This window comes from Ambystoma mexicanum, chromosome 6p, assembly GCF_040938575.1.
Source record: "Ambystoma mexicanum isolate Mex_15411 chromosome 6p, UKY_AmexF1_1, whole genome shotgun sequence".
NCBI classification, from domain to species: Eukaryota; Metazoa; Chordata; class Amphibia; order Caudata; family Ambystomatidae; genus Ambystoma; species Ambystoma mexicanum.
The window spans coordinates 986,879,457-986,951,545 of NC_090935.1; positions in this window are offsets into that span (position 1 = coordinate 986,879,457).

Here is a 72,089-nt window from a genome sequence, read left to right on the forward strand (position 1 = left end):
GGGAACATGAGTTGGACATGAGTGGGGGCCTGCTGGCAGGTGCCCCACAGTGCTGGGGGGTGGGGGTGCAGGGGAACACGAGTTGGACATGAGTGGGGGCCTGCTGGCAGGTGCCCCACAGTGCTGGGGGGTGGGGGTGCAGGGGAACATGAGTGGGGGCCTGGTAGAGGCTGCCCCTGGTGGCTGGGGGGTGGGGGTGGTGGTAGACATGGGTGGGGGCCTGGTGGAGGCTGCCCCTGCACTGCTGGGGTGTGGGGGTGCAGGGGGACATGAGTGGGGGCCTGGTGGAGGCTGCCCCTGGTGGCTGGGGGGTGGGGTGGTGGTAGACATGAGTGGGGGCCTGGTGGAGGCTGCCCCTGCACTGCTGGGGGGTGGGGGTGGTGGGAGACATGAGTGGGGGCCTGGTGGAGGCTGCCCCTGGTGGCTGGGGGGTGGGGGTGGTGGGAGACATGAGTGGGGGCCTGGTGGAGGCTGCCCCTGGTGGCTGGGGGGTGAGGGTGGTGGGAGACATGAGTTGGACATGAGTGGGGACCTGCTGGCAGGTGCCCCACAGTGCTGGGGGGTGGGGGTGCAGGGGAACATGAGTGGGGACCTGGTGGAGGCTGCCCCTGGTGGCTGGGGGGTGGGGGTGGTGGTAGACATGAGTGGGGGCCTGGTGGAGGCTGCCCCTGCACTGCTGGGGGGTGGGGGTGGTGGGAGACATGTGTGGGGGCCTGGTGGAGGCTGCCCCTGGTGGCTGGGGGGTGGGGGTGGTGGTAGACATGAGTGGGGGCCTGGTGGAGGCTGCCCCTGCACTGCTGGGGGGTGGGGGTGGTGGGAGACATGAGTGGGGGCCTGGTGGAGGCTGCCCCTGGTGGCTGGGGGGTGGGGGTGGTGGTAGACATGTGTGGGGGCCTGGTGGAGGCTGCCCCTGCACTGCTGGGGGGTGGGGGTAATAGGGGACATGAGTGGGGGCCTGGTGGAGGGTGCCCCTGACTGCTGGGGGGTGGGGGTGCTGGGAGACATGCATTGTTGATCAGTAGTGCAAGGTGACATGTGGGTTGGCTGGGGGGCATGCCCATGGTGGATGGGCTGCCTGCGGGACATGAGCAGGGGTGCAGGGTAGTCCCCCGTGGTGTGGGCTGCCTGCAGGGGCCGTGGAGGTTGTAGAGCGAACACCTGGGAGGACCCACATGGCCAATTCACGTGTAGTACTCCCCAGAACCCCTGAAATACACGTACCCTGCTGAAATCGCGTGTGGAACTTCCCGCGCACCACTGAAATACACGTACCCTGCTGAAATCGCGTGTGGAACTTCCCGCGCACCCCTGAAATACACATACCCTGCTGATATCGCGTGTGGAACTTCCCGCGCACCCATGAAATACACGTACCCTGCTGAAATCGCGTGTGGAACTTCCCGCGCACCCCTGAAATACACGTACCCTGCTGAAATCGCGTGTGGAATTTCCCGCGCACCCCTGAAATACACGTACCCTGCTGAAATCGCGTGTGGAACTTCCCGCGCACCCCTGAAATACACGTACCCTGCTGAAATCGCGTGTGGAACTTCCCGCGCACCCCTGAAATACATGTACCCTGCTGGAATCGCGTGTGATACTTCCCGCGCACCCCTGAAATACACGTACCCTGCTGAAATCAATTGTGGAACTTCACGCGCACCCCTGTAATACACGTACCCTGCTGGAATCGCGTGTGATACCTCCCGCACACCCCTGAAATACACGTACCCTGCTGATTTTGCGTGTGATACTTCCCGCGCACCCCTGATGCACACGTACACAGGGCAATTGCGTGTGGAACATCCCGCGAACCACTGAAATACATGTTCCCCGCTTGGCATTTGCTGTTTGCCAGCCCTCTGAACTGGTCCAGTGTTAGCGCAGCCCTTTGCGATTATTTGGGGATTTTGACGGCTTTTCCTTGCCGAGGGCGTTCTTGGGGGCGTAACTGGCGCTGCTGCAGGGTCACTGCGCCACGCTGTGCCACGGCTGGTTTTGGATGCGAAAATCTATGAATACGCTGTGCGCGGAAATCGTGCGAATTTCTATGAATTACCCTGTAAATCTCTATATTTGACTCTATATCCAAAGAGTTACTCAGGGTCAAAGCAGCCTGCCTTGCTCACTTCCAGCAATGGATCGATCAATTTCACTCGAATACAAACATCCAAGTACGGCTATCGTTGGATGGAAAGCTATCAGCCCCGATTTCCATCTTCAGTAGGTTGAAGCAGGGCTGCATTTTGGCCTCAGCTCTTTTTGACTTTTTCATTTCAGACACGAAACATAATTTTGCTAAAATTATCTCTGACTCGCCAAGGCTGGGCAGACATCCGATCCCCTGGCTGTTTTATGCCGATGAGCTTGTCGTGTTGGCTAAAACTCCCAGGAGATTACAACCGCTTCTGTCTCAGCCAGGCAGATATATTGAAGTGAATTTGCTTACTTTGAATCAGGCTAAATCCAAGATATTGATAAGTGCAACTAAGCAGTGCAGAAAGAGAATTTCCTTTACATGGTTCTTGCAGGGAAAATCATTACAGGTTGTTGATGAATACAGGTATTTAGGATTGAACACTAATAATCACATATAAAATCGGCCCCTTTCTCTTAAACTTGTAGAGAAAAATTAGAATAATGAATGCGCAAGCATGCATCCTCCAAGAAAAGTATGGCACATTTTCCCTGATGCCATTATTGATCTTTTGTAGGCAAAAGGTTGTTCCTACCATTATTTATGGCACTGAAGCTAGAACTTGTCGTCCTGAAACTTTTTGGTTGCGGATTGAGGGGTATTTTGAGGAAAACGTAATGGATCTCCCTCTGAGTTTATCAATTTCCATACTGAGATATGAATTGGGTCTTCTGTCTTTAAATACCTTATACATGTGGAAATAGTTTTCTTTCTATAGTAAGTGCCTACTGCCCTCAAGGATGGGATCTCTAATGAGTATTCTTTCCACATATATAAATAATACAACTCATAAAATGATGCAACTATGGAAATTGTAGGTTCAGGAAGCTATGCTGCTTGCTGGCACATCTGAGGATCTATTCAAAACTAACCCAGACAGAGCTAAGGTCAAACTATGGCAATCTGATTGGATCTCTACAAGGGAACAATGTATGAAATGTCTTCTCTTGCAGGAACATATGCTCCTACCTTAGAAGCTTAATACTGTAGAATCATACCTTAACACATTTTCTGCTCTGAAAAATAAAGACCAATACCTGAGATTTCGACTCAATTTGTGGCATACTAGCGATGTATTAGCAAGGTGTAACATTATTGCAAAAGAGAGAAATATTTGCAGATGGTGATTTTGGGAAGTGATGAATTATTGGACGACCTTACACAATGTCAGAAGAAATGGTTGTTCAGGGGGACCAGGATGGGCAAGAAGATAATTCTGCGCAAATGGAAAACCTCTTTGACTTTGAACATTGGATCATGGATGAATGAAATGCACAATTTGGCAGACATGGAAAGGGTGATGCACAGGAGGGAGGGGAATATTGGTTTATTTGACAAAATCTGGGGAAAGTTTCTCTCGCTGTACTAATTTTCTAGAGTGTTTTTTGGGGCGGGTGGGAGTGCAGGGGGTTGTACATAGTTTGGTTATTGAATGTTTCTTAAATAGTGTGTTTTCCTTTGATCCATATGATTATTGTATGCTGTTTTTACTTATGGTTAACTTGTAAATAAAGGTTAAAAAAAAAAAAATATTTGCAGATTTCGCCAGAGTTCAGAGCAACCAGAAACTAACGAGCATTTGTTAACTGTGTGTCCTTTTTTGTTGAAGAAACAGAAAATGTATCTTAAGCATTTATTTTGTGATTATTATATTGTAACATCTGAATTGTTATGGAATATTATTTTTAATTGACAGCAAACTTCTTTGAAACTGGCCATTGTGAACGTCTTGGAGTCACTCAAATTTACCTAACTGAGTCTGAAGCGAGGATAGATATTGTATATGAGATGGTCACATTCTCAGCAGGACTCCTAGTCTCAAAGGAAGACTTGCGTTAATAAGGAATTTATTGATTATGTTTTAAACATATCTTTCTTTTTCTTTTATTGTTTGCTTTTATTATTCCTTTTTCTCTTTTTACTGAAAGTCTAGAATTAATGTATCTTGTGAAATATTTATAAAAATGTATTTGTGTCTATTGAAAGGTTGATTATTTTCAACAAAATCAATTTAAAAAAACAGATACCAAGGAGAAAGTGCTAAACAGAAGAGACCTTAAAACAGGATATGACTGTTGTTAAGAAACATAAAATAATACATATTTTTTAATAAGACAGCCGATCCATATTCAAAAGAAGAGAATTACAATTGAATATCTGTTAGCATTTCGTGGGGTACATCACTCTACCTCTTGTGATTAGAAAAATCTTTTTATCTGCATTAAATCTAATACTTTATTTTCAGGCCAAACATATCAACTCTTGCTCTTTTGCCTATGATGAGCAAGAGTGTGTCAATTTATCTGGCACGTCAATGCTAGCAATATTGTCTCACAGGATGATGTGATGTGGGCTGTACCAAATCCAGGGGCACTCAAGGAGCTCTTGGCATTGGTAAACAACTGTCAATGCATTGACCATAAATGAACATCTTGGGTGGTAGGGAAGGGTCTTTCAATTGAGGGGGGAGACACCAGGTAATTTTATTCAGTTATTTTCCATTTATCATGAAATTCATTGTTAATATTTCCTTGATTTATCCTTATAGTACATGTAATGCAATAACGTTTTAAGATTAGGGGAATTGTAGCATGGTTAAATATTATATTGTCTGTGTTTCTGTATATTTTCTTTTAAACTATAGATGGACATCAAAAGTACAAAATAAAACAGTGTTAGATTTAGGAGATAAAATGTCGAAAATCAAGTCAAGGAATTTCAAGCTGTGGCTAATTAATGTAATCCCTGCAGGAATCTCAGCCAGTATTTTGGCGCCGAATGGTTTATGCAGAAGGAGATATTTGCGGAAAACATCAGGATACAGATATTGATGACCTGAAAAGAAAGTCGCCTCTAATGTTTTTCTCACTTAATAACTGCATTCTGCCACACTTTGTACGATTTGTGCGTTTATGTGAGTAAAGCACAGATAGCAATGAAATGTAATGTTGTTGCCTTTTTTCAAGCCCTAGTGTTGCAGAAGGTCAGCTGTATTTTTAGTGCATTTGCATACAATGGTGTCACGAGTGACACTGTTCGCTTGTACCGACCAGTATTGACAATGAGGATTTGACATTCATGCAGCATAATAACACCAACTGCAGATGCACCACGAGACTTCGCATCATCAAGTCTAATAATAATAAACCATAAATAATGTCCTGTAGAAATGTACTCTAACCCCCTGTGGGATATAATAACGATATTTAAGTAAGCAGGCAATAAAACATTTCTAATCTCAGTTTTTATCATCATTTTACTGCTAGATTAAACCTACTTAGTTAAATAAGAGACCTCATTTTCTAAACTCGCTGTTTGATTAATGATGTAATTATATATGGTATATGCCGAGCAGAATTGCAAACATATTAAGTGAAATCTCCCAAGTAATAAACACACTGCCTTGCAACTTTCAGTCTTTTTTAGTGGGATCATAAAAGGAAATGCTTATTATAGCACAGTGTTTCTATACACATCATTTACTCTTGCGGGAAATGTGCTTCTCTGGCGGGTGCATCTAATATTTTAGAGGTATATTTAAATAGCTGATGATTTTTATATAAATAGGGAAAAAGGAACTTGAGAGTAGCCCACTGCCTCATTTACAACATTTTTTGCACGGCACAAAGAGACTTGGACACTTTGTGCAGAACAAAATAGATTAACACGATTTACAAATCGGATTTTGAGCTGGACCCTCCTACTTTGCACTGTGCAGGAGCACTTTGCGCAACGCGTGGTAAGGGGCAGCGCAAAGTAGAAACTGTGGGGCGGAACATGCAAAATACCCATCAAATGAGGAAAATGACGAAGAGCAGGGTGTGGGGAGGGAGTCATCGTACAAACAAGCAACATGCCCCCATCAAACGCTAAGTGAACTCTATTCTCAGAATATATTGCACAATCTGTCAGACTCCTAAAGAAACTGATCAATAATACCTCTACCCTAAACCTGTCGCAAAGCGCAATGAAAGGCCATGTATAAAAAGCGCTATGCAACCCCAACTAACTTAGTTATCTTATCTAACTTATCCTGCATTGTTAGTTCCTACTGCATGGAAGGAGGAGGGTGAGGAGGAGGAGGGCAGAATGTTCCTATCAGGCAGCATCAATATTTGGGATGCCAGGCGAGAAGGAGTATATAAGATTCCTCTACCCTCCCCAGGTCATACTAGACCTGGCCACAGAGTGGGAGAATGATCTGGCATCGCCCACCATGTGCACACAGGCTGTGCCACCTCTGGTTAGGGTGCTAGCAAACTTACGCTTCCTGGCCACTGGTTCAATCCAGCACACCGCATGGCATATCACAGCCCACACAATCCAGGTGCCTTCACCAGGTATTGTGCTGCATCCTAGCACATGTTCATGGGCACATATAGATGCCACACACAATGCAGGTAAGGCAAGAGTGCACCAAGACGTTTACACAGTTGTACACTTTCCAGGGACCCTGGGAGCCATCAACAGCACACATGTAGCACTCCAGCCCCCCGCCCCAGAGAATGAGCACATCTGTTGCAACCGGAAACATTGGCACTCCATTAATGCACAGGTGATCTGTGATGCCAAGGGACATATCATGCATGTCAATGCCAATTTCCCAGGATGCACGCATGACAGATACATCTTCTGCATCTTCCACCATTCACACATATCCCAGGCTCCTGCTTTGCCAACCTTTGGAAAAACATGGCTGGTGGGTGAGCATCATCTATTATGCACACATAAGAAGTCACATGACACACACTAAAAAAAGTAATGACAATAAATGCTACCAACAACCATTTCTTCCTTTGCAGGGGACAGTGCCTACCCGCTCTCACCATTCCCATTGACACCGGTCAGGAATCCAGCCACTCCAGGTGAGGCAAGCTATAACATAGCACACATAGCCACAAGGGGCATAGTGAAGCACACATTTGGGGTGCGCAAGTAACGCTTCTGCTCCCTTGACCACTCAGGCGGCTATATGCCCCCCCCTGTAGTATGCAAGATCATTGCGGCATCTTGTGTCCTGCACAATATTGCCACATGTCGTGGCATAGCAGTAGAGCCGCAGCAGTGGCACCACCCTCATTCACAGGCACCACCCATTCCCTTGGTAGGCCAACGGGCACAAAGACAGGACACACGCAATCAGGTTGTACAAACATACTTTACCTGAACTATAACCCATGTGAATCCACATCCACGAATCCTTTCAATGATGCAATCAAGCAAATCCAGCTTTCCCATAACAACACCATGAGAACGTGCGTCTCTGAGAGACAAACTGGGTGTGCCCCATAACACGAAAACTACATTGCCAACCCATCAACATCCATCATATCAAGAGCATAAACCACCTACACAGTCATAGCAAGTGGAAATTCAGCATCCTTGTCACAGGCACAACATCTTAAACAGAGTAAAGCCAACTGGCACAGGCACAATGTCACCATACCATGTGCTTGCGTGCGTGGCATGCACCAACTGCAAGACAGGGCTCACCTGACTGATATCTTCATGGGGTCTCCCTCTGCATCATTGCTGCTGGACCTGCTCACCTTCATTCAACACAAGTCAAATATCATTACAGAGTGAATACATCCCCAGTCACAATGTTACCATACCATGTGTTCCTCTGAAGGGAATGCACCAACTGCAAGAAAGGGCTCACCCGACTGACAACTTCATGATGTCTCCTTCCACACCATTGCTGCTGGACCAGCTCACCTACACTTAACATAGGTCAAAAAGCATTACAGAGTGAAGATATCCCCAGGCACAATGTCACCATACAATGTGCTCCCCATGCACCAACTGCAAGAAAGGGCTCACCTAACTGTCATCTTCACGATGTCTCCTTTCACACCATTGCTGCTGGATCTGCTCACCTCCGCACAACAAAAGTCAAATCTCATAACAGAGTGAAGACATCCCCAGGCACCATGGCAAATTACCATGTGCTCCCCTGAGTGACATGCACCAACTGCAGGAAAGGGCTAACCTGAATGCAATCTTCATGATATCTCCCTCTGCACCATTGTTGCTGGACCTGCTCACCTCCACTCAACACAGTGAAGACATCCCCAAGCATAATGTCACCATACCATGTGCTCCTTTGAGCAGCATGCACCAACTGCAAGAATGGGCTAAACTGACTGCCATCTCATTAGGGCTTGAAAAATATTCTCGTCCTCTTGCATGAAAGAAAAAAAATGGGACTGGCTTGAGGTGTGCCGCATGGAACAGGGAATTTGACAGATATGGTCTACCTAGTGGCACCCAAAGGCGGGGTGGCAACCCTGACCTCCTGGATTTCTGCCCTCAATGCCTTAGAGCTTTGTCCTCCCGAGAGGGCTGGGGCCCCTGTGAGGACCACTGCAGAGTTTTGGGGTGCTACTCTGCATCAGAGGCGTGTTCCCAATTCCCAAGGCAGGATGCCCGGATGCCCAGCAGTCTGGTTGGAACAATTTACAGCTTTGCCACCCAGAGAGGGCCAGGGCCCCCGACTGCCTCACGGAGCCCCAGTAACACTTCCCTGGAACTTCTACCGGACCCCGGGTGCCACCTGGGCCTTAAGCTGCTGGGAATGCTTCACCTCTCCCTCTGCAGCCAGGCCCATTGGTCCCCACCTGCTCTGGGGTTCGAGTGCAAGCTCAGAGGACTCTCTCTGGCTATCGCACCAAATGTCTGTCCCACAGGGAGACACTTCCCTATGACTATTATGGAGCCGGGCTGAAGACAAATGTAGGAGACAGCTAGGCCAGCCGCGACTCAGGCCATCTGTTCCAACTGCCAAAGGACCACATGGCCCAAGGTGGTCCGGCCCGACCAGATGGCTTGGCAGCCATGAGGTCAAGCCTGCCTTAAGGCCACTGTCCAGGGTGCAGGGCTTAAACCGCCACCTCTACATCTTGGGGCCACAACTTAAGCTGCCACTTCTGCACCCGGTGCTTAAGTCGCCACCTCCATGATGTGGGGCAGTGACTTAAGCCACCACATCCATGCCCTGGAGCCAGGGCATGAGCCACCACCTCCATGCCTTGGGACCCGGGCTCCAACTGCCATCTGCAACCTCCTACCTTCCGAGGGATGGGTCCTGCCACTCTGCCACTAGCTGGGTCATGGCCATCTGGTCTGCTAGGCTGACAGGAAAGGGAGAAGATAGCTCCCCACCCAACCCACAACCCTGCAGGTGCATGAAGAGTGGGTGGGAGTTACCTGTGTGCCCCCTGGCACAGCAGGAGAAGGAAGGATGGAGACCATTACGGCGCCACCAGCACGGTAGCGCCTTTGACAAATCCTTGGCTCAGAGGATGATTTTCAAAAGATCGCAGAGCGATAGCTGCTCTGTTACTTACAATATGCAGACCCAGAATCAGGTCATCTACAAATGATTTTGCACCACATTCCCCAGTAACATACAGTGCACCATGGGTAAGAGAGGTGACCCCCTTCTGTCCACACTCAAGTCTCGAGGTGAGCGACTCTACGCACCAGCCCAGAGGCCGGCTATCCTAGGTCAACCAAGGATATACAGCGCTGTAGTTCCTTTGCAGTTTAGGGGGGATTCTGACTTAGAGGCATTCAATTATAATCCCACAATTGATAGCTTTGCCAAATTAGCTCCTCAGCCAAGAATAAATACAACACCAACTGTCTGAACCTATGGTTCCTCTCATACTGAGCAGGATTACTATTGCAACAACACATCATCAGTATGATAAAACTGATCTGTCACATGATGGTCTAAATTTAGCTCACGTTCCCTATTAGTTGGGAGCATGCGAGACAGAACAGAGCCCCGTCTTGCTTCCCCACATGGGAGTCGGCCAAGACCATCAGGGTCTTTAACAAATGGGTTCCAGGTGCTCAGACCGGGAAGCTCATTTGCCTTCTTTTGTGGGAGCATGATAGGGCTTTCCACGGCAATGGAGGCAGGCTGCTCTGCCGCCGGCCCACCTGGCCAATCCACTCATCCTCAGACAGGGACCTCCTACTCCCCTTTTGGGGGGGCGGCAGAGAGGGAGGGAGGCTGTAGGCAGAAGGAGGGGATCTGGAGTGACCGCTAGAGTGTTCAAACCCCAGCCAGTCCGCAAATGGCCAAGCTCCAGGAACCTGGACATGAGGGAAGGTTGCCCGCTGCTCTGGTCAGCCTGGCCATGGCTCACCTATGGTGGTGGGCAGCTGGAACCTCATTACCCACCCTTTGAGTAGGCCCAGCCTGCCAGGCCCCCATCTACCTGGGGAGGCGTCTATCAAGAACAGCAAGGTTTTCCTGGGCTACCGGCTGCCCCCACTTAGGACATCCTTTATGACTGGGGGGCCCCCACCAACACCCACCCATGAGTGGTTTGGAGACAGGAGTACCTGGCCAGCATGGTGGGAAGGGGGCTGGCTCGGAGAAGAGGGTGGCACTCAGGGCTCCCTTTCTGGTGCATGATTGGGGCTGTCTCTGGCAGGTTAACTCAACCCTGCAGGATGTCCTTGTGTGTCTTCAGGGTCACGGACCCCTCCAGTGGAAGTGATCCTGCTCCCCGGTGTCTTGTCCCCCATATGCCCTGGCCACAGACCACTTTACCTGCTGGACCTTAGTGTGACAGCACCCAAGCTGTTGGGGTGCACATCCTGGATGCAACCGAGGTTGGGTGCATAAGTCTCCATCCGGCTGCTATACTGTTAATGCTCCTTCTGCAGGTTCACCTACAGGAAACATTGTTACGACTTTTACTTCCTCTAGATAGTCAAGTCTGATCATCTTCTCGGCGCTCTGCCAGGGCCATTGCCGACCCCAGAGGGACTGATACGAGGACCTCACTAAAACATCTAATCGGTAGTAGCGACAGGCGGTGTGTACAAAGGAGAGGGACTTAATTAAAACATGCTTATGACCCGCATTTACTGTGAATTCCTTGTTCATGGAAATTATTGCAATCCCCAATCCCTATCACAATGGGGTTCAGCAGGTTACCTGCACCTGTTGGTGAATGGTAGACACACACTGATCTGTTCAGTGTAGTGAGCGTGCAGCCCTGCATTTAAGGACCTTTAAGGGCATCAGAGACCTGTTATTGTTTGAGCTTGTGTGGTTTAAGGTCACTTGTCCCTCTAAGAATTTGGACATTTTGTAGCTAGTTAGCATGGAGGAGTCTTGATCTTCATCAGAATTCACTGGACAAATCGCACCACCAACTACGAATGGCCATGCACAACTACCACAGACTCTTGAATAAGCTATCAATCTGTCAATCTTTTCTGTGTCCGGGCCTGGTGAGGTTTCCCGGGTTGAGTCAAATTAAGTTGCATGCTCTACTCCTGGTGGTGCTCTTCCATCAATTTCTTTAAGTTTCAGCTTTGCAACCATACTCCCAATGACTTTGGTTTCCCGGAGGCTACTCGGCTGGTCATGGGATTAACGCTGCCGGATTGCTAGTCGACATTGTTTCTGGGTGACAGTACAGTGGTCCAAGATGTTCTCCTCTAGAGGGCCAAAACAAATGCCCTCGGCCGTTCCAAAAACCAACAAAATAGACTGAGTCCTATCTCATCATTACTAGCTGAAGTATTAAGGTGACTGAGTGTCTTTGAACAGTCTAATTTTTCAAAGTAAATGCTTCAAACTGCAGGGCAATGAGTCAAGAGCATCCAGGGAGTTCCAAGAGGCATGGGCTGGGACAGGCGGTAGCTCGTCTCATGGCGGCCCATGAGCTTAATTCCAACATCCAACTTTGAGCTTTCTAACTACAGGAACTTTAATATACGCTATTGGAGCTGGAATTACTGCTGCTGTTGGCAGCAGACTTGCCCTCCAATGGATCCTTGTTAAAGGATTTAAAGTGTACTCATTACAATTACAGAGCCTTGAAAGAGTCCCTACTGTTACTTTGTCTTTACCACCTCCCGGAGTCGGGAGCAGGTAATTTGAATGCCTGCTTCCTTCCTTGGATGTGGTAGCCATTTCTCAGTCTCCCTCTCTGGAAATTAAGCCTGATTTCCCGTTACCCATGATCACCATGGTAGGCAATGAAAGTATCATTGAAAGTTGATAGGGCAGATATCCAAATGTATAATCGTCATCACTGGGATGTGCAATCTGCTCAAGCTTATCTAGAGTCAATAAAGCAGCCGGGCGAGCCCAGGTTGGCCTTGGTCTGATAAATCCACACATCCCTGGAGGCCAGCATTTGTTGGAATGTATTAGCTCTATAATTACCACAGTTATCCAAGCAACAGTTGTAGCAATCAAAGGAACCATAACTTATTCAATGAACCATTTGCAGTTTCGCTGTGTACTTACATGTGCATGGCTTAATCTTTGAGACAAGCATATGCTACTGGCAGAATCAAACAGGTAGCCGCACCTGCTTGAGGGTGACAATGGAGTGAGCCATGAACCCATCTCAGGCCAACATTCTCACCCTTGGGCCATCTGTGGCACCCATGCATCAGAGCGTGCCCCCCACCAACCCTTGGGAGGGTGGGGTGGACAGATCAACCACACGGGCACCGGCAGCCCAGCCTCTTCTGGGAGGTGAAAGGGGAGTGGCTGGACCCAGGCACAACTGAAAATGAGAGGTGTATCTCCATGCACCACCAGCAGATTGGTGACGGGGGGATGGGTGGCACCCCATGGAACGGTTGTTCCGAACTGCTGTAGAAAGGTTCGCGGTGGAGAAGGGGCAACAACATGGCTTAAAGGGCCCTCACTGGGCAAAGCACCACATGACCCATCCACTCAGATCTGACCAAAAGTGAGCTGCTGGGCTGCTCATCCTTTGCTCTGCTTGGAGGGGGGAGCAACCCACATAAGTGGGACCTCCCAGAGGGCGCATACACTTGACACAGTCCCAAGTTAGTTTGAAGCTATTTGCTTCAAGCAACAAGCAAGGCCAGCCAAGCAGTCCAACCCAAGATGGACCAAGTGCACCAATTTGATCCTGTGGAGTGCAGGGAGGCACATAGGCAAGCCTTCTTGCTGGATGTGTGTAATTCAGCTGAGGTTGGAGGCACCCTGCCAGACCACAGCAGCAGGAAAAAAAAGCCTTTGGTGCCTTTCCGAGAGGCTATCTTTTTTCCAGGCAGCAGGATGCCTAGCCAAAAAAAGAACCTCTGCTGAATCTCGCACACACAACAGGAAATGCATGTTGCAACCCGTAAATGTCTCTGGCACTGCACACAGAAGGGAGCGCTTATCACATACAGTGTTAGGTACATTGGCATGCTGCGTGCATCCTGTAAATTATGCCCCTAGGCCCCATCCTTTGATCTCAACACTGCTGCCTCATACCTTTATGGGAGACGCTGTTCCTCCTGCCTCCTGCCATTTCTTGCCTTCTTCTGCCCTTATAGTGTGAGTGCCTGCTGACCACCGGCACTGCCTTGAAATGCCTGGTATTCCTTTTTAGCCTGTTCTTCGGTGGATCCGCTGTCAGGCTCTGTGACCACCTCATCTGCCATCTTGGCACTTCCACCCCTTGCTTTCACCACCACCATTCCACAGCACGCCTAGCCAGGGCCCAGCTCTACCCCATCATCCTCAAGGGGAGCCATGTCTGGGACATCGACCAGCGCCCCCAAGGCAAGGCTGAGGGGCTATTGGGTGTCACACTTAACTCCAGGTCCCCTGGAGAGGCTTAACCCAGATATCCTTGATATGCAGGCACAGATCCAAAATGCTGCTGAGTACCCAAAGTGTGCACTTTTCAACAAAGTTTGTGTGTCCTGCATCGGTATGAATTTTGTGAGCAAATATGTTCTTTACATGGCATGTGTGTTCCACAATTCTTAACTGGCATGCAGCCTCATGCTGATGCTAGGTGTATGTGATAGCACACATCTGCGAAGCGGACACGTGTAGGGATGTGTGGTAATGACAATTTACTGCATTTGACTATCTGGGACAGCATTGTGATCTGTCAGGTCACTGAATGAGGGGCCATACATGGCATGTGATTGTGGCATTTATTGGTGTTGGGAGCAACAGTTTTGTAGTTTGATCCTCTGCAATGGGTGCATGTACCTTTTGCATGCTTTCTAGTCGGACTGTCAGTGGTGCATGTTTCTAGATGTTGGATGGAGATGTACCTATGGTGCTACAGACACATGTAGCCAGGTGCCCTTCCCAAGGCCCTGCCTGCAGGATACACTTGGGTCACTGCAGCATTGGGATGTGGAATTATTTGTTGCCATGTGTATGTGGCTATACGTCAATGTGACGGGTTCACTTGTTCATGTATCTTCATTGTGTCTCCTCTTTTTTCCTAGACTTGTGTGACTGTATTCATTCTGATTTATGGCCATGGGTCTCTGAGTTTTTGGCAGTTGCTGGTTGACTCATGCTGACTGCATGTTACAGTTACTATTGCGTACCCTACACATGCATTGGAACTGTTGATTGATGGCAACGTTCTTTGTTCCCTTTTCCACAGTTGCTGCATCTGGCGAAGAAGGAGCAAGCAGTGCTGTGGAGCTGAAACACAGGGACAAGTCTTCCAGACCCAGGTGCAGACCCTAGCCACGCCCAGTTGTCTCCACCTCTTCTGAAGGTGATTTGACTGGGGAGCATCCTATACATCGGGCAATGAGGCTGAAGGTGAGTCCCAAGATTCCATTGTTGTGGTGGATACCTTTGCAAAAGTGGGATTGGGTGTTGAGTACTTTGCCACACAAGGGCCCCAAACCATGGAGACCTCTCTGAAGGTATCTGGGTTGATGGAGGAGGAGAAAGAGGAGGAGAAGGCCATTGCATGCCTGCTCAAAATGTTGAAGAAAAAGGGATGCGCTGCTATTTTCAGAATTTGAATTGGCACAATGTTGAAGATATGTATAAATCTTGAATCAAACATGCAATAAAAGGTTTTCAGACAAAATGTGAAGGTCAAGAAAAAAGTTTTTTATAATGAGTTGTAACAGATCTGCTGACGCATGTTTCGACCCGCACCGGGTCCTTCTCAAGGCAAAACCGTATAATCAAAGATCAAAATCATAAGTCATATCACAAAAACAAGAAAAAACAAAATATATGTATACCCAAGTGGTTAAATAAGGTACAGGTACAGTTTACCAAAAAAGGGAAACAATTAGTAAGACAACAGTGAAATGTGGGGAGAAAGGGGTAAAGGACCAGGCAAAAAAGGAAGAGAAACACAGTAGAACATAATATGTAATATTATACAAATGTCGCATTTCATTACCAATGTAGATGAAAAGTAATGTCATGTCCGGAACAGGTTGTTGAGGAAACAAGCGACCCGAAAAAAGGGAAAAAAGGTTCCTGATTAGCAATCTAGAACATATAGTAGTCAAAGACTCAAATTTAAAATCCTGAGGCACTAGTGTAGCAGTGACCAAATTGGTATCGTGAAATATTGTACTTCAAATGATAGCCACCAACAAAGGTGATTGGATACCCCAAATTAATTTCCAGATCAGTGTCACACACAATGAGCTACGGTTCATTAGGACATTTTTGAGAATATTAAATAGCTAGCCAAACCCAATTGGATGCGTGCACTGATGCTAAAGCAGAGGCAAGGTGTCTATCTACTACTTCCTAGCCAAAATCAGAAGCAAGTGTAACTTGAAAAAATAGTGAAAATGCAAGTGAAAGTCACAAGTTACCATAAATAAAATGGAGCTGATGAGTACATGAGACCTTCAGATGGTCAATTTAGAAAAAATTGTCTGGATTCGCAAATGCGCGGTTAATCCTGAAAACATGAGCAAGGATAGTGGGCAAAATACGGGGATCAAAGCGGTAGGGTCCATCTATGTGGAATCTTAAAACTCTTTGTCCAAGTTACCTGAACAGCTGTCCGGTGACAAGAATGCAATTATTGCTGTGGTGCTGAAAATACCTTGCTGGGCAAAAGAAATGCATGTATCTCATTCATGCTCTCATTGTAGAGCCTAAGAAAATAACCAGTAGAAATGCGTACGTGTAAGGCGGTCTTGTAAAGAAGAGTATACAGCATAGGTGCGGTATGTAGCATACGCAAAAATAGATGACTCTTAGTTACTACGCACAATGGAAATTCATAGTGTACCTGTGTCCCGGGGTTAGATCCCCATGGTTAGCTCGAGTTGCAGAGTGTGACTGCGCTAATCGCTGGAGCCGAACGATGCACGTCAGAAAGAAATAAATACTTCGTGGTATTGCGTTTTGAATTACGGTCCTGTGAGTCGTCCTCATCACGTGATCGAGAATGGGAATACGAAAGTAACCCTCTTGGAAGAGCGGCACCATATGTGAATATTAGGATCCACAGGATGAAACCGATTTATATGTCATAAATTATATTGGGAGCATAATACGATGTATTGATGCATACTATAGTGAATTTATTTATTGAGACAAACCTATATTATAAATTGTTGCAAAAGATTGTTTTGGTTGCACTTCATGAAATTGGTATGTTGGAATTGGAAAACGTATGTGTACAAATGATAGAAAGGTGCAATAAAACTACGAAAGAGCATCCAATACATGGAGTTGCAAAAATGCTCGGTGAGATATAGTGAAAGTGAGTATGTAATAAATATATAAAGGTGGTGTAGATCAGCATGTATAGGGCGACAAGAGTGGATGCAATGCAAGAATGTCTAAAACAGAGATATGTTAGTCCGCTTAACTGTAATACTCAGCATGGATAAGGCAACAAGAGTGGATGTAATGCATATACGTCTGAAATCAGAAATAAGAGGTAATTAGTACATTTATATGTGGTAGACAATTGAGGAAGTATGAAAATCTACTTGAAATTAAGGGATAGCAGAGAAAAAGTAAAAGAATATATATATATTTCTTGGGCAGGAAGGGAGCGGACACCCTGGTCTAGTTTAAATTATGTGGCCTACTGTCCTAAGAGCTCAGCAAACTTGGGAAAGAAGAAAGGAGGTGGGACGGGGGGAGAAGAGATAATAGATGTCAGCAAAGGGGACTGTACCAACATCAATCAATGTAGTCATTATTAGAGAAAGACATTCAATTCTGCATCTTTGTTCAGTCGAAGTTTGGTACATCTGAGTGTGGCAATGGTCGTGCCTCCAGTTGTCGAAGTAGTAGTTGCCGGTCACCCCCTCTTGGGTGGGCATGTGCTTGGAGCAATCCAATGAAATATAGGTCTTTAACAGAGTCCAATTGGTGCCATTTTTGCCAGTGGTTTGCAAGAGGCAATTTGGGATCTTGACTTTTAAAATGAGCAAAATGTTCACAAATGCGAACTCGTAACTCTCTGATAGTAGAACCTACATATACCTTCTGACATACGCATAGGGTAGCATACACTACATACTTTGATTTGCAGTTAATGAAGTCAAAAATCTTCATTTTAAGACCATGATGACATGTCAACACATTCGTGCAGAGTGTTAATTGGCAAAAATTGCACCTTCCACATTTGAAAAAACCCATGAGTTTATGCTTAAGCCAAGTGATATTGTGATGTTGAGCAGGCTTTGGTTCGAGGAACGAGAGGCAGAGATGATTTTTAAGGGTCTTGTTCCTAGTACAGACCAATTTCGGTTGTTTAGAAATGTAAGAGTTTAGGTCCAGATCAAGATGTGGCAGGTGCCAGTGTCTATTGAGCAGTGTATACATATTGCCACTGTCATGTGCATATTTGGTAATAAACTGCACCTCAGAAAGAGTTGTAGTTTCCTTAGGTTTAGGATGAGTAAGAATAGAGTTGCTCGAAATCAAATTAGTATGTTCTAAATCTTTATTGATACATTTGACAGAATAGCCTCGTTCTGAGAACCTCTGCCTGATCACAGAACACTCCTGTTCATATGCAGTCTGGGAGCTACAATTATGACATGCACGATGAAATTCTCCGAAAGGAACGTTATTAATGACAGAACGTCTATGGCAGTTGGAGGCATGTAAAATGGCGTTAACAGCAGTTGTTTTTCAGAAGGTTTGTGTGTGTATAGCCCCGTTTATAATATCAATCTTTAGATCTACTAACTCTTACATGTTAGGCCTCACATGTCCAGAAAATTCTATGCCAAAATTGTTCTGGTTCAAATAGTCTGAGAAAGCTGCAAAGCGTTCAACCGTGCCATTCCAAATTAGCAGAATATCATCAATATACCTCTTCCATACAACAATGTTCGAGGTAAATTCATGAGAACCAAAGATATAGTTGTGCTCAAAGAAACCCATAAAGAGGTTGGCCAGAGATGGAGCATAATTTGCTCCCATGGCCACTCCTTTCGTCTGCACATAAAATTGTTGGATGAATAAAATCTGATTGTGTTCTAAGGTAAATGCTAAAAGCTCTTTGAGCATTTGAACATTCTGAGTGTACGAAGCCGAATGATTCCGAAACGTAAAATCAATAGTGTCAAGTGCCAAATTGTGTTGCCTTTACATCAAAACTTGCAAGCAAATAGTGAGAATGCCACTCCACAGTTTGCAATATCAGGAGTGTTTGTGTGGAGTCACGGAAAAAGGCAGGAAGTGTTGGTACAATATCCTTAATGGCAGTGTCTATATATTGTGACAGACCCTCGGTGGCCCATCCAATGCCACTCATGATCTGTCTTACCTGGGGTAATGTGAACAAATCTTTATGGACTTTTAGAAGAAAATACATGGTTGGGAGAACCGGAAATGGCTGATATAAAAAATTATTTTGGTCATCCGTAAGCATGCCACGTGAGTGCCATTCCTTAATAAGGGCTTTAAGATTCAAAACTGTTTGTTGGGTAGTGTTACCTGATAGTGATTTGTAGCAACCCAGAGTTCTGAGATGATCGTCAGCCATACTAATGTAGCCCTGAGTATTCAAAATCACTATATTTCCGCCTTTATCGGCCTCTTTAATAACAATGTCAGTGTCCTGCATGAGACTCCTGAGTGCTTCTTTTTCTGAAGGCGTTAAATTACATTTTGAGTTGCTCAAACTAATTTGAGAGTGATCCATATACGTATGTATATCCAGAGTCACAGCCTGATAAAACGTGTCAATCACACTCTCATTGCGCAAAGGTGGAACAAATTTGGATCTGTGTTTGAGTTCTGGAAGTTCAAGATTCTGTTGGTGAATACCTAGTTCTTGTTGTAATGATATTTGTGTGGGATGTGAATCACCTGTTAATGACATAAGTAGCCTAGTGTCTTCAATATCTCCTATAGTTAAATTACTGGTGGGTTATTTTGTCTGACTAGGCGTATAAACTTTGACCTGGTTATGGAAACACTTTTTCAATTTGAGCTTCCAAATAAATTTGAAAAGATCAATCTGAAAATCAATGAGATCCGTCTGGCGACTAGGCATAAAAGATACACCTTTATTCAGAAGGGACAACTCTGCCGTGGACAGTACTTTACTTGAGAGATTGTATACTATGTTCTGAGAATGGACTTCGATTTGAGATTCCTGAGACTGGACCGAGTTTGACGTGTATTTGCATTTTTCCTTGTGTCTGGCCCTTAATCCTCTTCCTCTTCTTCATCGGAGGATGTGGTTGGGGTTGGAGTAGTTTGTCCTAAAAGGACACTAAAACGTACTTGTTTATTAGTTAGAATGTTAGGGTTAGGGAAATTGCCCTTTTTGTAACATTTAATTTCAGCCAAAAAACCCCTTCTACGGTGGATTAGGGCGGGAGTGAGAGGCAATTTTGGATCTTCACTTTTAAGATGAGCAAAATGTTTTTCTTGACCTTCACATTTTGTCTGAAAACCTTTTATTGCATGTTTGATTCAAGATTTATACATGTCTTCAACATTGTGCCAATTCAAATTCTGATAATAGCAGCGCATCCCTTATGAGGAGTCACTTTTTCTTCAATGTAATATGGTAGTAGGGTCGAGGTACCTACTAGCCCCAAAAGGGTGCTGCAGCTAGCCTATCCACCCCAACTTTGTGCTTTTCAGTTTTTTTTTAGATTTTTTCCATTCTTCCTGTTTAGCCCAAGCGCTTCAGTTACTCGGCATACCTCGAACCAGCCCTGTGTTCCATTTCTCTCCGGGTGAGGCTTTGCTGGGTTTGGTGATCTACTGTAAAAATGATCTTTAATGAGTATAGCAGAATATCTTGTAAATCGTGAGAGAGACAGGGTGGCTCTCTTCTCCCCCAAAGGAAGTCTCAGGAATGCATTTACCAGTAACAGCCAATCTGCGGAAACAATCTCTCATAAATTTGTGAGACTAGAATGCCTATCCTAGTGTGAAATTAACAAGTACTGGGAAAAGGTCTCATTAGTTAACTACATAGAACATAGTATGGTGCCAAGGGGCCTGCGTATTCTTATCTTCCCAGACTTTACACAGGATGACGACCAGGATCTTGCCCAAGAGTGGGAAGAGAACCTTACTCTTAGTTCTGAAATGATGCTTAAATTGCTTGTAACACACAAGAACGTGAACACGAACGGGTGTTATCACAAATTGAGATTTTGAAAAAATGAATTGAAACTATGAGCAATCCAGTTGCTGTTAAGGAAAAGAACTATGACAAAATGCATGCCCTGCTTAAAGAATATCAAGATAAAATTAAAATACGCAAATTTCATAAATTCTTTCGTGATAAAAGAGATTACAATTCTGATCGAGTGTATACCTTTCAGGCTAAATTTGATCATGATAAAATCAGTCCCTTAATCAAAACGCCCACCGTCACTCCAGTTTCTTCAGAAATAGAATCAGAAGAAGAACAATCCACGATTTCTGACAAAGGGGTGGGCAGTCTCACTCCCGCCCTAACCACCGTAGAAGGGGGTTTTTGGTTGAAATTAAAAGTTACAAAAAGGGCAATTTCCCTAACCCTAACATTCCAACTAATAAACAAGTACGTTTCAATGTCCCTTTAGGACGAACAACTCCAACTCCAACCACATCCTCCGAGGAAGAAGAGGATCAAGGGCCAGACACAAGGAAAAACACAAATACACGTCAAACTCGGTCCAGTCTCAAGAATCACAAATCCAAGTCCATTCTCAGAACATAGTATACAATCTCTCAAGTAAAGTATTGTCCACGGCAGAGTTGTCCCGTCTGAATAAAGGATTATCTTTTGCACCTAGTCGCCAGTCGTATCTCATTGATTTTCAGATTGATCTTTTCAAATTTATTCAGAAGCTCAAATTCAAAAAGTTTTTCCATAACAAAGTCAAAGTTTATACACCTAGTCAGACAAAAGAACCCACCAGCAATTTAACTATAAGAGATATTGAAGACATTAGGCTACTTATGTCATTAACAGATGATCCACATCCAACACAAATATCATTACAAGAAGAACTAGGTATTCACCAACAGAATCTTGAACTTCCAGAACACAAACACAGATCCAAATTTGTTCCACCTTTGCCCAATGAGAGTGTGATTGACACCTTTTATCAGGCTGTGACTCTGGATATACATAAGTATAGGGATCACTCTCAAATTAGTTTGAGAAACTCTAAATGTAATTTATCGCCTTCAGAAAAAAAAGCACTCAGGAGTCTCATGCAGGACACTAACATTGTTATTAAAGAGGACGATAAAGGCGGAAATATAGTGATTTTGAATACTCAGGACTACATTAGTATGGCTAACGATCATCTCAGAACTCCAGGTTTCTACAAATTTCTATCAGGTAGCCCTACCCAACAAACAGTTTTGAATCTTGAAGCCCTTATTCAGGAATGACACTCACGTGGCATGCTTACTGATGACGAAAAGCATTTTTTGTATCGGCCATTTCCGGTTATCCCAACCATGTATTTTCTTCCAAAAGTCCATAAAGATTTTTTCACATTACCTCAGGTAAAACCGATCATGAGTGGCATTGGATGGGCCACAGAGGGTCACTGCCAGACACTGCCATTAAGGATATTGTACCAACATTTCCTGCCTTTATCCATGACTCCACACAAACACTCCTGATATTGCAAACTGTGGAGCGGCGTTCTCATTATTTGCTTGCAAGTTTTGATGTAAAGGCACTTTACACATGTATTCAACACAATTTGGCACTTGACACTATTGATTTTACTTTTCGGAATCATTTGGCTTCGTACACACAGCATGTTCAAATACTCAAAGAGTTTTTGGCATTTACCTTAGAACACAATCAGTTTTTATTCAACCAACAATTTTATGTGCAGACGAAAGTAGTGGCCATGGGAGCAAAGTATGCTCCATCTCTGGCCAACCTCTTTAGGGGTTTCTTTGAGCACAACTTTATCTTTGGTTCTCATGAATTTACCTCGAACATTTTTGTATGGAAGAGGTATATCAGTGATATTCTGCTAATTTGGAATGGCACGGTTGAACGTTTTGCAGCTTTCTCAGACTATTTGAACCAGAACAATTTTGGCATAGAATTTTCTGGACATGTGAGCCCTAACATGTTAGAGTTCTTAGATCTAAATATTGATATTATAAACGGGACTATACACACACAAACCTTCACAAAAACAACCGCTGTTAACGCCATCTTACATGCCTCCAGCTGCCATAGACGTTCTGTCATTTATAACATTCTTTTTGGAGAATTTCATCGTGCACGTCGTAATTGTAGCTCCCAGACTGCATATGAACAGGAGTGTTCTCTGATCAGGCAGAGGTTCTCAGAACGAGGCTATTCTGTCACATGTATTAATAAAGGTTTAGAACGCACTAATTTGATTTCGAGAGACTCTATTCTTACTCATCCTAAACCTAAGGACACTACAACTCTTTCTGAGGTGCAGTTTATTACCAAATATGCACATGACAGTGGCAATATGTATACACTGCTCAATAGACACTGGCACCTGCTACATCTTGATCCGGACCTTCACTCTTACATTTCTGAACAACCGAAATTCAGCTTTACTAGGAACAAAACCCTTAAAAATCATCTCTGCACCTCGTTCCTCAAACCAAAGCCTGCTCAACATCACAATATCACTTGGCTTAAGCTTAAACCGATGGGTTTTTCAAATGTGGAATGTGCAATGTTTGCCAATTTACACTCTGCACAAATGTGTTTACATTTCATCATGGTCTTAAAAGGCAGATTCGTGACTTCATTAACTGCAAATCAAAGTATGTAGTGTATGCTATCCTATGCGTATGTCAGAAGGTATATGTAGGTTCTACTATCAGAGAGTTACGAGTTCGCATTTGTGAACATTTTTCTCATCTTAAAAGTCAAGATCCCAAATTGCCTCTTGCAATCCACTGGCAAAAATGTCACCAATGGGACTCTGTTAAAGACCTATGTTTCATTTGATTGCTCCAAGCACATGCCCACCCAAGAGGGGGTGACCGGCAACTACTACTCCGACAACTGGAGGCACGGACCATTGCCAAACTCAGATGTACCAGACTTGGACAGAACAAGGATGCAGAATGCAATGTCTTTCTCTAATAATAAGGACTACATTGATTGATGTTGGTACAGTCCCCTTTGCTGACATCTATTATCTCTTCTCCCCCCTGTCTCCCCTCCCCTCTTCTCGCCCAAGTTTGCTGAGCTCTTAGGACAGTAGACCACATAATTTAAACTATTCCAGGGTGTCTACTCCCTTCCCGCCCAAAATATATATATATATATATATATATATATATATATATATATATATATATATATATATTTATTTATTTAATTTTTTTTTTATTTTAAAATTTTTCTCTGCTATCCCTTAATTTCAAGTAGATGTTCATACTTCCTCAATTGTCTACCACATCCAAATGTACTAATTACCTCTTATTTCTGATTTCAGATGTATATGCATTACACCCACTCTTGTTGCCTTATCCATGCTAAGTATTACAGTTAAGCGGACTAACATTCTCTGTTTTAGACGTTCTTGCATTGCATCCACTCTTGTCGCCCTATACATGCTGATCTGCAACACCTTTATACATTTATTACATACTCACTTTCACTATATCTCACCGAGCATTTTTGCAAAACCATGTATTGGATGCCCTTCGTAATTTTATTGCACCTTTCTATCATTTGTACACATACGTTTTCCAATTCCAACATACAAATTTCATAAAGTGCAACCAAAAAATCTTTTGCAACAATTTATAATATAGGTGTGTCTCAATAAATAAATTCACCCTAGTATGCATCAATATATCGTATTATGCTCCCAATATAATTTATGACATATAGATCAGTTTCATCCTGTGGATCCTAATATTCACATATGGTGCCGCTCTTCCAAGAGGGTTACTTTCATATTCCCATTCTCGATCACGTGATGAGGACGGCTCATGTGACCGTAACTCGAAACACAATACCAGGAAGTATTTATTTCTGATGGGCACTGTTCGACTCCTGCGATTAGCACTGTCACACTCTGCAACTCGAGCTGACCATGGGGTTCTAACCCCAAGACACAGGTATGGAATCAAATTCCCTTGTGCATAGTAACTAAGAGTCGTCATTTTTTCCTATGCTACATACCACACCTATGCTGTATACTCTTCTTTACATTACCGCCTTACTAGTAGGCATTTCTACTGGTTATTTTCTTAGGCTCTACAATGAGAACATGAATGGGATACATGCATTTCTTTCGCCCAGCAAGATATTTTCAGCACCACAGCAATAATTGTATTCTTGTTACCGGACAGCCATTCAGGTAACTTAAAGAGTTTTAAGATTCCATAGGGATGGACCGTACCGCTTTGATCCCCGTATTTTGCTCACTATCCTTGTTCATGTTTTCAGGATTGACCGTGCATTTGCGAATACAGACATTTTTTTCTAAATTGACCATCAGATGGTCTCGTGTACTCATCAGCTCCATTTTATTTATGGTAACTCATGACTTTCAGTTGCATTTCCACTATTTTTCAAGTTACACTTGCTTCTGATTTTGGATAGGAAGTAGTAGATGGACACCTTGCATAATATTACATTTTATGTTCTACTGTGTTTCTCTTACTTACAAAACAACTAACAAGCACTGCAAGGATAGCCATACTGGTGGCAGATCTCTCCAAATATTAGCCTCAAACTCATGGAACATGCTACCATATTGCCTGCATATTGACACTAATCATGCTTCCTTTAAAAACAGCGGAAAACATATCTCTTCCGAGAACATTTTCCATAATCCTCATGTCCACCACATTGTTCTGGCTTCCTAATGTTCGACTTTTCTGCTCTGCTGTTTTCATTCAAGCTTTATTATTTGTTGTGTTTGTCTCATCATTGCTTTATGTGTGATAGTGCTTTGATGCTCATGGGCAGAAGCGCTCTAAAAAAAAATAAGGGCCAGGGCAGAGGTGGAGAAGAGGTTGGGTTGGGTTGGGAACGGGCTGCTATCCTGGGAGAGTCTTGCAGGGCAGCAGAGGAGATTGAGTCTCAGATGAGGGAAGCCCTGCAAGCCCTGCAGGCAACAACAGAGGCGTCCTTGCAAGTGGCATAAATGGAGGGGCAATCAGCCTTTGTGGAGGCATTGTCGGAAATCAAAAAAGACTAGCCCACTGACTCATGTACATAATTCTTTAGTTGTAGGTTGCTTCTTTACTCATTTCTTTTCTTTAAGGACAATGTTTCCCTTCCCTTTTTTGTACATGCTCTCAAAGTGAGTATGTCCTATGGATGTCATGTGGGTTGGGGGCACACTTTGTGGGTCATGTTGTTACTGCGCTATTTGCTGGGGTACATGTGGGCAAGCTTTATGTGTGTGACGTTTATCATGTTGCATCCATGTCTGATAAATGTATGTGGTGTATTGTAGATGTGGAGTGGTGACATGTTTTGGGATTTAAGTGTTTCACATCTATGACATGCACATTGGTTGCTTGAGTGCTTCTGTGCTTTGCAGTACAGGATGTTGGCCAATTGTGTGCATGGTGTGTGTGGGTGTGTGTTACAAGCATGATGTGGTTGACATGGCACTTGTTTGTGAATATGCTCATGGGTGTTGAGTGGTGTTGTCGGTTTTGTGGTTGTCATGCTGGCATTACTTTGATTGAATTGGGCATGTGTTTCACATGTATGGGAGTGACCATCAGACGGTTTGTGTCTGTTGTGTGGTTGTCTTGATCTTATTAGTAATGACTGCAGAGTACAGCCACATGTTGCAATAACAGAGGGCCTGATTTGAAACAAGGGAACAGAAATGGTACAAAGTAACAGCACCAGTCCATAGACTGCCCTGCACAATTGTAAAGAACAACGAAGTGGGTGGCCACCCAAAAAACAACACTGTGACCACTAACAAGTTACAGTGCAAAGTGGACCTAACAGCAGATGTTAAGCAAACCCCAATTAGCACCTTGGTAACCTGAGCCAGATTGTGCACAAACAACATCCAGCTACCATCATTCCCTGGAGTTGGCCATGTACCAACCCTCACAAGCAACAGTCCAACCCAACATGTCCCACAATAGCTATGCCCCGGCACTCATTACCCCAAAACCACCCACATGTGCAACAGGATTCCAGCAATCAACTACTATCATGTTCATCAGAGTACACCAATGTATCACAGTTCACCACATACCAAGATGGCAAGACACCAAGATGGCAAGACACCAAGATGGCAAGACACACAAATGTGCAGCATGGACTGTACACAAACAAGGCCACAGTCAACACTTATAAATACAACACAGCACCACATTGATCACCAGAGTGCATACACTTGTACAGATATTCCCCAGTAAAATCACCAAACACAGCCACACCAAAGGACCAACATATGTACAAGTCATGAGGAACAAACACAAACAATGCCACAGACTGAGATCAGCACAGAACACCCTTGAAAAATTGGCACCCAATCAAACATACCCACCTCACAGCATACTCCAGGGACAAAAGCCCAACAGGAACAAAGGCTTTACCAATGGTGCATTTTCACCAACAGAGAATGACATCGGATGGAAATGGCACCTGAACACAAAATGGATGACAGTCATGACCAAACACGTGCCGTGACAGTTTAAATGAGACCCCTTGCCAAACTTCTACACAACATCCCCATTATGGGCCATAGGTAATCTATACACCACAACAATAACCATGTGCATGCAACCATCACAACATGGTGGGTGTACCACTGTCAAACAGCAGACTAAGTGCTCAGGCCCATCATGAATGCAAGAATGCTCTAATAAAGGAGGCTGCCACAACAGCTCATGTCATTTTATTTTATTTGTTTTATTGGATATTTGCATGGCGCCTATGCACAAGTGTTTACAGGCACCAAAATACAAGATGGAGGTTGGGGAACAAGGGAATAACAATCAAAAAACTAAAAAACTAAAAAACAAAAAACTAAAAATGGTTGTATTGGTCTTTTGAAAATCCTACCGTGCAAGTGCTTGAGAAGGAGGTAAGTGCAAGGGGTTAGGGGGCAGAGGGAGAAGTGCAGGACTGGGGTGCCCCCAAGGAAGGGGACAGTGAAGCGCTGGGAGGGGCAAGAAGGAATTTGCCAGGGGAAAAGGGGGAAGGGAGGATGTGTGCGGAGGGCAGGGTGGACCCAGTTGAGCTAGTCCCGGGAAGGGAGCCTGAGGGCAAGTACTGGCAAAGGATGCAGAGGGAACTGGTGAGGGTTGGTCTGGTCCCTGTATAACTCTGAAGGGACCAATCCCAAGTTGTAGTGGCAGAGCGGGAGTTAGCACAGGAGGCAGGGAGGGAAGGAAGAGGAGAAAAGAAAAGTCTTGAGAAGTTTCTGGAACTTTAGAAGATCCGGCTCAAGTCGGAGGGGTAAGAAAGGCCATTACAGAAGGAGGAGCTACCCGCAGAAAGGGATCTACCTCCCACTGTCTGCTTGGAGAAACATTTGACCTGCAGGGAGTTTGAGCCAGAGGATCAAAGTACTCTGGTCGTGAGGTATTTAGGGAGGGAAAGCTGGATCTCAGGAGATCCCAGGCCCCAGATGGCTTTGTGGATGATGCAGATGGTCTTGAATTTGATCCTTGCGGTCCCTAAGAGCCAGTGGAGAGATTTTAAGGTAGGAGAGATGTGGTCCTCGGGCATGAGGCCAAGGATAAGTCTTGCAGTCCTATTATGGATTAGTTGGAGGGGACGAAAGGATGAAAGAGGCCGATTGAGAAAGAAGCTGTTGCAGTAGTTAAACCTAGAGAGAACCAGGGCTCTGGAGACATTGAACTTTCAGGGGAAGGTGAGGAAAGGTAGAATGCCCCTGAGAAGGTGAAGCTGAAAGTTGGACTTCTTGGCAAGGTCCATGATGTGTGGAGAGAAAGAGAGAGAGGAGTCAAAGATGATCCAATGGTTTTTTGCCTCACAGGTGGGTGAGGGGATGGGCCCTAAGGAGTGAGTACAGAGAGAGGTGGGGAACAATGAGCAGGCATCCCAATGAGTAGGATATCTGTATTAGTGGCATTAATGCAGAGATCATTGCCAGAACACCATACCTGAATAGGAGTCAGGCAGTCAGGTATGAGGGAGGAGGAGAAGGTAGAGGATGGCAGCTTGAAGGAGAGTTTTGTGTTGTCTGCATAACACTGTAAATGAGGTCTGAAAGTGGAGATCAGGTAAGCCAAAGGGGCCAGGTAGATGTTGTAGAGCCATGGAGATAGAAAGGAACATTGAGGGACGCCACAGGTAGAGAGTGTGGGGTTAGGAGTGAAAAGGACCCATTTGCACTTCAGAGGGTCTACTTGAAAGGAAGGATGTAAGCCTCGCCAGTGCACTGTCTGTGATGCCTAGGGAATTACGGAGACAGTTTATGAGGATGTGGTGGTTGACAGTGTCAAAGGCAGAAGAGAGATTGAGGAGGATCAGAACAGAGGGGGAGTTGTAATCCAGGCTGGAGAGTAGGTGATAAAGGGTGTTCAGGAGAGCAGTTTCCATGCCTCTATCAGCCCTGGAACCAGACAGGTGATCGTGGAGGTAACCGGCTATTTCGGTGTGGAGGGTCAGTTGGGGGATGACCAGTTTCTCCATGAGTTTGCCCAAGAAAGGGGTGATGGAGATAATTAGCCGGGAATGAAGAGTCAGCAGATGGCTTTTTTAGGAGAGGGTGCACAAGAGAGTGCTTGAGGGGTTGGGGAAGGAGCCAGTGGCAAATAAGTGGCTGCAGAGGTCAGCCAAGGCTGGTGAGAGAGAGACAATGTTGTCCTTGGTGGTTCTGAAGGAGCAGGGGAGCACCTGTTTAGAGGAGACTTTCATATATCTGACAACTCTAGAGATCTCATCTGGCACAATGGGAGAGAAAGAGGAGAGTGTGGAGGGGTTACGGCAGGGCTAGGAGGGGTTATAGAGGGGGTGAGGGGGTAGAGAGGGGGAGCAGAAGACAGAGAGGACAGGAGGTCCAAAGTTTTGGAGGAGAAGTGGGTGGCCAGTGCAGAGCAGAGTGCCTGGGAGGGGGGAGGGGAAGAAGAGACTGCAGTAGGATTTTCACGTTCCTTGCAGATTCAAAGAAGCTCAGCCATGTTTTTGGTGGATCCAGAGATCTGGGCTTGGAAATGAGCCCTATTCTTGGAGCAGATGGACAGGCGGTACTGCCCTTGAAATAGGCGGCAGGCCAGTTTGTCAGAGGATAGGCTAGATGTCAGCCACTTCCGCTCTACAGCTTTGCACTTGTGTTTCAAAGTGGCCAAGTCAGAGTCATACCAAGAGTTTCATTTGGTAGCAGGCTTCATACGGATTCTCATGACAGGGGTAATTATATCCAGGCTGTTGGAGATAGAGAGGTAGATGTTAGTGAGAACAGAGTCAAAGAGATACTCCAATGAGGGGGCTGAGGAGGGAGGAGGGATGAAGGAAGAGGCAAATGCAGCAACTATCACACCCTTAATTGGTCGAATGACAGCGAAGGAGACTAGCAGTGCTGGTGGGCATCAGGGAACAGGGAAGGTCAAGGTGGGAAGAGAGGAGAGAGTGGTCATACCTGGAGAGAGGGGTAATGAGAGGGTTAGAGAGAGGGATGTCTGTTAAAATGAGAGCATCAAGGGTGTGACCAACCGGGTAGGTGGGAAGGATAGAGAGTGAAAGAGTATCACTAAGGTTGTGGAAGAACACAGTGGCCCCATCAAGAGAGTCAAGATGGATGATGAACTCCCCAAGGAATACATGTTTGGGGAGAAGGCAAGAAGAGAGGAGGACAGGTCAGCCCATTCTGAGAGGAGGAGGGAGGATCGTCCGGGGTGTCTGTAGATCATAGTGAGAGTAAGAGAGGATGAGTAGGTTTGGGTGGGGATGATGGAGACAGGAACCCACTCAGGGAAGATCACAGCCACTCCACCACCAGCAGTTGAGGGGCTGGGATAGGACAGGAGCTTGTAGTGTTCAGGGAGAAGAGTGTCACAAGCAGTGACTCAGCGGGTCTTGAACCACTTTTTGGTGAGACGTCAAGGTCAAGGTCTTCAAGGTGGTGACAGATGTCAGAGGAGTGTTTGATAGCAGAGCGAGAATTGAGGGTGGCTAAGTGCATTTTGTTGCCCCCTTTAAAAGATTTGTGAGGGGGGTGTGTGATGCTGGAAATGCATGGGAGGGACAGGGCCTTCGTAACCTTGTACTTTACTGTTTTTATCGTGTGTTCTGTCATGTTTTCCGCAAAGGAGTTCATGTGGGACTCCTGGTGGTGCAGCTCTCTCTTTTGGTTTGGTGCACAGACCCATGGGATACCCTTATGGCACCTATTGGTGGGGGTACAACCCTGTGCCCCTAGTGCAGCGATATTCAAACTGTGGGGCGAGGACCCACATGGGTCCGTGGGTGCATCCCTGGGGGGCCCTGAGAGCTCAGCATTAAATGTTTAAAAAAAAGAACATTCTTTTTTTTTTTTGTAGATTGGAAGAAATGTGCAGGTCTGACCGGCATTTTCCAGTGGTGAAACATAGAGGATTTTGAACTCCATACGGCTTGCTAAATTTTTAAGCAAGCATACGAGTGTTTGCAGATACCTTGAGTGTAAAACACTGACTACATCCAGTGTTTGGTTGGCAGAAAATATAGGGATCACGTGTCAATTGTCCCACATCCCCTGATCTAACTGGCCTGTAGCACATTTGGCGGAAAAAGAAAAAATAACACCTTGGAGAAAAACAAGAGACAACCACAAGATACAATAACATCGCAATCAAGAAGGAACCCAGTCTTGTGGCTCGGTTCTGCTGAGACTGAATGAGGAGCTTAGATTCGAAGCCACCGCACTCTTGGAAGTGACTTTTTCGGGAAACAGACTTGGTTTACTGCAATTTCACACCTGATAAAAGCGAAAGAAACGAGTCTTTGAAAATTGGAAAACTAACAATTGCACACCAATTTGAATTCTCTTTTAAACTGTGTTCTGTTTGTAATGTTTATGTCCTGATGAGGTGGACCAGACGGAAAGTGTACAGACCGCTCTGGTTGCCCGAAACTCGAGTCGACAACACCATGGAGCCTACTCCTCCCAGAGTCGGCCCTATCTTGGGTTTATATAGACAAAATGTGGGAATTGATATGTGTTCATGAGTAACCATGTTGGTACATCTATCCAGTGTTTTACTCTTTTGGAATTGTTAAATAGGCACTTCTGAATAACTAAGATACCAACCCAAATAGATGGGATGTTCTGAATTACAGAACAGAACTGTTAAGATTGCGTATATTGCACACGTATGAGTGGTGTTTTTTGTATGTATGGGGATGAAAGGGTATGTGTGGAGTGATATGTGAGATGTGAGACATTTTTGTTGGTGTGACAATAATGTGTGGTTTTGATGATTGGTTTTTAATAGATGTGTTATCAATGTATTTAATATGCTCTTTGTAAATGTTTTTCATGATTAAAATATGATTAAATAAATAAAATAAGTGAATTTTGACATGCTGCCTTGTGTCTAAAGCATACACTTCTTAAATAGGGTCGGTGTTTTGGAAGGATTTATGCAGCGTTTTCTTTACGCATGAATTGTATGGATTAACAATAGGAGGGTGTGCACTTATCCATGGTTAATTGCGTTTTTGTTTAGCCCTCCAGGTCTGACCTGGCAGGCCGAGTGGCACCTGCGAGCACAGCTCGTCGGATGCACTGGCACCATTACTAACTGTCCCGGTGCATCCGAGCTCCCAATTCCCATTCAGCCCTATGGGGCTCAATGGGAATAAGGATCTACTGGTACCGGCACCCACGAAAGGGCAATTATCAGGCCCGCCTAACTCGGCATGACCCGGTAATTGCTAATTCGCGGGTGCCAGTCTTGGATGCAACTCTGGTGGCAGTCGTACCAGTTTTACCGGCACAGCTACCGCCAGGGTTAGAGTTGTAATGAGGCCCACTGTTTCAATAGTACCCAAGGGGTGCTTTGTGTTAAAATGTAAATTGTGATATATTCAGCAACAATGGTCAAAATGACTAACTGCATAGTAAAGTAACTCATCAGACTGGTCCACATTGGCCAAAATGGTGGCCCATTTTGACTGGACCACACTAGCATTTCACATTTTTGGTACAGGCATTGGCCTATAGGCCAGTCGGAGCCTGGCAGTTCATCCCTAATGGCGAGGGGGCGCCCACCCTGTGGCCACTCACCCATTATGTTATGTTATGTTATTTTGCATTTATACAGCGCCTTATATACCATTGGTATGGTCTGAAGGCGCTGGTAGGTTGAACGCCCTTGGGAACCGAAGTTCGGGTCAGTAGAGAGAGTAGAGAGAGTATAAAGGTGCGTGTGCGCATCAGGTATGTGTGCAGCTGGTGCGGAATTCGTGTAGTAGCTGCTTCATAGCGGTAGGTGTGGTGGTTGGGAGATAAGGAGTATGTGTTCGCTCTGGCAGGATTTATCCAGACCGAGTGTGGCTGCGTTAGGCCTGAGGAGAATGCCTGGCTGGGGGGGGGGTGTAACCTGCAGTGCTTACAAAGAGTAATGGGGAGTGAGCGGGAGATGTTGATATGAGAACAGTTATACCGAATGCTGTCATATTATCTCTGTGTTCTAGTTGAGTGGTGTTGTGAAGAAGAGAGTAAGCTTGGGGTGTGGTATGATGGGATATATGTTCTTTCAAATGTTCCTTGCATTCCAAGGCATATTATGTACGTCACGCAATTCTATGCGATCAAGTCCGTTCTACGCACTTTTACTCGTTTCAGGCATTCAAGATCAGGCGTTTCACTCATCCGCTCTGTACACTCATCCGCTCTGTACACTCATCCGCTCCGTATGCTCATCCGCTCTGTACGTTCATCCAAACTTCACGCTCATCCGATCTACATGCTCATCCGCTCTCTACACTCATCCAAACTTCACGGTCATCCGACCTACACGCTCATCCGCACCACACGCTCATCCGCTCCACACACTCGTCCGCTCCACACACTCGTCCGCTCCACGTACTCATCCGCTCCACGTACTCATCCGCTCTTCGTATTCATCCGCTCTTCGTACTCATCCGCTCTTCATACTCATCCGCTCTATGTACTCATCCGCTCTTCGTACTCATCCACTCTACACCCTCATCTGCTCTACACCCTCATCTGCTCTAGACCCCCATCTGCTCTACACACTCATCTGCTCCACACACTCATCCGCTCCACACACTCATCTGCTCTGTACACTCATCCGCTCCGTATGCTCATCCGCTCTGTACGTTCATCCAAACTTCACGCTCATCCGATCTACATGCTCATCCGCTCTCTACACTCATCCAAACTTCACGGTCATCCGACCTACACGCTCATCCGCACCACACGCTCATCCGCTCCACACACACGTCCGCTCCACACACTCGTCCGCTCCACGTACTCATCCGCTCCACGTACTCATCCGCTCTTCGTATTCATCCGCTCTTCGTACTCATCCGCTCTTCATACTCATCCGCTCTATGTACTCATCCGCTCTTCGTACTCATCCACTCTACACCCTCATCTGCTCTACACCCTCATCTGCTCTAGACCCCCATCTGCTCTACACACTCATCTGCTCCACACACTCATCCGCTCCACACACTCATCTGCTCCCACACTCATCCGCTCGCCACACTCATCCGCGCTCCACACTCATCTGCACTCCACACTCATCCGCTCTCCACACTCATCCGCTCTCCACAGTCGTCAGCACTCCACAGTCATCCACACTCCACACTCATCCGCTCTCCACACTCATCCGCTCTCCACACTCATCCGCTCTCCACATTCATATGCTCTCCACACTCATCCGCTCTCCACACTCATCCGCTCTCCACACTTGTCCGCACTTCACACTCATGCGCACTCCACACTCATCCGCTCTCCACACTCATCCGCTCTCCACACACATCCGCTCTCCGCAGTCATCCGCACTCCACACTCATCCGCACTCCACACTCATCCCCACTCCCCACTCATCCGCACTCCACACTCATCTGCTCTCTACATTCATCCGCTCTCCACACTCATCCACTCGCTACAGTCATCCACTCCCTACAGTCATCCACACTACACAGTTATCCATACTCCACTGTCATCCGCTCTACACACTCATCCGCTCTCCAAACTCAGCCACTCTCCACACTCATCGGGTTTACACACTCATCCGCTCTGCATACTCATCCGATCTGCACACTCATCCGCTCAGCACACTCATCCGTTCTACACACTCATCCGCTCTACACGCTCATCCGCTCTTACATGCTCATCCGGTCTAAACGTTCATCCGGTCTATACATTCGTCCGTTCTGTATAGTCATCAGTTCTACGCACTCCTGCGTTCTATTCGCTTCTCTGTATTTACGCACTCATTGGCTCTACACTCGCGTCCACTCTACACACCTAACCACTCTACACGCTCATCCGCTTTAGTATGTTCATCTATTCTATACACTCATCCGATCTCCATACTCATTTGATCTATCTAGTCGTCTGTTCTTCCACTCATGCACTCTTCCACTCAGTGCATTCATCTGTTCTATACGCTTCATCCATTCTAACTATTTTATCCATGCCATTCACTTCGTTCCCTCCTCATTCATTATGTCCATTTCAGCAGTTTAGATCTCCTTACTTTCCCAATGATTTATTCATATTATCCACTTCACTGTTTTGATCTACTTTACTCGTTTGGTTCTGTTTGTCCTTCTAGTTTACATTCGAGTTTATTAGCTGTCAATTTCTCGCATCAGGTAGTTTGTTGGGTCAGTGTCATTGTGATGCTGTTAGTTTGGAAAACCGGTTGGTTTTAGAGGAAGAGCCAGGTTTTCAGTAGTTTGCGGAAGGACGCTAAGTCCTCAGTTAGGCAGATGTGGGGTGGGAGCGAGTTCCACAGGGTTGGGGCCAGGGCTGAGAATGATGATCCACCCAACCTGACTGAGTTTGTTTTAGGAATTACTAGGAGGCCGGCTGAGCTTGATACTAGGGTGCGAGTGGGATGATAAGGTTTTAGGTCGGGCTTGGGAGGAATAGGTGGAGAGTATCGTTATTTGGTGCCTATCTTTGAGGAATGAAGCTTTCCATTTAAGAGCGGTTCCACAAATTCCTAGGGAGTGGAGGCGGTATAGGAGGATTGAGTGATGGATTGTGTCAATGGCGGCGGATAGGTCAAGAAGGATTAGTGCCACGGAGTCTGCTGTCATCTTAAGGTCATCCCAGATTGAAGTTAGGGTGGTTTTAGTTCCATGACGGGCTCTGAAACCTGATTGTGTGGGGTCTAGGAGATTGTTGGCTTCAACAAAGGCATTTACTTAGGAGTAGGCGGTTCGGTCAATGAGTTTGGCAAGGAACTTGGTGTTTGAGATGGGGCGGTAGTTTTTGGGCTCGAGAGGGTCGAGGGAAGGTTTTTTAATAAGAGGTTTGACATGAACTGTTTTGAATGCATCGGGAAAGATACCGGAGGAAACAGAGGCATTTATGATGGATCTTGCGTGTTCTCCTGCACAGGTTGAAGCGAAAATTTCTTTCAGGGTTGTGGCTGGGCAAGGGTCTAGCGGAGAGCCAGATGGTTTGCGGGCAGATAGAAGTTTTAGAAATTGTTCTGGTGATATTGGATTAAAGGATTCAAACGTTGGTTGCGTAGTGGTTGCAGCTGGTCGGCAGGTCGGAATGGTGGGAGTATTGCCTGGTGGATGTAGGACATCTACTTTGGTGGCTATAGTATTTGTTCTTTCGAGAGCTGTGGTGTAAAAGTGGAGGGAGAGCGAGTCGCATAGTGATTGTGAGGGGGTCGGGACGGTCGTGGTGCAAGAAGGGTTGGTGAATTCAGAGATGATTTTGTGGAGTTCTTTGCTCGGAAACGAGTCTTTGAAAATTGGACAACTATCAATTGCACACCAATTTGAATTCTCTTTTAAACTGTGTTCTGTTTGTAATGTTTATGTCCTGATGAGGTGCACCAGATGTAAAGTGTACAGACCGCTCTGGTTGCCCGAAACTCCAGTCGACAACACCATAGAGCCTACTCTTCCCAGAGTCGGCCCTAACTTGGGTTTGTATAGACAAAATGTGGTCAATTTCTCGCATCAGGTAGTTTGTTGGGTCAGTGTCATTGTGATTCTGTTAGTTTGGAAAACCGGTTGGTTTTAGGGGAAGAGCCAGGTTTTCAGTAGTTTGCGGAAGGACGCTACGTCCTCAATTAGGCGGATGTGGGGTGGGAGCGAGTTCCACAGGGTTGGGGCCAGGGCTGAGAATGATGATCCGCCCAACCGGACTGAGTTTGTTTTAGGAATTACTAGGAGGCCGGCTGAGCTTGATCTTAGGGTGCGAGTGGGATGATAAGGTTTTAGTTTGTCTTGAAGATATTGAGGTCCTGTTTTATGCAGTGCTCGATGGGACAGGCATAAGGTTTTGAAATCCACCCTACGGGCTACAGAAAGCCAGTGCAGTGTCTTAAGGGCAGGGGAGACGTGGTCTCTTGGACCGAGCGCAAGCAGCATTTTGGCTGCTGCGTTTTGTGCCCTTTGGAGTTTATTCAGTTGGTAGGCGTGGATTCCAAGGTATAGGGGGTTTGCGTAGTCCAGTCTTGATACAACGATTGATTGAACCGTGGAAAGTCTGTTGGGAAATGAGAGATATGGAAAGATGCGCCTAAGGGTTTTAAGGTGCGAGTGGCAGGACTTTGAGACATTGTTGACTTGGCGCGAGAGTGTTAGGTCAGAGTCAAGGGTGCATCCAAGATTTTTCACTGAGTTGGAGGGGGTCGGTGAGTTGCCCATGGCGGGTGGCCAGGGCAGTGGGTGCGGAAGAAGTTTGAAGTTGCCACAAACCATGATTTCTGTTTTGGAGGGGTTTAACAAGAGGTGGCTTTGGGTCATCCAGAGTTCTATGTCAAGGAGGCAGGATGCCAGGTCCAGTCGGGAGTTGGGTTTCGAGTTCAGGAGTTTAGAATTAGTTGAGTGTCGTCGGCGTAGTTGTAACACAGGATTTTGTGTGAACGAATTATTGGACAAAGGGTGATCAGGTAGAGATTGAACAGGAGGGCGGATAGGCATGCTCCTTGTGGGACTCCTGTGTTGACCGGTCGGGCTTGGGAGGAATAGGTGGAGAGTATCTTTATTTGGTGCTTCCCTTTAACAGTTCAGCTTAGTTTCCCAGCCGCACATGCTCACTGGGCCATGCAAGTGCTGGGGTGTTTTGGTTCGCCAGCATTGCATAGCTCATTGGAAATGCTGGCTGGGGTACTGCATGTCTGTATGTCTGAGGAGAAGCTCCTGCGTCACCTCGCACATACGGACAGAGCATCCTGGAGCAGGGCGTTTCAGCACCCACACGCAGGCCAATGCAGAAGGTATGTTTATGTTCATTTTTTTATTTAAACATGTGTATGGATGCGTGTATGATTATGTTATGAGTGAGTGTATGGTGATGGATGCTCGTGTGAATGATAGAGTGATTGCTGTATGAATGTGCAGCGCCTTCCATACACACATAATCATGTTGATTGTATTAGGCCCAGTGGGGCCAAGGGGACGGGGATGGTATCTTTATACTGGACATCTATAATAGATGTCCAGTAAAAAATGTCATGCCTGCCCCTGGGCCCCCCAGCACCAATTACAAACTGTTTGGCTATTTACCCATTTTTTTGTTAAAAGTATGCTCTACAATGCACCATTTTAACCCATTATTAAAAAAAAATTCACAGGGGGAACCCCCCCTGAACCTCCCTTTATTGGTTCGTGCTCCCTCACTATGCTCGGTCACTATGGCATTTTTGGAGGAAATAGTTATGCCCCTCCACTTAAAAAACCACCAACCGCCACTGGCCCTCAGACTGTGTTGGGAACGGGATGGGGGAACCCAGGGACTATGGTGGGAGCACAATGGGCAGTAACCATGGGATAGTGGTGGGAGCAGAGTGCAGAGAGCCCAGGGTGTGTGATGGGGTGGGGAGAGACCAAGGACTGAGTAGGAGTGGGATGAGGGAGCCTAGCGACTGTGATGGGAGCAGGTGATGGCGCGCAATACATACTGTCCATTTGGCATTTCTGGGGGGTCCCAGCCTGCCCAAATTTTGCTCAGGGGGGGGCGGCCAAAAGCCTTTTAAGACCACTGCCCTACTGTATGTTTTTGGGCACCTGTGTGTGGCCCACAGAGCAGGGTACGGGCTGGTGGCAGCTCTAAGCTGAATTTGACAGGTGCTCTGAGTATCCTCCATTTTGGGGATGCCCAGGCCCTGCCATTGGAATCAGTAGATTCCTGATGGAAACAAGATGGCCCCCATGGCCTCTAGCCTTCCATCGCCTGTTACCTTGTTTTCCCAAAGTCATGGGAAGCCCTGACTCTGTCCCTTCCCCCTGACTGGATGTTGGGTGGAAGTTCCATATATGGTGTCGTTGTGACGTCCAGGCCAGACTGGGTGGAGCCTTCCCGGTGACTCTATGTTGTGGGTACGCCTTTGGGTGTGATCAGGGTGAATGGAGTGTGTGACCAATATGCAATTCTTGTTGTGGATGTCTGGTTTCTGGTGTTTGACACAATGACTAAAACAGCCCTGCCCAAAACTGGTATGAATGCAGTGTGGAGTGTTGAATGGCTGGGTACTTGTCCCAATACACATAACTTGTTGTGAGTGTCTGGAGAGAAGTGAATGGCCTGAATGCACGATGCACCTGATTGGCTGCCTGCCTGCATGAATGCCCTTCTGACCGATTGGTTGCCTGAGTGTGACCCAGCAGAATGAATGGGAGATCAGCTAGTATATCTGGGGGCCTCTCACTGCTAGGATTTGTGTTCAGAAGCTGAAGAGAAACTGGAGTTGAAACTGAAGCTTAATCTTGAAGCCCTGCTGGAAGAGAAATCTTGATGCTGCTCATCAATCTGAAAGCTGCTGTGTCTCCACAGACTGACCCAAAGAGAACCTGGTAAGGCGCCCTCTTCCCGAGCTACGAGGGACCATCGTGCACCAGCTGATCTTTGCCTAAGCTCCCTGGTAGACAGACCTACCACACGCTGCCGACCGGAGATGGGGACCACAGCGGAATCACAATGAGAAGCGCCCGGACACCGTTGTCCATCATCGTTGACGACCACCGTCGCCGACCGGAGCCACCGTGCTCCCTTTGCCTAAGTAACATTTGATCCAAGGATGCTCTCGCCTGCACCGTCGACCGCTTTGTCCTACCGGAGAAAGTCGAGGCCAATGACGTGCTGAGGAGAATCTGCCGGTGGGTTTTCCGCCACCTGACGACCGCAGAGACGCCGGATGACTCAATGCCCTTGCTGGGCCACAGTTCTTCACAATCTCTTTGCGTTCCTGAACTATCATCATTGAGGTGCCCTGCACGCCTCTTCCTTGCAGGATGCCAACGCTCCATCGTCACCGAGCACCGATAGGAACGAAGCTGCCGCATTGCTGTCATCGTTCACATCTTTTTCCTCGTGGGATCTCGACGAACCGCAGCTCCTGCCTTAAAGGGAGCCGCTCAAGAAGGATCCGTCAACGACCCGACGACGAACTCTGCTATTCCAGGTACATTGGGGTTGTAGAACTATTTTAGAAGGAAATAAGACTCTTTTGAACAATATATGGACCGGGTTTGTGTGATATATCATTATTTATAGGTTGCCCAGGTGGGGGGATCTCCACACAAAATTGTGCCTAGTTGGTAGGGGTCAATATTCTGCCAATTGTTCTAACGAACAGATTTCCTCCTATATCTATTGTTGGTTACTTTTATTCCTTGATCTGTGTGACATTTCACCAGAGTATAGTTGATGCACTTTAATGAGATCTGATAATAATTGTGGTACCACTTTAGAAATGTATGTATTTGCCATTGTAGATTTTCTGAGCACTAAGTGAGTTATTGTGATAGTGTACATAACCTTGAATATTAATTATATAAAGACTGTGTTTTAACTAATACAGTGTGTGGACATTCCTTTGTGGGGGCTTGGGGACTACACTGTACTTAAGAACCAGCCTGCATCACCTCCTGAGAAGCTAGGCCTTGTTTGCTCGTTCATTGCTACCTTATAGAGAATCTTGGCTGGTGTCCCCTGTGCCTCTCCTCTGACATATAGAGAGCAGGAGTACAGACACTCCCCTCTAGTCTTTACAGGGCACATGGGTGGGGGGCCACCACTTTAAGGGAGGGGGATGAGGGAATAAGGGGTGGAAGGAGAGGAGGGAGTTGAAGAGAGAAAGAAGACGCCTGTCAAGAAGGCGTAGGTTGTGCTGAGAGCCCTGGGTCATGATAGTGCCATTATGACAGACATTAATGGTGCATTTGGAAGATGTGAAGTGCAACAAGAGCATTTCCCATCTGGTGCTGCCAGTAATGAGAGAGGAGGAAAAAGGGGAGAGGACATGCCATCACTCCCTTCCACATAGACCATGCACATCCAGCATGTCCATGCTAGCCACAACCTTACAAACATGCGACTGTGATATCCCAGCACCACACGATCCATCAAACACACCAAATAACCAACATTGAGGTGTAAGCACCAACTTGCAGAGCTGTACCTACGGCAAAATGGCATTATACTCGTGGCCAACACTGACAAATTGTTGGTTACGCATACACCGGCTTACGCAAAAGATGATGACAAAATGTAGCATGGCTAAGTGCATCACACATGAAAATGCTACACATGGTAAAGGCTAAACAATGTTGCACATCAACAGCAATGCCCACCATGACCTGCTTTCAACAACTCTGAACAATCAACCAAGTCAATGTCTTGCCAACACATATCACAAATATTCACAATGGAAATCTGAACCTAATCCATGGAGTAACACATGATGAGGAACCCACAGACCCTACAATTGAGACACATACGTCTCAGATAGAAGAGACTCCACTATATGGAAATGGGAACCACACAATGATTGTTGGCAACCTCATATGTTCAAGCCCATGTGAGTCATCTGTACTGTAACCCCAATAACCAGGAACCACATGACCCCCATCAACATGTACAATGGGCACATTAAGGGTAAAGGAGAAAGGACAATGCAAAATGTGAGCAAAATAAGCACATTAAATCACGTGTACACAGACACATATAATGCTGTTACATGTGGCTGATAGACAGTAAAAAGCAACTGGGAATGGTCACAAACACAAAATGCCAGGACCATCTCATGCAAATATGGAACCCACATAAATTCACTGGGGATGAGTATAATCATTGAAATGTGGCAGACTAACACTGAAAGGCCCACAGCAGCAGGGAAAAAAGCACATGACATGTAACCATGATGGGAACATCATCAAGCGACATATCACAGAAAACACACATTGTGGTATGGCTATAGCAAGGATCTTCCTTGATGAAATGGGTAAACATCAATGTTGCTGGATTCATGAAAATCAGCTCATCTGGGGCATATGGTCAGCAGGCCCTAAAGCGTGGAGACGCTTGACCAAGTTACATGCATACACAACTACTCAACACAGTGCCCATGTAGCCCAGAAACATACATGTGCATAGTACCTAGAACCATGTCTACATGGCCCGAGGACCATAGAAAATTCTACAAATGGCACCATAGTACAACATTCTACCATGTGACCATATGACATAAATCATGAGCGCCAGTACAATATAGTGAACGCACTGACACATAGTAAGTACCCCACTCAAACACCCACATGCCAATATGCAAGGGTGTTCTTCACTCAACTGTTCAATAACAACAGCAGAGCATGCTAATGTATGAAGCAAAGGAACTTGTCATTAACTGATAGAAACATGAAAGCAAATATGGAAGCGAAACGTATGTCTCTCAGAAATTCAAACACTTTTTATGTAAAAAAGCAACCTTCGCCCAACAACAATATCCCAAGATCAATATCCTTTGCAAATGTATGGGAGGAAAGGTCGTTTAGGCCCTCCTCCCCTCCATTCACGTCCCTGCACGCTCACTATGCTCGTTCCACGGCTGACCGTGCAACCTCTGGCCAAAGGTGCGGGACAGCCTCGGGACGACACATACAGGTGCAACTTCTACAAGGGGGCTGATTACTGACTCCATTGTGTACGAACACAGACTCTATCTTTGTATCTGCTCTAATAGGCCTCACAGAAATGCCAGCCTGCAGGCCCGCACCTCTCCCATAGGGTCCGCCCACAGTTAGCCAGCTACCCCCCCCTCCGCCTCCCCTCTGGTGTCTCTGCGACTGTCCTGTTCTCACAGAAAACTGGGCGTGAAAGGCTACAAACAAAACACTGTATCTCTCGCCTTCATCCTTACATCACTGCCCTGTGAATGACCGGGCCAAGGCCTGGTTTTGGAAAAAACCCGTCCATCTCCACAAACCTGCTCTGCACTCGCAGACCCCACTCGGAGGATACACTACTCACACAACCTCTAACCTCACCCCTTATTTGATGTAACAGATGCCTGCCCCATGACTGTGTGCCACTCAGATTCACCCCTATCACTAATCCTGCGTGTGACCATATATCCTTCTTTGTACTAAAACCATAATAAAGTATCCTTCATGAGGTCTAAGCGAACGCTTGATACATATGTTAGCTAATTGATTGTAGTAGATAAGAGATTTGGGCCCAGGCGCCCCTGCCCCACAGTCTAGGTTAATTGCTGTTAACATAATGTACGCAAAGGTATGATGCTAGAAGAACTATGTGACATAAAGTAAATCTCGTGGCCCGAAGGGCGGTAACAACCAAAAATGTATCTTGCTATAAAGTGGATATGGCCAGGTTCGTGTAACGTAATGCATGTAAAAGCACAACTTTAGCTTGAACAAACCCCCTCACAGGTCATATGTAGAGATGGCACTTGCGAAATTTCCTCAAGACCCATTATGTGTATTTTCAATCTCATTGTCTTGCCCAGGCCTCCTCTCCCCGCTGCAGCGCCGCACAATACGAGCGCTGATGACCCCAACCTTTTTCCCCTTCCGCGCCTGTGTTGCTTAAGCTCATGTCCCACAGATGTTTCGATGTTACAAATGTACTCTTTTCATCCTTCCACTGAGCCTGTGCTCCCATGCCCCTGAAAGAAACGATCCCCACACCTTTCACCTGGTCAGCGATTTGCAGTGAATTAATAAAAATGTACATATGAAATATATGGTTTTCTCCCTAAATGCCAAGATGTAACTTGTGATTGATTTTTGCATACTTTGAAGTAATGTGTAGATTAGAGAGTTAGCACCAGCTGCCTCAACCAGAACCAACATGACCTTCACCTCACACCGACCAGCCCTGCTGATGCACGTGATGTCTGACGTCCCGCCAAACCATCATTCAATCACCCCATATGTGCACACACTGCACATGTGTGTATACCCTATGTCTGAAATCCAGCCTTTCCCTCCTGATAGTGTGACACACCTGAGCCATTCTGGTTGCCTGCCTCCGTATTGCCCCCTTCTCAGATGTGACAACTTCTGCGGCTTGGCAATCTGCCTCTAGTACTGGTTCACCCTCCACAAAGATGATCTGCTTCACAGGGAAACACCTATCCTGCCACTGTCCTGGATTGACTGCATGTCCTTCACAGCTTGGCCTCTGGTGGCTACCATTGCAAGGGCAGAACCCTGCAGATCCTCCAGCTTTCCAGCATGTGAGGCCTCACCCAGCAGTAGCTCACAGGATGTGGTATTGTGTTCCTCTGTATGGAAATCCACCTTAATCAGGGACAATAGCACTTCCAAAGGTGTAGAGGGCGGGACTGCACAGGAGGAGTCTCATGTGATGTCAAGCATGATGTTCCCACTTGAGCTAGTCTTGGGAACACAGGTGGAAATGGAGGAGGGCATTGATGTTGGCTGTCCAAAGAAACCACCCCTGCCAAGTGGTGCCACCAGGTAGGTGAAGAGAATGACTGCCTCTCTACTGTCTGCTGTTCATCGACAAGTAAAACATCATGAATAGCATATTTACTATGCAATCCAGGCACCAGCAGTGGCAGCAATGTTGCCTACACTGTCCACAAAGCAATGAGGGAATGTGTGTCTGGGTGGAGGCATTAGAGCAGGATTAGAGCATGGCAGCAGAGGATTGTGGCACACGAGCATGCACAGATGTCCCCAGTGACCCTGCACCCTCTGCTGTTGCACAACCATCTCTGCAGCATGTGTATCATCCTAGGATCCTCTACCAGTCACTGAGGAGCCCCCTCAAAATCTCCACCTTCCACATCCAACCCTGCTAAATCATGTGAGGTGCTCATGCTCTGTGGCTACTCTGTATCCTATGACACATTATCCTGTCCCTCTGCTGCTTGGGTGTCTACAACAATGACATTCCTATCATCCTCACCCTCAACAGCAGTGTCCTTGGACGTGTCAAGAAATCCAGCAAATGCCCCTCCCTGGAGCTCAATGTAATGGAGAGTTGATGGGGTCTACAGCCCCTTCTGGATGTCTTGTCCATGGTTTGTCACTACTCCTCCAATGAGGGTTCCTTTTCAGCTGATCTTGACACTTCAAAAGAAGAGAGTATGCACCAACATCTATATAAGAACAAATCTCAATGTTTCTGCAGACAATTGTGAAATGTGCGTACAAACGCATGTGTGCAATAGACTTGTACACATCGGTTTAGATGCAGATGAAGGTCAGACAGGCATGGCCTCAGAGACAGTGTAAATGGACGCGACAGGCCTGTAAGTTCACTGATCGCTGCATGTACATTTTGCAAGCAACAGCATGTCTGCTCAGCTCTCACGCATGGCCCTTGCATCACCATTTCACACAACCACCTCACATTCCCTAACACCTGACAAACATGGCATACCTATTGACATCAAAACCTATTCCATTATGATCCCAATCTGCCTACGAAAGTCAGAAAGTGACATCCAAGAACTAAACAATAATAGTTATTAATTAAATTGACTATATAAACAAACCAAATGTAGATACAATGAATGCATTTGAAGACATGGGAATTTAAACCCCATGAATTTGTTATTGCAGGAAATACAAGCACACAAAATAAACCTGAACACGAGATTTTAAGACAAAAGCGTCAAGATCAACGTACCTTAGAGAATAAGGAAATAAAATTGTAAAGGATACTTTTGACTTAAGAAATCTAAAGCATAGAAAAGGGACTGGGGAAGTGTTTGACAGCACTCCCCTGAAGAAATTCCTCTAAATTGTTCTAATGAAAGAATGGGAGGAATTAAAGATGTTGGGAAACATGTAGATGAGACTGAATGAAAGACTGGGAGAGTGAATGTAACAGTATTTTTACTGCTGAGTTTTATAGAATGAGGTCTTTTATAGATGTGTAGAAAACTCTTGTATTGCACTGAAAACCCTAAATCCGCTGATCCAACTGATTCCAAATTATATGATTAGTATTTTTGTATCTATAGTGTATGTAAAAATGTATTAAAAATGTTTTTCTTTGTAAAACGTATGAGGAGATAAGTGCTTATTTCAATAATGATGAGAAGTAAATGAAAATTTCATAATGATTAAGAGTAAACAAGCAATGTTGTATTTTCCTGAGACGACATAAGACCATTAAAGCATAAATAAGTGTTTATAGGTAATTTTTCTCCTCATGTTAAATGCATTTATTTCTATGGAGTGCAATTGAAGCTGTTCTCCACCAGACGGCAGAAATGATACATCATCTAATTATTCCCTCTCCATGTTACCATCATCCACAACAAAATTCCCTTGGTGTTCATATTCCTCTTGATCTTTCACCTTGACTAAACCGAGCCAGATCTGGTGCCGGGCATCTGAATGTCAGTCACCTTTCCCCTTGACATCTTTAAACTATAATGTTTGTGATAGGCTTGGATTTTTATGGATTATGAGAAGGATCCTTTGAGGCAGAAAGCTTAAGACCTAATAAATCTCTCTGGCACAGGGTGTGTTGATACAATCTCAGGAGCCAGCCCAATCTGGACAGGATAAATCCATTATAAACCCTTCATGTGCATTCAGGCTGTGTCCCACCAGGGAAGGTAAACATGCACATTGTTTCAAGTTCTGTTCTCAGCATTTTCTAGGCTTTCCACTTCCAATTTGCTTGGCAAAGCAGAAATGAACCCAAAGGATGCTTCTGCTTTATTCTTGCATTTCAGATTCTCTTGATTAAATTAGCCCTGTGTGCTTTTAATGTGAAGATTATATAATAAGGTTTCCCCTAATGCTACTATGTGGCTTACATATTTTTGTAAATTAGTTTTACATTGTAAAGAAACCAGTTGCTTAAAACAAATGTATTTTTCTCTACTTAAAGTTATACTAGGTCTGGTATTCTCTTACCATTTTGTTTTGTAGTCAAAATGTATGACATCCTATGCTTGATATTTTGGACTCAGCAATTAACACACGGCAAAGATATGCTTTACCAATAATAATCTGGGTATCCAGAAACGTATTAAAGATGAGCATTGAATGGGAAATACATTTCCAATATATCTTCTGTGGTTTGCACACTGGCTGAAGAAAATAGATATCTGTACATTGGTGTTAGGCAGAATTATATGCAGTACCCTTTGGGAACACCATACACAATTAAGACTACAAGTGACAGTGCAAATTCACCTTTGGTACAAGCCCGCACTACACAGTAAAGTGGTAGCAATGGCTGAGCAGCCAGACTTATCTCAAGAGCAAAGTGATCAGTACCAATAGTTACACAAATGACAGCAACCACTATGATTCAAACAAACACTGACTCAAGGTTTCTGAGTAAAAGAATATACATTTATTTACACATCAGTTATAAAACATTTCACTATTATCAAGCAGTTGAAAAATCACAATCTTAATACACTACACCACACCCAATAGATTCTGGACAGGTTAGGCTCAAAATGAAGTGTGAGCGAAATGGCACTCCATTAATTTAAAAGGGATGGAAAAACAAAGTTAGACAAGAGTTGAGCAGCACCAATAAGTAAGTAAGCAGGGCAATCTAGAAAAAGGAACTACAGTGAGGAAATCAAATCAAGAGGCCTAGGCCAAAGTCAATGGGCCAAAGTCTTTGCAGAGGATCACACAGTTCAGGGTAGTTTACGGTTAGGTCTTTGCAAAGAGTTCAGAACGAAGTTGGTCAGACGAAAAAGTTACTTTAAAGAATAGAGAAGGACAAGCACTCGGATTGGCAAAAGATTTCACACACTTTCACCAATCTGGACAAAACGAACAACCGGGTTAGCACAGTACCTTTAGGGCAGAAGAATGCTGTAGTTGAAGCAGACGTTCCTGGCAGGTCCTGCAGGCTCACGGTTCCTGAAACGACTGTCGGACTGACAAGAAGGAGGAAGACCGGAGGGTCCTACACTGCCCAGGGAAGAAACCAGCAGCGGGGCAAAGCGACGAATAAAAGGTGTGCTCCTTAAAACCCAAGCAGGGTCCGATCCTCTTGGCTATCTGGTTCACTGTAGCTGTGCACAGAAAATTCAACCAGAGGAGGGAGGCCTGGCTTGCAGTTTGACAAACTGGTTGTTCCCACCAGCTCAAGGGGAGGAGATTCCTTGCAGATCTTCCCTGACGTCGACGTTTGGATATTCGGACCCACAGCAGGGCTTCACCGGGAGGTTCAGTCATGGTAGAGGTCCTCTTCTGTCAACTTCTCTTCAGTTCTTTCGATCCAGTGGCGACTCTGCCTTCTCAGTCCCAGAGACATGCTTTTTATGCAGTTTTCCCCCATTCACACAGCCTGGCTGTCAATCACACAGCAGGGTGGCTGCCCTGGTGGGACAGTCACCTAGCCAATCAAACAGAAGTGCAACTTGGGTTACCATGGGAACCCATGGCATGGGTCCTAAAACCCCTCCCTTACATCCTGCCTACCCAGACTTTCATGTGCCTAAGGAGGGCTTCTGTGAAGAAGCCCACCAAAGGTCGGCGAACAAAGGGACCAAACCTGGTTTGGCGCGCAGAGAAAAACACGAGAAAGACCTTTGCAAAAATAAATGGTGAATAAACCCAGCCGGAATCAAATAATAACATATATGGTCCAGTGGGTTTAAATTTGAGGCTACTAAAATAGCCTAAAACAATACCAAGGCTATTTAAAATAACCACGGTAGGAAAAATAGGGTAGATACCACTGCCACCAGCCAAATCGTAATGAAAAGGGAACGAAACAATGTTCCATGAGAGACAGACAAAAAGGGATAACTATTAACCCTTTCCAGTACTCTATTTAAGATAGTTTGTACTGTGTTTGAGGTTTTAAAAAGACTAATAAAGTCAATGGTAACTTTACATGTTCTGGGAGACAGTAGTCAGCCCCAGAAATTGAGGTCTGAGTTGGGAAGTCTAAAAATGTAACCCTGTGTCACTGCACCAAAGGTACTGTGTAACACACAGTAAATAAATTATGCCTATGGAGTAGGTGAGTCTCCATAGTCTATGAACACAAAAAATTTTAAACACACACAGCAAAACACATGTAAGAGTGGGCAAAAAGGCTCACACTCTTACCAGGTGAAAAAAATAAATCCTAGAAATCCAGCAAAGCTGGTGAGTGACTCAGTAGGTAATGGAAATTAGCCATTATGGAGAATTCTCCCTAACACTCGCCCCCCCCCACCCCCTACACCCCAGACTAAGGGACAGGAGGATTTAATCCACTTCTGGGTGAATCTCTGCAGTTGAAAACATCCAAGAGAGACCATCAGCATGTTGGTGGTGACATCCTGCGCTGTGCTCAATGGTGAAATCAAACCATTGCAGGCAGATTGACCATTTTAGAGGCTTTGGGTTTTCCCCTTTCATTTGCATTAACCATCTCAAGTGTTGGTGGTCTGTTTGAATTAACAAAGTAGATCCATACAAGTATGGTCTAAACTTCTTCAAAGACCACACAATGGCAAAACATTCATGCTCTATGTTTGCCCACCTTGTTTCTGGCTCCTTCAGTTTCCTACTGATGAAGCAAATGGGGTGCTCCCTACCTTTCTCATCCAGTTGACTAAGGACTGCACCTATACATGTATTGGATGCATCTGTCTGCACAATGAAGGGTTGGTGATAATCAGGAGCTCTTAGGACTGGAGCTTGACAAAGGGCTTTCTTCAGGTTTTCAAAGGCTTCAGTGCACTCCTCATTCCATCTAACCTTTTTAGGGAATTCTTGAGAGGAGATCACATTCAAGGTAAAAGCTCTGGACCCATAGTTCTCCATGAAATTCCTGCAGTACCCAGTGAGACCTAGGAAGGCTCTCACTTGGGTTTGAGTAGTAGGGGTGGCCCAGTTTTGTAAAGCTTGTACTTTGCTAGGCAATGGCCTTATTTCACCTCCTCCTACCTCATGACCAAGGTAGACCACTTTGCTCTGACCAATTTGACATCTGCTTGCCTTTATAGTTGGATGGGCCTGCTTAAGAGCCTGCAAAACATATCCTAAGTGATCAATATGTTCCTTCCAAGTAGGGCTGAACACTGCAATGTCATCCAAGTATGCCATGCAGAAGTCCTCCATCCCATTCAGAACTTGATTGACCATCCTTTGGAATGTAGCAGGTGCATTCTTTAATCCAAAAGGCATATCCTTAAACTGGTAGAGGCCTGCTGGGGTTGAGAATGCAGTTTTCTCCTTGGCATGGTCTGTCAGGGCTATTTGCCAATAGCCTGACGTTAGGTCAAATGTACTGAGGTACTTGGCTGCACCAAGTTTATCCACCAGTTCATCTGTCCCTGGTAAAGGATGGGCATTCGTCTTGGTGACTGCATTTAGAGCTCTATAGTCCACACAGAATCTCAACTCCTTGGATCCTGCCTTTGGTACTAGAACAACTGGACTAGACCATGGACTTGTAGAGGGCTCTACAACCCCAAGATCAAGCATCTTGTTGACCTCTCCTTGATGTGGGATCTCACATGTTCTGACATTCTGTAACCTCTGCTTTTTACAGGTAAACAATCACCAGTGAGAATGTCATGCTGGTCCCAAGGGGTCAAGCCTGGTGAAAGTGAAAACAGGGAGGCAAACTGATTTAACAGAACTTTGCACTCCTCCTTTTGTTCAGATGTCAGTTGAGAAGAGAGATTGACTCCTTCTATGTTCCCATCTAAAGGTTGGCCTCTGAGTAGGTAATATAGTGGTTCACTCTCCTCCTCCTCTTGAGCTGAAGCTAGAAGCAAAGATCCCACTTCTGGTCTCGAGACATATGCCTTTAAACGGTTGGTGTGAAAGACTCTGGGAGCCTCCTTAGGTCTGCCTAAGTCCACCAAATAGTTCACCTCTCCAAGTTTGCCGACAACCTTGAAGGGTCCTATCCATTTACCCTGCAAGGCCCTCTGCCTTGTTGGCACCATAACTAATACAAGCTGGTCTTGAGTAAACTCAACCATGCTGGCCTTCTGGTCATGCCAATGTTTGACCAGAGCCTGATCTGCTTTTAAGTTATCACTAGCTTCTGCCATCATGTGTGACATTCTCCTCTGGAGACCTATCACATAGTCAGTGACTCTGACTGGCTTGGGGAAGGAGCATTCTCCAACCCCTCCTTAATCGGGGCCAATGGACCTCTGACTGGATGGCCATAGAGAGGTTCAAAGGGACTGTAACCGACTCCCTCCTGAGGGACTTCTCTATAAGCAAAGAGAAGGCATGGCAGTAGAAGGTCCCACTTTCTTTTAAGGGGTTCCTCTAAAGGACCTATCATGCTCTTCATAGTATGATTACACCTCTCTACCAGTCTATTTGTCTGTGGATGGTAGGCTGTAGAGAACTTGTAAGTGACACCACAGTTTTTCCACATGGCTTGCATGTAGTGGGACATAAAATTGGATCCCCTGTCGGATATCTCGTCCTTAGGAAACCCTACGCTGGTAAAAATACCAAGTAGAGCCTTAGCCACAGCCTGAGCCATAACAGTCCTCATAGGTATTGCTTCAGAGTGCCTAGTAGCATGGTCTACTACAACCAGGATAAACCTGTTCCCTAAAGATGTGGGAGGGTCAAGGGGACCAACAATGTTGATGCCCATCCTCTCAAAAGTAACTCCCACCACTGGGAGAGGCACCAGGGGTGCCACATTCTTGGCTCCACTCTTGCCAGATGTTTGGCAAGTGTGACAGCTCCTACAGAATTTCTCAACTTCTGAACCCATCTTAGGCCAGTAGAAGTATAAGGAAAGCCTTTCCTTGTTTTTTTTGAAACTCAAATGACCAGCCAAAGGTATATCATGGGCCAACTGTAGGAAATGGAGTCTGTTTTCTAGGGGCACTACAAGTTTCTTGTAGTCCCCAGGGATAGCCTCAGTCGGTTCACTGTAGAAGAGGCCATCTTCCCAGCTCAACCTATGATTCCCAACTTCTTGCCCATCAAGTTGCGAAGCTGCCTGTTGTCGAAGACCTTCAAGAGTAGGACACTCTCTTTGTCCTCTTTGAAGTCTGTCCTGTTGGGTCCACCTTCTGCCAGTAAAGACTGCAGCTCAGGATGGTCAGCAGGGTCAAGATCTCCAACCTCCAACCAAAACAATGTCTTCCTCCAGATCTGACTCTTCAGAAACTGGATCAACCACACAGGGTTGGACCTCACACTCTGCCTCAGCAGGTAAAGGAGTCACAGGTGTGACTTCGGAAAATCTTGGGGATGTCCTTGTTGGTAGCACAGGGGTGCTATCTGTCTTTTTCCTTGAGGTCTTGGGTTTCCCCTTTGCCTCTTTCTTTCCAGAAATAGCAGTGAGCAACTCCTGTGGAGTGGGTGTGATAGCTTCCTCTATCAACTCCTCTGGAGAGCCTCTTAAGGTCCTCTCCCTTGAAGGCCTAGTGAGCTCCTGTCTCCTCTTACTGTGAGGCCCGGGGGTGCAAGACACAACTCCAAGAGTTTTCAGGTCATTAGCCAACAGGACTCTCCCAGGCACTTCACTCTTCACACTAATAGGTATTTTGACAGTCATACCATTACACAGGATGAGAGCTGGTAACTGGGGAAGCATTTGCACAGGGCCTCCAGCTAACTTGGTTAGGAGTTTGGGTGCCTTAGCAACATCCTCCACCTTGAACATTGATTCATCAACCACAGTTATGCTGGCTCCAGTGCCTCTGATGGCAGGAGTCCCCTGGCCATTCACAAGAACATTATCTTTATAATACTCTTTAGTATTATGTGGGATGGAATTATAGACATCTAAATTCTGTTGTTCCCACAAACCCAGGGACACTAAAGAAACACTAGCTGAGACTCTCATGGGTTCCTCAGCCAGTAGGTGAAGGTTTCCACTTGTCATAGGTACTTCTTCCTCTGGGGAGAAGGCTAAGGAGACAGTGTGGACTCCTGAAGGTTTACCCTTACATCTGGGATCCCCTTTCACATGGTCAGTTGACCAAATAACATAACATTTCCCAAATGTCTTGATGAATGGGGGTTTGTTCTGACCTCCATCTGGTTTGGGTCCAGATGGAACACTAGCCTGATTTGGATTCCCCTCTGGTTTACCCTTGTGTTGCTGTTTGGGGCCCTCTTTTAGATTGGATTATTTGAATTCTCCTTGATATCTTTCTTTGGCTGCTTTCCCTCATCCTTCTTCGGAGTTGCCCCAGAATCCTTGTGAGTAGCCCTGTTGGCAAACCACAAATCAGCAGCCTTAGCTATCTTCTTTGGCTCTATCTCCTTAGAATCAGCCAAGTGCTGTCGGAGCTCAGGAGAACAGGCATCATAAATTGACTCCAACATAACAAGATTTCTCATACCTTCATAAGTGTTTACTCTGTACCACTTAACCCAACCATCTAAGTTTTTCAAACATGCACATACCCAGGTAGCCCAAGGGGTACCATCATGCTTTTTGAGGGTCCTAAACCTCTTAATGTACTGGGAAGGGGTCTTCCCAAATCTATCAATTAAAGCTAGCTTCACACACTCATAATCCATCCTATCCACCTCCCCAACTCTATCACAACATCAGATGCAACAGTGGGTAGCCTAGAGTAGAGCCAAGGAAGCAACTGATTCCCTGTAATGTCTTGAATCCCATGGTTATATTCAAACATTGCCAACCAATCTAAAATATCAAGCTTAACCTCATACAGACCCACAATTTCTTTAGGCATACAGGGTCTCTTAGGACTGGAAGACCTAGAAGACTCTGGGAGGGAAGCATTTTCCAAAGACAACATTTTCATTTCTAAGGCATGATTCATCTCCATTTCTCTGAGCTTAAGTTCTTGATGCTTTTGTTCAGTTTGAACATTTAAATGATTAAATTTCAATTCAAGCCTCATCTTTTCTAGAGCAATGAATACAGGACTGAGTGTAGGACCTGTAGGGGTCCCAGTGAACAAAGGTTGAGGTTGCTGAGTAGGCAGAGGAGCAGTGAGACGTACATTGTGGGACCCACCTGCCTCATCGAACTCATCAATAATAGACACATTATCATCCTCATCATTTTCCACATTTGCTAAGGGGTAAGGTATTTCAGACCCACCCTCCAGACTTTGTTTCTCTAACATCCTTTCAATCAATTCAGACTTTTTGCCTTCAACAGAGAGATTCCTATCTCTACATAGATTTTTCAGATAATCCACAGGGTAAATAAGGAGGGTCTCCTGACTGTAGCTTTCCATATCAGCCATGATTAATATTGCTTTTTAGTGATGTTTAGCCTTGTGGTTAGTTGATCCAAGGTAATAGTAGCACTCTAAGTGTTATCACTATACTTGATCCTCACTGCTGTACACCAGTGTTAGGCAGAATTATATGCAGGACTCTTTGGGAACACCACGCACAATTAAGACTGCAAGTGACAGTACAAATTCACCTTTGGTACAAGCCCGTACTACACAGTAAAGTAGTAGCGATGGCTGAGCAGCCAGACTTATCTCAAGAGTAAAGTGAGCAGCACCAACAGTTACACAAATGACAGCAATTACTATGATTTAAACAAACATTGACACAAGGTTTCTGAATAAAAGAATATACATTTATTTACACATCAGTTAAAAAACATTTCACTATTATGAAGCAGTTGAAAAATCACAATCTTAATACACTACACCACACCCAATAGATTCTGGACAAGTTGGCTCAAAAGTGTGTGCAAAATGGCAGTCCAGTAATTCAAAGGGAGGGAAAAACAAAGTTAGACAAGAATTGGGCAGCACCAACAAGTAATTAAGCAGGGCAATCTAGAAAAAGGAACTGCACTGAGGAGTAGTCAAATCAAATCAAGAGGCCTGTGCCAAAGTCAATGGACCAAAGTCTTTGCAGAGGATCACACAGTTCAGGGTAGTTGCGGTTAAGTCTTTGCCAAGAGTTCAGAACGAAGTTGGTCGGACGAAAAAGTTACTTTAAAGAATAGAGAAGAACAAGCCCTCGGATTGGTGAAAGATTTCACACACTTTCACCGCGGCTGGACAAAACGAACAACTGGGTTAGCACAGTACCTTTAGAGCAGAAGAATGCTGTAGCTGAGGCAGACGTTCCTGGCAGGTCCTGCAGGCTCACGATTCCTGAAGCGACTGATGGACTGACAAGAAGGAGGAAGACTGGAGGGTCCTGCACTGCCCAGGGAAGAAACCAGCAGCGGGGCAAAGCGACGAATAAAAGGTGCGCTCCTTAAAATCCAAGCAGGGTCCGATCCTCCTGGCTATCCGGTTCACTGTAGCTGTGCACAGCAAATTCGACCAGTGGCGGGAATCCTGGCTTGTAGTTTGGCGAACTGGTTGTTCCCACCAGCTCAAGGGGAGACGATTCCTTGCAGATCTTTCCTGTCATCCAAGTTTGATGATTCGGACCTGCAGTAAGGCTTCACCGGTAGGTTCAGTCATGGTAGAGGTCCTCTTCTATCAGCTTCTCTTCTGTTCTCTAGATCCAGTGGCGACTCTGCCTTCTCAGTCCCAGAGACATGCTTTTTATGCAGTTTTCCCCCATTCACACAGCCTGGCTGTCAATCGTACAGCAGGGTGGCTGTCCTGGTGGGACAGTCACCTAGCCAATCAAACAGGAGTGTGACTTGGGTTACCAAGGGAACCCATGGCAGGTGTCCTAAAACCCCTCCCTCACATCCTGCCTGTCCAGACTTTCAGGCACCTAAGGAGGGCTTCTGTGCAGAAGCCCGCCAAAGGTCGGCAAACAAAGGGACCAAACCTGGTTTGGCGTGCAGAGTAAAACAAGAGAAAGACCTTTACAAAAATAAATGGTGAATAAACCCAGCCGGAATCAAATAAAAACATGTATGGTCCAGCTGGTTTAAGTTTGAGGCTAGTAAGATAGCCTAAAACAATACCAAGGCTATTTAAAATAAAAGCGGTAGGAAAAATAGGGTAGATACCACTGCCACTAGCCAAATCTTAATGAAAAGCGAATGAAACAATGTTCCATGAGAGACAGACAAAAGGGATAACTATTAACACTTTCCAGTACTCTATGCAAGATAGTTTGTACTGGGTCTGTGGTTTTAAAAAGACTAATAAAGTCAATGGCAACTTTACATGTTCTGGGAGACAGTAGTCAGTCTCAGAAAATGGAGTCTGAGTTGGGAAGTCTAAAAGGACAACCCTTTGCCACTGCACTGAAGGTGCTGTGTAACACACAATAAAAAGATGATGCCTATGGAGTAGGTGAGGCTCCACAGTCTATGAACACAAAAAATGTTAAACACACACAGCAAAACACATGTTAGAGTGGGAAAAAAGGCTCACACTCTTACCATGTGAAAAAAATAAATCCTATAAATCCAGCAAAGCTGGTGAGGGACTCAGTAGGTAAGGGAAATTAGCCATTTTGGAGAATTCTCCCTAACAATTGGTATTGCGAATTCTGGCTTTGAGAATAAATGCAATTCAAAAGTTATTTTTCAATATTTGGGCATGATACATAGTTTGACAGGTGTCCCTTTTAATCATGACAGCAAGCAAGAGGCAGTAATATCCAATGTACTTTCTATGTATATTGTTCCTCTTGCCAGGAACGCCTTTCTCATTTTATTCATTTTAGGCATCATTTCTTTTGTAAAACTCGTGACAGCATCTCTCTCCACATCAGACCATCTTTGCAGAGGGAGAACCAGTGCCAGAGATGGATTTCCAGGCAGCAGGAGTTGTTGCATCTGAAAAGGTGGCAATACAAAGACAGAATGTCAGGACTGTTGCGCCGTCAGGAGGAAAATTCAGGAGATTAGGCAAATGGTGTATATGCAGGTGTTCAAAGTGTGTGTGCGTATGAATCAGCAGGAAGAGGGGAGGCCTTCAGCCTTCGCTTCTGCAAGCACCAAAGCTATTGTGAGGGTCAGGGCTAAGACTGAGCAAGCTACGGGCTGGGTTAGGGCCACCATTTAGAATGAAGCCCTTATGATTGCAGAAGAGGCATGCACATTAGCACTTTAGCACTTTAGCACCCCAAGATGGAGGTTAAATTGAGACTGAGGAGATAAAGTGAACGACTCAGTTGGCCATGGGCCGTGAGTGGAAGAACTGGATTTGGAGGACAGCACTCTGTGAAATTATGTGGGTAGGGATTGTTTTTGGTTCCATAGGGTTGTCTTTTTTACATTGAAAGAGTTTTAATTTCTCAAAAACATGTTTTAGTTCCATGTTTGTTTCACATTTCTGCCAGTTCCTTACAGTTTCCTATGTTTCATTCCCTACCATGCTGCTGGGTTGTTATTGGACAGAGTGAGAAATGTTTTGCATGCTTGGAGTATGGGTGAATGAGTGGGGTACTGACAATGTGTCCATGAATTCACCACACCAAGTTGGTTTGTCTAAAATGTGTCAAAATGTCAAAGGTCATATGAGAGTGTCCTTTTTGGGAATTCACATGGTCCCCAGGCCATGTGTTCTTGGTTCATGGTACTATGGGGGGGAGGAAGGATAGCTCAGGGGCAACACATTTGTCTTGGAAGAAAGACAACAGAGCACAACACAGGTTTGAATCCCGATTCCGCGCTTAGAAACAACTTGTGGTATTATGCGCGTTATAAATGAACAATTATAATTTTAATTATGGACATATATGTTTCAGAGTTGCATTGGCCCTTTGTTCAGCAGTGGTTGTAGTTTTCTATACACGTACTTTGTTTATGCTTCTCCTCACTTTGGTCCCCACTGACCATATGTCCCAGATGAGACCCTTCCCTCATATATGGAAACATTGGTGATTTGCAATTTCATCAAGAGGCGTCCTTGCTATAGCCACAGTGCTGTCTGTGTTTTACATTATACGTCCATTGATGGGGGACCCAGCTGTTGATTTTTCTTTGCTGTTTTCCACCTTGCACCTATCACTCAGTCACATTTCAAAGTTGATTATTATCCCTAGTGACTTTGAGTGGATGGCATCTTTACCTGAGATCGGCATTGCATTTTGGGTTATGACCATTGCCAGTTTCTGTTCACTGTATATGAGCCGTAAGTGTTAGTATTGGCCTATGCATGTTTGCTGTAAGGTACATGTCTGTGTACAGCTGATTTCCTGTGTTAATGTGGCTCACATATTGCATTGTCCTTCCTCCTTCACTCTAAATGTGTCTGGTGTACATGTTGACAGGGGGAAGGTTTTTGCTGGTTGTTGCAGTTACACTACATATGACTCCCATGGGCATGGAGAAATGAGATTGCCAATGATCATTGTGTGTTGCACCATTCCACGTATTAGAGCTTTTTTTATCTGGCACATATGTATCGCAATTGCAGTTTTTTAGACGTGCCTCGTCAGGTGGTATACCCTGGCATAGGTTCGAAGTTAATTTGGTTTTTTTGGGGGATGTGGTTATGGCATGGACTTGGTACACTTTTCTGAGGTGCTTCAAGTAGGTGATGGTGGACATTGCTGATGATGTGTGACATTGATAATGCCCTTCCATGAGTACGTTGTTGTGGGGTGCATTTAGGGCCCTAAGCAGAAATCCCCTTCTTCTAAAACCGCATTTAAACAGTGCCACCAAAACGGCTGTGCTTTTGTCTTTCTGGCACATGTGTGGCAAGCAGTTGAACACTGCATTGAAAAAAACGGCCCTGCGTTTGCTTCATTTTCGTCTGCATAACTAGAGGTTATGCCCTGCCTCAGAACAACACTCCAAAACAGCTTTGTTTTAGTGATAAATCACACGAGGGGCAAGGGTTTCTACATTACAACCCGACACAGCTTTTGTTTCCCTTTGATGTGAAGCATCACACTCAAATTACTGCAAATTAACGAAATAGTGTTGCTTTTTCTCTTTTCTGTGTCGAAATCAAATAAATCCTGTTCAGTATCCCTCTGTGTTCATGAACCACATTACATGCAAAACCCCTCCAAAGGACTAATTGAAAGACAATCCTGTGACCGGCAGAACCGCATTTTGAAACTTTAAATGAAAGGCCTGCACAGGTGTGAATCTGCTCTTTGGAAAATAAGGAAAAATGTAGTTTAAAAGTCAATGTTGAATGACAGCTTTTGCTTGCACAGTAATGTCTGAATATGTGTGGGTGGGGGGTTGGCTACACAATGCACATTATATTTGTCCCCACAAGATTTAGTTACATTGAAGAAGGTTCATAAACCAGTAAAACTGTTTTTTGGCTCAGGGACAGAATTCATTTGGAAGCCTTGCCTCCTACTGAAAATTCACACCAATAAGTGAAACAGTCCACAATGCATGGGGGGTGGCTGACAGTGTGAGGATTATCTGTTCTACTAGACTAGCAGGCATTGCTGTAAGAGGGTACAAAGGAAGCCAATGTGGCTAGTGCATGACCAAGAAGTGCGATTTCCTGCAGCATCCATTTTGAAAGAGTAACTGTCAAACTTCAAAGGACATCATAAAAGTCCTTTGTTGCAAGCCTAGCCAGGAGTAGACAGGTTTCTGTGGGGGTCTGCAGCACCGCCCCACAACTGACTTATCCTCCACATTGACATTAAAGGACTTTTTCGTTTTAAGACTTTTTTCCCAGCACCCTGAATAAGTAATAATTTTGTGTTATGCTAGTTGTCCATGTGATTTTTCGGTGGATGTATATAGACCAAATGCATGTTTCTAGCACTTTGGGAAATGAAATGACCAGGAAAGATACTTTGCTGGCTGATTTATAAGTGGGACGAATATGAAACTAGGTGGAAAGATGGAAAGTGATGTGTCCAGATCCCTTGGCCTAACTGTCCAGAGTGACCAGAGACTCCAATGGCTTTCCAGAATCCCAAACTCAAGCTTACATTGTAAGTAGCAAATAACCCCTGTCCCAAATTGCATATCCCTCTCTTTTGAATCTTGCATTCCATTGAAAACCCTATTGAAAGTTCCAAATTGCCAGTATAATCCATTCACCTTTCCATACACAAATCTGTATTAGCGTGTCTATGTTAGTGTATTCCTTTTATAAGTCTTTCAGTTGTCTGTATGAGTCCTTAGTATCATTTTGAAGTAAATCAATTAATTCCCCTATAAAGAGATTCGCAGTGTGAGTTGGTTGAAATTCAAAATTAAACACCTCGTACCAAGTGTATTTCTTTAATAACTATGTTCAATAAAGTATAGCCTCAATAGAATTCTTCTCTGAGTAACAAAAAGCGAATTTGACCGTGTCCTGTTAATTCCGATTTTGCATCTGTCCCATAGAAAAACCCAAACCGTAGTCCCATTGAAAACCATCCCTTTCTGTCAGAATCCTATCTGTTCTGTGCCTTTGTCCTTCTCCTTCAAACCGATTTCTGATTTTGACAGGAAAGCCCTTTCGTGGCTGCCTGTCATTACAACTCCTGTGTAAAACGAATTTCAATTCTCCCTTGTGTGTTTTTCTTTTACATTTGTTTTCTGTACCAAAATCGCTTTTCTTACCTTGTGTTCATGTTGCCTTGGTGCTCTGCTTAGTAGTCTGTAAGCTTCCTTATCTCTCGAGTGCAGCAACACAAATTTCTTTTCTAGCTGTCCCACCGCGGTTTAAAGCTGCTGTGCAATTAACAAGTAAAATCCGATTATTCTGTTTTGCTCATAATTCGGTTTTTCATTTTCTTTTCTGGCAACCCATCTTGGGTGGTGGGCTGAATTCTAAATCCGATTTTTCCCTCTTTATCCTGACTCCTTGCCATTGCATTCCATCTAAACAGAATTAAGTTAGCAGATGTTTGGAGGTGAGTGTTGCAGGGAGAGTGCCTAACCTTAGTACCATTACATGCTTTAAAATAATTTTTCCTGTTTTGCCATTAAAGATTCATGTAAATTGTGGGGATTTTGAACTGACTGTGTTGTAGGAATCTTTGCATTTGTATTGCCACACCATTGGTGGCTGCTGTCCAATTGTTTGATTTAGCTTTTATTTTCATTGAACAATAAAATTAATAAATATCCTATTGATACACACCGATCTGGTTCCCCGTCCACTGTGACACAGTGTGTTTGTGAAGTAAGGTGTGAGACGGGTTGGGGGCCTACTGAAATAAAAGAACGCATGGTTGATTAACGACAGAAAGAGTTTTTATTGTGTGTCACATTCATTGTCTGGGGAAAGAGTCCCTGGCTGGAGTGTGCCGTGTTATAAAACCATTACATTGTTCATGTGTGATGCGCTCATCCATTTTACCTTTTGTCTTCATCTTTTGAGTGATCGAGTGGATTTGCAGCCAATGATTTGTATAGTGCTAGCGCTGTCCTCAAGTGTGTGGCCATTGTTTTATGGGTGTAGCTTTGCAGGTAGATGTTTGCACAACAACAAGGGGTACTTTGTGCGTATTGTGGATCATATGATTTTGGCTTAATTGGCAGGAATCCTCATCAATGCATCCATTCTGGTGGCATCCCATTTGGATACAGGAGACATGGTATGGTCCATGGCAGGCATCTTGGGAATTCCTCAATATGAGGTCACAGCTGCATGTTTGGCAATAATGTGCCTGGCAGGTACTTGCTGGATCTGCATGGCCTATAGGACAGAGTGTGACAGAATGACTTGAGAAGTTGCAGAGGGCTCCCATTTGCTTGACACTACAATAAGACTCACTGAATTCCTAAAGCACTTGGGGTTCAGCTGCTGATAGTTGTACAGCATGCTGTTCTAGGTTTATGCAAATGCTTACTGTTGTGGTGTCTGTGATGCCTGTGGCATTTGGCGGGTATGGTGTGTGTATGTTTTGCAGGGGTCTCATATGCGTTAGCATTAAACTTGTATGGTTGTTATTGGCATCCATGTTGCATTCATGTGCCATTTTCTTGCAATGTCCTTCTCTCTTGTTCACACTTCACCATTAGCATAGCCTCCTTCCTGGATATGAGGGTGTGCGTGGGAGGATCCCAGTCATTTGTTTAATTGGGTGCCTGCTTTTCAAGGATGTTGTCTGCTGATTCTGGTCTGAGCTTGTGCTTGCTGGTCTTCCTCTTGCCTTCTATACATGCTGCCCCTATGCCATGGCTGTGTTTGGTGATTTTGCAGGGGGTATGTGTGCATTCACCTGCAGACCAGGGACCGGTGTGGTGTTGTGTAGTCAGTGTTCACTGTGGCCATGTTTGTGCATGGTCAAAGCAACAAATGTGAAGGTCTCTTGTGCAGCTTACAAAAAGAGGTTTTTTACCCTGAACCGTAGCAGAATTTTAATGTTACTTTCCCAAGTTCCAAGTCTGAAGGCTATTTCATCAAGAGACATAGAGACCATTCTATTCCCTCACAAAGGTAGACATGGGGCCTCATTCTGAGTTTTGAGGTAATCATGGCGCTATTTGCGCCATGACTACCTCCAATACCGGTACCGAGTCCGCCCCGGTTCAATGGGGACTTACCGGTCTAATCCGACCTTTGCGGGACCGGTAAATCCCCATTGAAAAAGCCATTCCCCATTCCCATTTGAGCCCCCATAGGGCTCAATGGGAAGGGGGAAGGCGCTAATAACGGTACTGCAAATTGCAGTACCGTTATTAGCTCTAAAGGCCCTTAACAGGTCCCGTCCTTAACGCCTGGTAAAACCAGGCGTTAAGGAAGGGACCCACTAAGGGAACTCGTAGTAGGGCGCAAAGGGATTACCGGCACCGATGTCCTTAATGGTGCCCGGTATCCCTTTGCGCCCAACTCGTAATGAGGCCTGATGTTGTTGTGATAGCCATGCTCTCACAAATGGTATATGATTTGGTACTGGGTGAAATTGATTTGCTGCTTTCCTATGGATGTGAAAGTAGTATTGATATCAGCCAAAAGCATGCTGTTCATTTTGATCATTTAACAGTAAAAGAGGGGCCGACCAGTGTACTTTTCTCAGATCAGTTTATGGGCAAACGGGCCCAACATCATACAGACACAGAATGGGAGGAGATTCATTTGAGCAACATGGTAGGGATCGCAATTGGCACTCCATAGCAAATGTTTACTCCCAATACTCAGGGCACAGTTACGAATATTGAAACATTTACTGTCCTTTCCTGGAATAGCTGTGGGCATGCTCATTTGTTTACAAACATTGATCTGGGACAATTCCTGCAGGAACACACTATCATCTTTATTCAGGTAACATGGTTAACTGAAACACCTGGGCAGGTTTCTTTTGTTTCCCCAGCTATTAAAGGTCCCAGGGGAAGGCCTTTGTGTGGTTTAGTCACTCTTTTAAAAAAGACACCAGGGTTGATTTTTGATAATGTGGCTGTTGCAAAAAATTGTCTATTATGAGTTCAAGCTATCATGTTGCGTGATGGAAAATATCATAAAGTGTTATTGTTGAACATTTATTGGCATCATAAACTGACTACTGTATAAGATATTTTAGAGCAGTGTGTCAACCTCATCTCAGGTTGGAGTGATGGTTCCGGGGAGGGTGGTATCATCTTGGGGGGTGACTTAAATTATTTTTGTTTCTCTGAGTCAAACCCTTGCCTAGGTCCAGTACGGCACCCCGCCCGCCAGAAATATCAAGCATGGAGCATGATGGATCAACTCCCTGAAACCGTTGGGCCCTTTTGGCTTTAACAGTTCAGTCGAGGGAGATTTACAATGCCAGAGCACTTGGTCTAAGGGGATGAAACCGGCAATCCTCAACTACATATATGTTGATGAGCATTTGTTCCATAAGTGCTGTACCTTTAACGTCAAAGTCAAAGAACTCAGTGATCATGAGATGATAATCACTGAGTTCGACTGGTCAGCTGCCAGAGCCATGGTCTCCAACTTCCCATCAGTTTCAGTTAATCAAACAGCTTATTGAATTACTTGCACAAGGCCTCAATGGTTAATAGGAGAACAGAGAATCAACTGGCGACTAGTACATTGGACTGGAAAATCCTTACCTTCAATATTAACCACTTTGATTGGTATTTGTCCAATCTTTTGACGAACATAGAGGAGAGAAGCAAGGTTCCCTCTAGGAAACATCTCCATCTCTCTGACCAGGGCCTGTCCACGTGGAAGAGGGAGATGAGAAAAAAAAGGGAAATTAAGAGTAATCATCACGCTGATTTACATCACCAGCTATGGGAAATTAAAAGGGAAAGACAACTTTTTCGCCTTTGGTGTAGACAACACAAATGTATCCTCTACCAGAAAGATGCTGGATGCATGATGGATGATTTGTGTCAAACATCTTCTGCCTCGTTTTGGTGGTTAATAAATCATTTGGGTCGTACCCAGAGCGATTTGCAGCTAAACCCCATTGGTGAACGGCACTGGGTCTTTTATTATAAATCTAAACTCGGGTCTAATAAGACAGTTGATTCCCCTACCCCCCCCCAGGGGTTGAGCATGGACGAGTGGACAATTCCCAATTTGACGTAATCGCTGAAATCATAAAGGTAAGAAGTAATTCTAGAGCTCCTGGGCTCAACAAACTCTCCAATTTGCTCTTCAATAATGCTCCAGCTACTTGGGCCACTATTCAGACCCTTTATTTCCGACAGATTATAAAAGATCAAAGATTGTCTCTAAGTTGGCAAACAGCCTACTTAATTCCAATTTACACGTGTGGCGATCGAAATAACCCCAGTAATTATCACCCTGTATCAGTGCTGGATGCAGACAGCTAAGTCTTCGCCTCCTTGCTAGTTAAACACCTTGAAGCTTGGTCTGTTGAATCGGGCCGTTTAAAAAAATGGCAGACCGAATTCCATAAAAAGCACAGTACAAACCTTAATCGTCCACTACTGAAATATGTCAAGGGTCTGGCTTTGACAGGCTCTGCCAATTCTTTAAATGTTGTCAGTTTTGATCTCAGTTCGGCATTCGACTCTGTCAACAGGAATCTCTTATGGAAGAAGTTAGCAGATGGGAACATCCCTATGGGCTTTCTGAGATTGATTATTGCTCTTTGTGAAAATTCTAAAATGAGGGTCAGTCTTAACAGATGGGGGGATGTTTCTTCACCGATCAACACCACCTCAGGTGTCAGACAAGAGTGCATGTTGGACACTCTAGAAAAGGCTGCTTTCCCATCTCCCACTCTGAATAATCAGCGGCTGACCTGGGTGTCTTACGCAGATGATTTTCTTTTGTTCGACCTTACCCCCAGTGGTCTGCAGAAATTGATTGATGCTTTTGTTAATAATAGCAATGCCAACGATTTATCAATCAACAGCAGTAAGACTAAGGTACTGACATTTTACAAAAAAAGGAAGCCATGTGTCCATCAATGGTGGGTGGAAGTGCATAAACTGGAAGTAGTGGATTCCTTCATTTAGTTGGGGTTCCGGTTTGAATTGAAACCCCCGAAAGCAACTGTGGAAAATCTTGTAAATAAGACCTTGTCCCTCGACTCTCAATTGAAAAAAATTGATGGGATGTACGGAAGTTTTTCTGTGCTCCCAATTTCTAGCTTGGAAAAATAGTGCTGAAAATTCTGTATGGCATTGTAACACAGAACATAGCATTGCTGGGCGTTCTTAATATGCTGGAGGCTTCCCTTTGGAGGAAACTGTTTCATACCTCCAATTCTCTTCCAGGGGTTTTATTAACATATGATTTAGGATTCCAGGCACTTAGATCGATGGGAATATGGAGTTTCTTCCATCTGTATCAAAAGATCCTCACTGCAGATGTTTCCACACTTTATGAAGATGTTAGGACATCACTGTCTTGTCAATCTATAATTGGCTCGTTTAAGTTCCCGAAAGAATGTAAGGATTTTGTTTTGTTGATAGGTTCCTCACGTGAAGAATTAATAAATAGACCCCAAAACACCAAACACCGGCTGAAACTTTGGGACTGGGCTCAAACGATCGACCTACTACTCTCCTTGCCATCCCTCCCCCATTTGAGTACAGATCAAAAGAAACATGGGGTTGTGGCACCATTTCTATTAATTATCCAGCAAGGTCAGAAGGAATGAATTTTGCAGATTTCGGTGGAATCTCACGGATACCAGGGAGATGCTGCTGAGATATAAAATGATTAAAATAGGACACGCCAAATGCAGGTTTTGCGAGGGCATTTTGATAGAAACATTAAGACATTTATTAATGGAATGTCCCTCCCTGAATGCAGTCCAATCTAAGTATCTTAACAGATAATGTGCAAACGATGCCATCTCGGATGAAACCGAGTTGTGGAACAGATATTTGAGTGGGCATGTAACTTCTGATATAATAGCCGTGGTGGGTCTTCTTTGGGCTATTAACTTAGGTTAAGGTTGGAATATCAGTTTTTTTAAATCGAGTGTTCATTTGAGGAACACTGTATGCTCTTTTTTAGATTCGACATTTTATCAACTTTGTTAAATTTTATTGTATATGTATATCAGATTGATTTTGTTTTGCATGGTTTTATTTCTCTGAAAGCATCTTGGTCTTTGTTGAAAGCTGCAAGTTAGCTAAATAACAATAAAAATAATAATGATAATAGAAATGTCTTGTCAACTTAGCATGTGGTGAGCGGAACACTTAGGGGTGCTCTGTTTGGTGAACAAGATGGCACGTGATTGCTGGGACCCTGGTTCGTAGGTGGATGGTTGTGGGGTGATATGTCCTGGAGCACGCCTGTTGTGGGACATTTGGGGTTGGACTGTTGATTGTGTGGATAGGTACATGGCCAATTCAAAGGAATGTTTGCAGGTGCACATACCAGGTGGCATCTGGATGTTGTGTGTGACCTGCTGGGTCTGCTCCCATATGCGGATTTGGGTTACTGTGCTATGTGGTTTTGGTGGTGCTGTTTCCAATGTCATGTGCATAGTGGTCATGGTGTTGTTGTTTGACAGATCCCTCTTTCTGATGCGTTGTACTGCGATTTCTGGTGCGGGTGGGTGTTATGGGTGTTCTGCCACTCACTAGTTGCGCTCCACTGTAGAAAGGCCTGCTTGTTTTGCGTCGCTCACACTTTGGATTGCTTAATAGAACTACATCTCTGTGTTTGTTTGGGAAGGGAAGATGTTCTGGGCGTGTCAATCTATAGATTTGGCCTTTTGCAGAGATCTGTTTTACATCACCATTGCTTTGTGAATCAGCTTGATGAGCCTGACAATTGCGCAGCACACTCTATAGATTGGTGCAGATGCTTTGCGCCATTTCTGTGTTTTTTTCAAGCCCTATGTGAGCTAAACACTTTGGGCCCGACTCATGGAATATTTGCCTGGTGCAAAGTGAATTTGCACTGCTGAAAAGTGACTTTGCACCGCCAACCCAAACCCTGCTTCATGGAACTGTGCAAAGTGTATTTTTGCCGTGCAACGTCCGGTAGTGTCATTTTTTACTGCAAAAATACACTTTGCCCGGACTTTGCACGGCAAAAATACACTTTGCAAGGTTCCATGAATCAGGGTTTGTGTCGGCAGTGCAAAATCACTTTTCAGCAATACAAATTATCTTCAAACCGGGCAAATATTCCATGATTCGGGTCCTGAATTGGAACATAATTGTATTCTGGAAGCAGTGGAAACGTGCATTCGTTTTTTTATTCCCAGCGGGCACTTTTGCGGTAGCACATCAGCCATGAATTGTAAGCATGGAGAGATGTTTCTGAATGAGAGTGAAGAAAGCAAAACAGGTGGTAGCAGGCAGCAGCAATGACTGGAACATTCTGGAAATATGTATTTACAGGGGGTTAGTGAGCGCTGACCCCGTTACTTAGAAGCTACTATACAGTCATCCTCACGTTTACCCACTGGAACCACGAACATACCAAATGTGTTCTATATCTGTATTGGGGGCTTGAAGGGATGGGCCAGCAAATTCCAAATCGGTGATTTTCGGTTCATTATATAGTGTTTCATAAAAAACCCAACCATTTGTATTATCGTTGGCAAGAATGAATGCCAATACACGACTGCTAAATTGTTGTCTTTGCGCTCCACCCTCACATGCACAGCTTTTGTCTAATTGACAGCATTTGAAGCATCCTTTGGCGCACAAGTCAAGTAAAACAATGTTTTAAACTACCCAGGCACTTCATCAGACCAGTGACTGTTTCCTGACTAGCCCATTCTGTCTTTGATCTGGGTAATTAATCAATGCTAGAGCGTACTTCCGGTGTGCCATTACTGAGTCTGCTGTCACATAAGTGGCTGCTTATAAAATAACAGGATTACACGTTCCAGTTGATTGCTTTGTGTATATTTGTATTGTTTTCTTAATCAGTCAAATCCAGCGAAGGTGAAGGGGGTGGATACATTAATACGAGAATGGAAGGAGGCACTGTGTACGCAGAGGTCCGATTTCCAAGACAGAGACTGCGAATCCATTTAAACCAGGGAGACAACAGGCTCTGGCTTAAAACGTGGAATGGCCTGACCTTTCTGCCCCCATAAAAGCAGACACTTATCCTTCCGGGCGAATTCTCCGCTGCATACACAGCACAGCAGTCTGCCTTCAGGCACACAGATCCGCTCTGCTTTCCCCAGTGCTGGCTAAGATATGCATCACGCCATCACTGTGTGTTTCCAGCTTGTTACATTAATCAAAGACTAGCCATTTATTAAACCGCTTCCTGCAGCTCAGACTTTGAAAGCGCAGAGCTCCAGTAAGCAGCTGGTCCCGCGCATTGGAGAAATGCACAAATTGAATTTCGAGTGACAAGAGTTGCCTCTTTATCTCCCGGTGACATTACCTCCCAGAGAACGTCGCTGTGCTCTTGAAAGGCGTGAGACCCGGTGTCATGCTTCAATTATTGGGCAGCTACAATAACCCGCGCGAGCAGTCGTTTGGAAACTGCTGGCGAGGGTGACCTTTGCGGAAATGCACAAAGCCTTGATTTCTGCTTGGATAACCTTTACAAGCCGGGGCCCTCCTGTGCAACCAGCCATGAACAGAGGGACGTCTCTGGAAGGGGAAAAAAAGACTGTATAAAGACCCGCTTCATAAAAAGGCAAATGCAAAATAAAGACCGTACCATGTATAACAGCATAGTAATAATGTGCAATGAATTGTGCCATTTGTAGATTGTCCTTTCATCATAGTGTATGGTTTTCCCTCAATAACTTTCCTCTCCCGCTCATTTCATTCCTCTCTTCACTGAACTCTGACGCAGGCCTTATTCTGCACGCCACACTTGTAGAAATCAAGTAGAGTAAATGATGAGCGTTAAGGCTCCTCTGTGATATGACGTATCATTCCGCGCGCATTCACTCGCGCTTTCCTTCATCAGGCCATCTGCCAATTCGAAACTTCAACCACCCCGTTTAGGGTTTCGCTATTTTTCTACCTTTCTAAGAACTGTGAATTTCTCTCATGTGCTGACTCTGTCATTCATGTTTTGCAACATCCATTACTTTACAAAATCCTTTCCACAGACGGAACAGGTTGTTATGTTCCGGCCTGCGTCCCGCTACGCGGTGACGCAGGGCGTCCTTAATAAAAGCCCCGCCCCCGCGTTCGGGAGGCAGTTCCGGGCAAACCGTTATCCAGCGTGGGTGTGAGTTATTGCCAGCTCCCGCTGGAGCTGCGCCACAGGCCGCGCGGCCTACCCGCGTAACGCCAGCCCCCGCGCGCCGGCCGCGAGTCGGCATCACAACAATGGCGACGAGGAGAGACGAGCTCCACAATAAGCTCGGTGCTCTGAAGGCACCACAACGACATACAGCCATCGCGGCTTAATTTTTGGACACCCGGTGGGGGTGCCATCACACACGTGACCCCCCACCCCAAAAAAAAAAAAAAAAAAAAAAAAAAATTTTTTTTCTTCTCTTTCTCTCATCTATTCATGCGCTCTGCCTCCAAGACCACAGCTCTTCCCATCCAACACAGGAGAGCAGCACCACAGAGTGTGGGGAGTGCCAGGCCAGGAGTTGCAACACGGCGCCTGGGCACGGCGGCACCTCCAAGGCAGGCAGACGACGCAGCACAGCATTGGTGGCCGTCGGAGGCACCTACGACAACACGGATCAGGTACACGCCAGCATGGCGGCCGGCACATCCACGCCTGGGCCCTCCACGCCGTCCAGAATTGCGGCAAACCTGTCCATGACGCCGCCTCCACCTCGAACTCAAGGCACTTCGTCGACACTGGTCCAACCGTTTGACCCATTCACGGATCCGTCGTCATGCGGACCCAGATGGCAGCTATGGATCCAGAAGTTCGAGATGGCGATGGAGTGCAAAGAGATCACTGCGCCCAGGAAACTGAAGGCACACCTGCTACTCAGTGTGGGTGATGAGGTACTGCGCATTTTCAATTCGCTGAACGTTGATGATGGCCTGGATGGGTACCGAAGCGCGAAAGACGCCCTCACCGATCACTTCCTCCCTCAATTAAACCCAGACTATGAGACGTTTCTCTTCTGCACCACATTACAGACAGCGGAGGAAACCCTTGATGCGTACCACACCCGCCTGAGGAAGTTAGCCATGTCCTGTGAATTCACAAATGTGGAGAGGGAAATCAGGAGGCAGATCATCAACGGGATTCATTCGGAAAAACTGAGGCGCCTGATACTCAGCGAGAGGGGTATCCCCCTACAGCGTATCCTTGAACTAGGACGTCAGAGGGAACTGGCACACACCAGAGCGGCCAATATGGAGGCCACGCTACACAGGCTGCAACCTGCTCTCAACACGGCTATGGTGGCCCGCATCGCCAACAAACAATCCTCGAGAGACGACAACAGTGGCGGATACGGACAAAACAGGTGGCAACCGCGTATTCCGGGACCCACTGAGTGTGGTTGGTGCGGTGGCCCACGACATGGCCGTCGCAACTGTCCTGCTCAAGGCACCACGTGTGGGGCATGTGGCCGGAAGGACCATTACGCGAAGGTATGCCGATCAACGGACACCCCCATACAGCCTCAGCAAAACCAGCCGGAGAAGATCGCGACCAAGAAAAAGAAGCAAGCCAGTGCCAGAAGGGTCGCAGTGGCCAGCTCTTCCACGGAGGATGAAGGGGACGATGTCTCGGCAATGCTGCAGGCCCCCTCCAAGGACACAGACAGGAAAGGAAGGAAGGTATACCTGGTGTCTGCACTATGCCAGGACCGTGGACCTCGAGGAAAAGCCACCCGAAGGCGCAAATGCATGGTCACCATCCAAAATCAGTGCGTTCAGATGACCATCGACACAGGCGCTTCGGTGAACGTAATGCCTGAGAGCATCTTCCTGACTCTAAGTCCTCCACCAGAGCTGAAAAGCACCGACACTCTGCTCTATGCATACGGCTGTCGAAAGCCCCTGCCGGTAATTGGCAGGTTCCGCACCACGCTGGAACATGGGGAAAACAGACTATGGTCCAAAGTCTATGTTGTGAAGGCAGGTGTTGAGAGCCTCCTGAGTGGGGACGCAGCGGAGGACTTGGGAGTGGTCCAATTCATCTGCCATGTCAACGAAGAAATGGAGATCGAGCAGATGCTTAACCAATACCCTGACTTGCAAGAAGGCATAGGCTGTCTAAGAGGCAAAACCATCAAACTGCATATTGATGAGACTGTGCAGCCGAAAGCCGTCCGGCACCGGAGAACGCCGTTCCACATGAGAGAACAAGTGGAGCAGGAACTCAAGGCACTGGAAGAAGCGGGTATCATTGAGGAGGTCACAGGGCCCACACCGTGGGTCTCCCCAATGGTAGTCACACGGAAGCCCAAGCAGCCTGGAAAGGTGCGGATCTGCATAGACATGCGCCTCCCCAACACCGCCATTAAAAGGGAACGCCACATAACCCCAACAATCGACGAGATTGTGGCTGACCTCACAGGGTCGAAGATATTTTCAAAGATTGACCTAAAGGCGGGGTATCATCAACTCAAACTCCACAGAGACTCTCGATACATAACAACATTCTCTACGCATCTGGGGCTGCGGAGATACAAACGCCTAAGATTCGGAATATCATCAGCGGCGGAGGTGTTCCAGCAGACCATCCAGGAGGTCATCCGGGGCATCCCTGGTGTCCTCAACGTGAGCGATGATATTCTGATTCACGCCCCCGACAAAGAGACACACATCAAGTGGCTTCACGCCCTACTGGGCCGACTACAAGAGGTTGGGCTCACAATACATCGGGAAAAGTGTGAATTCCTCAAAGCGGAGATCACGTTCTTCGGATACAAGTTTGGCAGCACAGGCATCTCCCCGGACCCGCAGAAGGTCGCAGACATCCAGGCGGCTAGCCCTCCGATGACACCCACGGAAGTGCGCAGTTTTCTAGGCATGGCCACCTACTGCGGGAGGTTCATCCGAAACCTGGCCACACTATCTGAGCCGCTGCGGGAACTCACGAAAGCCAACGTCAAGTGGGAATGGGGGCCAACATGCCAGGACTCGTTCGAAAGCATCAAGGACTCCCTCTCAGCTGACACCAAGATGGCCTACTACAATACTGAACTGCCCACAGAACTATTCGTAGATGCCAGCCCCGTGGGGCTCGGAGCCATCCTAATGCAAG